General features: G+C 42.1%; 5 protein-coding genes and 1 non-coding gene across 8 annotated transcripts; 3 read left to right on the top strand and 3 right to left on the bottom strand.

The window, feature by feature from the left end:
* Positions 1–1,976: 1,976 nt before the first annotated feature.
* LOC117900669 (origin recognition complex subunit 5-like) lies at positions 1,977–3,272 on the bottom strand. Its single transcript, XM_034811114.1, has 2 exons — positions 2,541–3,272; positions 1,977–2,482 (listed from the first exon to the last, which is right to left on the bottom strand). The coding sequence occupies exons 1-2, from the start codon at positions 2,838–2,840 to the stop codon at positions 2,414–2,416; spliced, it is 369 nt and encodes a 122-aa protein (XP_034667005.1). The 5' UTR covers positions 2,841–3,272; the 3' UTR covers positions 1,977–2,413.
* Positions 3,006–3,273, bottom strand: LOC117900670 (origin recognition complex subunit 5-like). Its single transcript, XM_034811115.1, has one exon. The coding sequence runs from the start codon at positions 3,237–3,239 to the stop codon at positions 3,021–3,023; it is 219 nt and encodes a 72-aa protein (XP_034667006.1). The 5' UTR covers positions 3,240–3,273; the 3' UTR covers positions 3,006–3,020.
* Positions 3,274–5,351: 2,078 nt separating this feature from the next.
* LOC117901509 (activator of 90 kDa heat shock protein ATPase homolog 1) lies at positions 5,352–7,191 on the top strand. The gene is made up of 4 exons (XM_034812279.1): positions 5,352–5,707; positions 5,804–6,452; positions 6,517–6,652; positions 6,723–7,191. The coding sequence occupies exons 1-4, from the start codon at positions 5,560–5,562 to the stop codon at positions 6,864–6,866; spliced, it is 1,077 nt and encodes a 358-aa protein (XP_034668170.1). The 5' UTR covers positions 5,352–5,559; the 3' UTR covers positions 6,867–7,191.
* A 225-nt stretch (positions 7,192–7,416) lies between these two features.
* Positions 7,417–7,487, top strand: Trnag-gcc. The gene has a single exon. It is a non-coding gene; the product is annotated as a tRNA-Gly (tRNA).
* Positions 7,488–8,584: 1,097 nt separating this feature from the next.
* Positions 8,585–48,564, bottom strand: LOC117901456 (zinc finger protein 845). 3 transcript variants are annotated; one of them, XM_034812208.1, is made up of 4 exons: positions 48,361–48,563; positions 22,426–24,915; positions 12,663–12,860; positions 8,585–9,172 (listed from the first exon to the last, which is right to left on the bottom strand). In XM_034812208.1, the coding sequence occupies exons 1-4, from the start codon at positions 48,396–48,398 to the stop codon at positions 8,854–8,856; spliced, it is 3,045 nt and encodes a 1,014-aa protein (XP_034668099.1). In that variant the 5' UTR covers positions 48,399–48,563; the 3' UTR covers positions 8,585–8,853. The 3 variants fall into 3 exon arrangements, with proteins under 3 accessions (XP_034668099.1, XP_034668100.1, XP_034668101.1); XM_034812209.1 differs by having other exon boundaries at positions 22,426–24,933; XM_034812210.1 differs by lacking the exons at positions 8,585–9,172; positions 12,663–12,860 and adding an exon at positions 13,449–15,078 and having other exon boundaries at positions 48,361–48,564.
* On the top strand, positions 19,387–19,843 carry LOC117901457 (cytochrome c oxidase copper chaperone-like). Its single transcript, XM_034812211.1, has one exon. It carries the CDS (start codon positions 19,485–19,487, stop codon positions 19,749–19,751), a length of 267 nt encoding a protein of 88 aa, XP_034668102.1. The 5' UTR covers positions 19,387–19,484; the 3' UTR covers positions 19,752–19,843.
* Positions 48,565–71,435: the final 22,871 nt, after the last annotated feature.

Below are 71,435 nucleotides of genomic sequence, written 5' to 3' on the forward strand. Positions count from 1 at the left end.
CATCATTGGACGACTAACTTGTGTCGAATGTTTGGTCTCTTTGCAGGTATCGCAATCCGCAACATATGCCTTCACCTGTACCGTCATACGGGGCCAATAGTACCATTGCCGCAGTCGCCCCAGTGTTCTCCCCCAACTCCTCCGTGCATTGCCACATCGCTGTCGTGTGCCTGCTGGATCAACGATCTTGTCAGCGCCTCAGGGATCCATAGCTTCCACTGGAACTCCTCCAGTTCCGGTCGGGAAAATTGTGTACGCCTAAACAGCAATCCATCCTCCACCTTCAGGTCTGGAAACATTTCTCCATCGATCTTAACCGCCTCTATCCTTTTCAGGTAGTCCTCGTCCTCGAATGCTGTAGTCTCGAACTCCAGAAAGTCGATTGCTTCTAAGTCAAACGGACGAGACAGCATGTCGGCGACGATGTTATCCTTTCCCTTCCGATGCTCTATCTCGAAGTTGTATGCCTGCAGAGCTATAGACCATCTCGCTAGCCTACCATCCAGCGCTTTGAAACGCATCAGCCACTGCAGGCTCGCGTGATCAGTGATTACAGTGAATGGCATCGGTTTTAAATGGGGGGTCGAAGATACCCTGTTTGAGAGTGAGCCAGAGAGTTAGAACTCAGCTGGTCCGTGAGCCGGGAATAGACCCCAGCCATAGTAGCCGTTGAGGAGGAGAATTCAGCAGGGGTCTCCAGAGTCGTGGTCCTGGGGTAGCCAAATGGACTATAGCCACGTTGTCCGACTCGTGGAGGCCTCGAAGAGATTTGACGAGTGGATACCTCGAGTTGTGGTCCTGGTGTAGCCAAATGGGCTACAGTCACGTTGTCCGACTCGAGGGGTCCACGTATCGGGTCGGAAACACCCCTGACTTCCCCGAGAGCTAGCCGGGAACGATAGACCAGGGCGGCAAAAAGGCGGATCATAACACAATTTCTGAACACACACATGATGTCTTCAGAAAAAAACGAGAAGGGACGTGTGAGACGCTTCTTACGCGTCACAACTTTTATACCCGGCACTCAGTACTACATCTGCACTTCAGCGGTTATTTGTCAAATTTTACATTTTTTCTTCATCTGTCATCTACATCAACAACACTGCTCACGCCAACACGCTCCTTTAGCTCGCCACCCTCCCCTATTGACACACACTGCAGAGTCGCGGCAGAGGCAGAGTCAGAGGCAGAGACGTGTCAGGGCCATAAACAGCGCGAAGCAAGTGTGAATACTGCGGGACGGGGTGGGTTTGGCCACTGCAAATTAATTTCTTCATTGTGGCTATAATAATGATCCAATCGTATCCCAATTTGGTGATCTGATAGATATGGCGTTTTTAGTTTTCTGCTATCTTCAAAATTGTAGAGATGTGGGAGGATTTCGCCCTTTTGCGGAAGCGGAAGGGGGCGTGGCTCATTTTTGAAATACACTTGTAACAGTGTGAGCATACAGAAGTCTGGATGCAAAATTTGGTGGCTCTAGCTCTTATAGTCTCTGAGTACTAGGCGCTCATCAGGACGGACAGACGGACAGACAGACAGACAGACATAGACTCGGCTATTGATGCTGATCAAGAATATATATACTTTATGGGGTCGGAAACGTTTCCTTCTGTGCGTTACATACAACCGTTATTCGCACAAATACAATATACCTTATTTACTCTTCGAGTACCGGGTATAATAAAGTTTTGGCTTTAAGGCCGCAACAAACAGGCCATAAGTTGTTTTTAAGATGTATTCTGCTACTCGCGACGGAAACAAATCCAACAAATCAAAACCATGGCAATCGGTCCAGCCGTTCTCGAGTTATAAGTGTTGAACAAAATACGACTTTATTTTATATATATAGATTTTATAAATATATATATATATATAATATATAATTTATTTAATGAATTATTTCAATTAAGAATTAACTGCTTATTATGGAATAAGAAGAGTAATAAATATAAATTAAATATCAGTTATCAGTACCGGAGAGGACGGAAAGATAAAAATTACAAATTGGCTAAACTAAGGTTTAAGTACATAATAATACTTTATAATTTATAATCATTGCATAAAATCTGGATATGGCATATGGCAGGTAATGGGTAATCGGAGGAGGGGGGCTGGAAAGTACGGGTTGGGGGTTGGTTTCCATGCAATAAATGGTAAAATGCGGAAATTCGCGTAAAATTCTTAAAATACAATATATAAACTGTCCAAGAGCGGTAAAATGTATATTATGCAGAATGAAGCTCCACGGCCCGCGCCAAACGAGAGGCAAAAGAGTGCCAGCTCGTGCCGGCTGTGCCATCGGCAGATTTGCTCCGATTGCTTGGAAGTGCTGGAGGATTTTTATAAACAACGGCGGGGAATGAAAAAGCTGCCTTGCAGGAGCAACTGAAGGAGGTCATTAAGAAGGATCTCAAGTACCGGCCCGGCGATCAATACTGAAGGATTTGGGTCCCAAAGTCGTGGACATCTTCTCCGCAACCTGGAAAGGTTTAGAAACAGTTTAGAAGTTCTCCGGGAACCGGGAGATTTGTACAAACCTTGGCTCTAGCATTGACTGTTTGCATTCTCTTGCGTTGCTTTCCACGATGCTTGACAAACAGCCGCTTGTCCTGGTTGGCAGAGCTGTAGCTGGCCAGGAAGGCAGCAATGAGCAAATACTTCGCATAGTAAGGCAACTCAAGGGACTGCGCCAGCTGGCGAACGCTCTGATCCTCGATGGCTGCTGATGCTTCCTGCTCTTCCGGAAGCTCGTCTATTCGCATAGATATCTGGGTCAAGGCGGATCTAAGGGGTCCAGCAATGTGGCGCCACAGACGGGAGACATCTGTTGACTCCATGCTGCCATCCAACAGAGGCTCTAAGTAAATGGAGAAACATTTCCTGGCCGTCAGCTGCAGCTCGGGCACGTCACGGCAAGCCTTGTAAAAGACGCTGAGAAACAGATTTAGGTAATTGCTGTAAAAGTCCTCGGTGAAGGCCGCTTCGCAGATGGCAAGACGCTGGGCATCCTTCGAAAATTACTTGAGCAGCTGCCCGCGCACCTGGAAAAAGTACGAGCTGAGAATGCGCTGGGTCTCTGCCTTGTTATACTGGGCAAAATGCAGACTAATGACTTCCGTCAGACCCGTCTTGTTGTAGAACTTCTCAAAGGGAAGTTGGGACAGAAGAATGACGCAAAGATTGAGGCTGGTCAGCTGTTGGAGTCGCAGCAGAACGGGCAACACATTCGCATCCATGTCGCGCAATCGTTCGGCATTGTCCACGGCTATCAGGAAGCTCTGGAATTTCGCTATATAGTATGGTATAGTATAAGTATGGTATAGTATAAAGTATAGGTATAAGCGCGTAGACTCCTAACTAGCTAGTAATATCAAATATAACATCAAAATAGAGAAAAATGATTTAAGTTGTACGGTATATTTACAATATATTTTGAAAATGCAAGGGTAATTTCGGTATATTTTCGAGTGTCTGTCGGTATACTTTATCGATAATTCCGCGGTCACACTGCGTAAAACTCTCAAGCGGTGGCAGCACTGCGACCCAGTATTGCCAACTCTTTTCCCACAGATCTAGCGTTTTTCAATAGCCAATGTGGGAAAAAATGCAATATAGCTATTTTCCAAAATATTTTTGTGTTATTTTAGATTTTTTAAAAGATCTGCCAACACATCAAATCTTTGTAGTATTGTTTCCATGTGAACGGCAAAAGGAGATCGATAATTCAAAAGATCTTTTAAATAAATCGAGTTTTTTTTATCACTGAAGAAATATTTCAGAATTTTTTTAATCGATCGCCAGTATAAGGTGAAAATGTCTTAGATATATGTATGTACATATGTATAAACAGAAACCGCGTTATGTCTGGATGCAAGACCCCGCATACAAAGATTGGGTGGCTTTAGAATCTAAAGTTTTGATGCAGCCGATGAAAGGAAATGGAATTTCTGGAAGATTTGTTGTATTGCCACTTGCCACTTGTAGAAGTGGTACTAAAACTGAGATTCCCCGGGCTATAAACGCTTGTTAGCTTGTTAAAATAAATGTCAGATGATGACTGAAGGATAAATTTCAAATTAAACGAGAAGGGACGTGTGAGACGCTTCTTACGCGTCACAATGTTTATACCCGGCACTCAGTACTACATCTGCACTTCAGCGGTGTGAATGAGAGAAGGTGGACAGGGTGGGTATAGCCACTATAATTAATTTCTTCATTGTGGCTATAATAATGATCCAATCGGATCCAATTTGATCTGATAGATATGGCCATTCCCTACAGAATGGCGTTTTTAGATTTCTTTTATCTTAAAAATTGTACGTTTGGGAGGTTTTCGATCTTTTGCGGGGGCGAAAGGGGGCTGGGCTAATTTTTGAAATAAATTGTTGGATGCAAAATTTGGTGCCTCTAGCTCTTATAGTCTCTGAGAACTAGCCGACAAACAAGACGGACAGACGGACAGACAGACATGGCTCTATCGACTCGGATATTGATGCTGATCAAGAATATATTTACTTTCTGGGGTCGGAAACGTTTCCTTCTGTGCGTTACTTTACGCTTCAGCGGTTATTTGTCAAATTTTACATTTTGTTCTTTATCTGTCATCTCCATCAACTACACCACTCACGCTAACACGCTCCTTTAGCTCGCCACCCTCCCCTAGAGACACACACTACAGAGTCATGGCAGAGTCGCGGCAGAGGCAGCGGCAGAGACGTGTCAGGGGCAGACGCCATATACTGCGCGAAGCAGAGTGTGAATGAGAGAATGTGTAAAAAAAACAAATATAAGCTGCGGGACGGGGTGGGTTTAGCCACTGCAAATTCATTTCTTCATTGTGGCTATAATAATGATCCAATCGGATCCCAATTTGGTGATCTGATAGATATGGTCATTCCCTACGGAATGGCGTTTTTAGTTAGGGCGGAAAGGGGCGGGGCTCATTTTTGAAATACACTTGTAACAGTGTGAGCATACAGAAGTATGGATGCAAAATTTGGTGGCTCTAGCTTTTATGGTCTCTGAGATCCAGGCGCTCAACAAGACGGACGGACGGACGGACAGACGGACAGACAGACATGGCTCTATCGTCTCGGCTATTGATGCTGATCAAGAATATATATACTTTATGGGGTCGGAAACGTTTCCTTCTGTGCGTTACATACAACTGTTATTCCCCACAAATACAATATACCCTATTTACTCTTCGAGTACCAGGTATAAAAATACGGTTTCAACACTCCAGCGTTCTCCAGCTGTCATAAAAATGTTCTGGCTTTTTCTAGCTTTTTACAAAATAGTTCAGCTTTTTTGTGACACGAAGTGTTGGCAACACTGCTGCGAACATCTGTGCTCTGTGCATCGATAACTTCATACTTTTTTATGAACAGAATATTTCTGGAAATTTCGACTTGCAAAAGAGCCGAGCCGGAATCGCGCCAACAAAACAACAATAGAAGCCACCGAAACCACTGCCGGATCCAGTGACGAGCCAATTCCATTGCCCTTTCATACAGCAGCAGAAGGAGCCTGCAACAAATCGCCGAAGCATCAACGATGGCCAAATGGGGAGAAGGAGACCCGCGTTGGATCGTCGAGGAGCGCCCTGACGCCACCAATGTGAACAACTGGCATTGGACGGAAAAGAATGCGACGCCCTGGTCCAAGGAAAGATTGCATCAGTTGTTCAAGGACTTTAAAATAGGCAAGTCATTGGGGGTCGTATTACAAGAAAATTCTAACCTAAAACAATTTGGACCGTGTGGTTTTGTGTGCGTTTTTTGTGTGTTTTCCAAAGCAGAGCATAGCGACACCGAGTGCGTGGTCGAGGCGGTGGACAAGTGCCAGGGCGAGGCGACCGTTAACAATCGCAAGGGCAAGCTGATATTCTTCTACGATTGGGAGCTGGTGCTTAAGTGGTCCGGCCTGCTGCTCAAAAACAGCAAACTCTCGCACAAAGGGAAGCTCACCATACCGAATTTGTCGGAGGAGAACGACCTGAAGGATGTGGAGATCACTGTGACCATCGACGAGTCCAACGACGAGTCAGAGACCCTTAAGCAATTCATGTACAATGTTGGGCGGGACAGCATTCGCAAGCAGTTGGGCGTCTACATCAAGGAGCTGAAGGAGGAGTACTCCAAAAACTTGATTCTACCAAAGAAGGGCGACGAGTGCGGCAACTCCTACAACAGTGCCAGCCAGAAGGATGCCAACAATGCCAAGAATGCGGCCCAAAAGGCAGCAGGAGCAGCGGCGGCAGCTGCCTCGGTCTCCACAACCAAGGGCCACGACTCGAAGGTTGGCTGCAAACTGGACGTTCGCACCCTGTCGATGACCGAGGAGTTCCACTGCAACGCCAATGATCTGTACAATGCCCTCACCAAACCCGATATGGTATCCGCCTTTACACGGGCACCCGCCAAAGTCGATCCAGTGCGCGGTGGAGAGTAAGTTTTGTCAATCTCTCGATGATGTACTCTCCTGACGGGGTTTCCTTCTCTCCTCTTGCAGATTTGTTCTCTATGGCGGCAATGTTTTGGGCAAATTCGAGGAGCTCATCCCGGAGAAGAAGATACAGCAGAGCTGGCGTCTAAAAAACTGGTCCTCTGGTCACTACTCGAATGTGCTCATAGAGCTTGAGGAGACTGTAAGTTGGACACAGAGATTTGGCATTCATTTCCGGGTATTATTTATATTTTTCCTTTACCCTTTTGCAGTCTTCCAGCACCATGATGACGCTCAAGCAGACCGGCATTCCCGCCACCGAGTACGATGCTATGAAGACCAATTGGCATCGATACTACTGGCATAGCATCAAGCAGACCTTTGGCTTTGGCACCTCCATTGCAGATTCTTTATAAGCAGGAGAACGCGAGCACTTTCGAGGAGGCTGGAAAGTACTGACTTAGATTGGGACTACTTTTTGGAACTGACAGTGACTGTAACTGAGCTGCTCGAAATTCATTCATTTCCTTACCTATAATTTCTGTTTATCTTTCAAACAATTCTTTAAATCGAAAATTACCGGTCTTCAGAAGCAGCTACAGTGAAACCACACTACATACGAAAACTAAACACTTAACCACAACAAAACAACATTCACGCTTTGCTCCGACATTGATTTCACACACACACACATACATTGAAGAAATTCAGAGTTGAATAAAATAACGAAATCTGAAAATAAATAAATTGATATTTTCATTTAGTTAGAACTTCCATAACGATATCTGTAATTACTATAATCCTAATGTATCTAATATGTACAACAGAATTTTGTTTCAAAGGAGAATCAACAAAATATTAAATGAACAATAATCCTATTGTTAGTATTAATTTAAGTGGATAGTTGGGACCTCCACTCGTAAACCACAGCCAGATGAAAAGTGTGGAGTTCGGGAATGACAATAAGCATCGGTGGTTCAGTGGTAGAATGCTCGCCTGCCACGCGGGCGGCCCGGGTTCGATTCCCGGCCGATGCAGTACAACTTTTTTTGTCATTTCGATATTTTCGGAAGATCAAGTAGGAGTATACCAAAGACAATATAATATCAAGATGAGTAAGATACGATTTTTTTGCAGACGAATTTTTCTGCCTGCGTCTAGCGCTGGGTCCAGGCTCTCGACAAATGTATGTATGTGTGCACACGTGTTTTGGATCTGCTTGCATGGATAGTTTTTTTAAAGTGCTTCGAAACATACCATTGATTTTATAAGTCTATGCACCCCAATACTAGAAAACCCCATATTTAGTATATCATTCATATGAAAGCTATTTGTTTGTATTATAGAATATATTCGATATCTGTAGGGTATCTGTACGTAAAATATTTCATAAATGATTTCACCTGCGATTAAATGTCAATAGAGTAGGGTATTCGTCGTGCGTCATGCCAACTAGTCAATTGGAAAATATTTTTTGAAGAAGAAATATCATGAAAATATTTTCGTTTCTAAGCTATAATGTGTTAGCGACCGTCACAGGTGAGGGTTTTCTGGCTTTTAGTCGCTCGTCGAAATTTTGCTTGCAGTCTACAAATTCAATTGTACACAGCCGCAGCTCTACTCTATCTATAGGAAAAGTATTAAGTTTAAAGTTTAACTTAAAAAATTATGAAGCAGAAATCACCGAAGCATCGGTGGTAGAATGCACGTAACTCTTCTTATTTCTATATAGTTGGGTAAAAAATATCAATACTATACATATATTGCCAGATTTATTCCGACCCCACAAAGCATATATATTCTTGATCAGCATTAATAGCAGAGTCGATTAAGCCATGTCTGTCTGTCCGTCTTTCCGTCTTGTTGAGCGCCTGGATCTCAGAGACTATAAAAGCTAGAGCCACCAAATTTTGCATCCAAACATCTGTATGCTCACACTGTTACAAGTGTATTACAAAATTTCGCCCGCCCTTTTCCGCCCCCACAAAGGGCGAAAATCTGTTGCGTCCACAAGAAGATAAAGAAAACTAAAAATGCCATCTGTAGGGAATGGCCATATCTATCAGATCACCTAGTTGAGAGTGAAGAAATTAATTTTCAGTTGCTACCCCCACCACATAAAGCAGCTTTTTTTATTTTTTTGCACAGTCTCTCATTCCACACTCGGCTTCGTGCAGTGTGAGGCTCTAGGGGAAGAGGCCGAGCTAAAATAGCGTGTTGGAGTGAGAAGTGATGTAGATGTCGATGTAGATGACATATGTAGAAAAAATTTAAAAAATTTAAAATTTGAAGAAAATTACAAAGGTACAGATGTACTACTGATGTACCGGGTATAAAATTTGTGATGCGTAAGAGCGTCTCACACGCCAATTCTCGTTTTAGATTATTTCTTAAAATGTTTATTTATTTATTTTCATGTGTGGCCACATGTCGCTGGTGTTCCTGGTAGCTGTTGGTATTGTAAATTTCCTTCGCTTTCTGTTCCGAGCACTTTTTGCATTCGTACATAAATTTCCCGGGATGCTTGCGAGTTTTCATCACGTGTTTGCGTAGATTGTCGATGTTTTTGCAACGGAAACTGCAGTGCGGACACTTGTGGCGCTTCTCGACCGAGTGACTGATGGCGTGCCGTCGGAGTTTGTCCTTGCTACGGCCCCTAAACTCGCATTGATCACAGGGGTACCATTTATCCTGCTCCGTGCCATGGACCGACTTGAGATGCCTGAAACAGAGCGAGAGAGAGAGAAAAGAAACAGAACGTAAGAGCAAAGCCATATTTAAAATCTCAACGCTTGATTAGGCGGTAAATTCCAGTGGCGGCTTGTCCCGCCACCGCAGTCAGAACTAATTGCTAATTTCGCATTCGAATCGCAGGCTCGTAATCAAAATACAAGTAAGTTAGCAATTGCCAATTGTCTTTCGGCCAGCAGGAGCCGTGCTAAAGCACAGTTCGCCAATCCGGACTGGGCTTAGATGGCGATCAGTTTTTTTTTTCGGGCAAAGAGCGGGAAACAAATATTGGGAACAGGGGGAACGGATCGTACACGACTGTGTTGATGAGCTACGGTAGCGCTCTGAGCACATTTGCCGCAAAAAAAGACATGGAAACTGAGGGAAAACATCTGAAGGCAAGAGTAACGGCCATATAGAAATTTTCATTGAGACTCCAGGCTGGCTCCACGCTCTCTACAAATTTTCTCTTAATAATGCAGGAGTTCCTTTCCGCTTACTGCAAAAAATATGCCCCATTTTAGAGTCTCTCAGTAGGCACACAGCCACACTCACACGATTTCAGTTACGCGCCCTCAACTATGCCCCAATGCTGAAGCAACCAACTGTAGGACAGAAGACTTCTCCAGTTTCTCCTCCTGCTTTCTGTGTGTGTGTGTAGTGTCCACTCGGCTTATCAGCTACTGTCCAAACCGAGGACTCACAATTAATTGCCAATGTATTTTTTGGTTTCTTTTTTTTTTTTTTTGCTATTGGAATCTGTGTGAAATCTCAAGCTTCGAATAAACAGAAAAACTTAAAGAGAAACAGAGCGAGCGAAGGGCGAGAGATAGAGCGACGGAACGCGACTCATGCGCGACTCCTCGCGGTAGGCTTAATTAGTGGCAAGTAATGGAGCCAGCAGGAGCAGAATCAGCCACCAGAAGCTGTAGGAGGCTTTCCCTGTGCCTCCACTCTCTGTGTTGAGTGCCGCCGCCACAGCCTAAAGAATCCTCTCCAAACGAGGCCGGAGAGATGCCTTTTTGGCTGCGCTTTGCAATTCCTGGATCAGCAGCCGGGGCCAACCTTTTGATAGCTAATTGAAGATCTCCAAAGGGAGTTAAGCGCATCACAGAGCCACACAATTCTCTCTCTGGATTTGGAGAAGATTTATGCAGGCCTTGTTTTGGGCTGTTTTTTGGGTTGAGGTCAAACGTTGTTTGCGTATTTTTAATGAGGCACCACATTTTCTGGTGTTCTTTGAATGAATTCATTAACTTTTTGGGAAGATAAATGCCGGAGAGAAATCAAAATCCAAGGAAATCTGGAAGAGGAGATCAATAAGTATGGAAATATCTTTCTATACCATTCCTTTCTGGCATTCAACTATGAAATTTTGTTGTTGCATCCAGCCTTTCAAGCATAAAGCCAAAGGTTAAGGTGATCAAGGGTATTAACCATTATGCACCCAACATTCAAATCTGTTGTCTGCACGGCAGAGTACAAAAGAAGCCAAATGTCGTCCCCATCAAAGCGATCGAAACGACGACCAAGACGACGACGACGATTCTCCACGTCCAGTCGCCCCAATGCCACTTACAACTGTGTATCCAAGCTCTTTTTTTTCCTCTTCTTTTTTGTTGCTTTTTTGCTGCTGTTGTTTTTCTTCTCTTGGGGCGGACAGCTGCAGACCAGTGGCTACTGCCTGAAGCCAACACAGTGGCACTACCCATATTGCCGGCAATTCGGCCCTGAACTGATCGTCGGGATTCGCAGTGCAGCATTGGAAATATTGCAAGAATTCAATGCTCATATCAAAGGCGATCGATAAGTCACGATTCTGTATGGGGACGACTTCTCGAACGACTGCTCCCACTCCCTACCACGGCCACTAACACAACCACTACTACATATAACGCCCATTGGGGCATGCTCTGTCTGTGAACTGCTGCACCATTGGGCTCTGCTCTTCGATTGCGCCTCTGACTGGATCTGCAAACTTGGACTTGGACTGGCTGCTGCCTACCGCTCGTTGTTTTCGTCAATTTATGCAATTGCCGTTCAAAGTCTGCAATTATGGATGACATTTTGGCTCTTGTTGGCTGCCTTTTCGTTTTTTCTCCTTTTTATACCCGGACTCGAAGAGTAAATAGGGTATTTGTGCGAATAACGGTTGTATGTAACGCACAAAAGGAAACGTTTTCGACCTCATAAAGAATATATATTCTTGATCAGCATCAATGGCCGAGTCTATAGACCCATGTCTGTCTGTCCGTCCGTCTTGTTGAGCGCCTGGATCTCAGAGACTATAAAAGCTAGAGCCACCAAATTTGGCATCCAGACTTCTGTATGCTCACACTGTTACAAGTGTATTTAAAATATAAGCCCCGCCCCCGCAAAAGGTCGAAAACCTCCCAAGGCTACAATATTGAAGATAAAAGAAAACTAAACTAAAACATTCTGTAGGGAATGACTATATCTATCAGATCACCGTATTGATCCGATTGGATCATTATTATGCCAGAATGAAGAAATTAATTTGCAGTGGCTAAACCCACCCCGTCCAGCAGCTTTTGTTGTTTTTTTCACATTCTCTCATTCACTCTGTGCTTCTGCAGTGTGCGGCCTCTGCCATGACTCTGCAGTGTGCGGCTCTAGAAAAGGGAGGCGAGATAAAGGAGCGTGTTGGTGTGAGAAGTGTTGTAGATGTAGATGACAGATGAAGAAAAAATGTAAAATTTGGCAAAACACCGCTAAGGTGCAGATGTAGTACTGAGTGCCGGGTATAAAAGTTGTGACGCGTAAGAAGCGTCTCACACGTCCCTTCTCGTGTTTCTAATATTCAACATAAACTGAAGTATCTGGTCAATACGGACTCATCGTTTGCGACCAACAAATTTTGATGTAGCGATTAAAAAAAAAAAAAAAAAAAAAAGTTTTACACTTTGTCTACATATTTTAGCGCGCCCTCCTCCCCTAGAGCCACACACTGCACGAAGCAGAGTGTGGATCAGAGAATGTGCAAAAAACAAAAAAAAAGCTGCTGGACGGGGTGGGTTTGGCCACTGCAAATTATTTTCTTCATTCCGGCTATAATAATGATCCAATCTGACCCCAATTCGGTGATCCCATAGGTATGGTCATTCCCTACCGAATGGCGAATTATCTTCAAAACTGTGGACACCGCAGATTTTCGCGATTTGCAGGGGGCGGGGCGAAATTTTGAAATACACTTGTTGCAGTGAGAGCATACAGTAGCTGGATGCAAAATTTATTGGCTCTGAGAACCAGGCGCTCAACAAGTCGGACGGACAGACAGACAGACAGACATGGCTCTATCGACTAGGCTGATGCTGATCAAGAATATAAATACTTTATGGGGTCGGAAACGTATCCTTCTGTGCGTGACATACATCCGGTTTTCCCCACAAATACAATAAACCCAATTTACTCTTCGATTACCGGGTATAAAAAGTAACGTTTCATAGGCAAATTTCACTCACCTTTTCAAATGCAGTTCGCTCTTTCCCACATACTTGCATTGGGTCCTTTCACACTTGTATGTGCCCTGAGAATGCGAGACCAAATGAGTGCGGAGACTCACCAGCGTAGCACCCGCAAATGTACAGTCCGCGACATGACAGGGATAGCTACGCTCCACATTCAGGGCATGGCTCTGCTCGTGATGCTTTTGTGAAATCCTACAAAATAAAGAGAATCAAAATTGGAAATGAAAATTTAAGTCTTTCCAATGTCTGTCACAGATTTGCATCACGTGTGTGTGGAGAGATGTCTGCGGTACGGCCTACGTATTGTGGAGATCTGTCCTGTCCTTGTGCGGGTTTTTTTCTCCTTTTGGAATTGGGAAATTTTTTAATTACATTAAATCAAAGCAAAAGTAATTCGCACCAAAGTCACGTCTCATTCCGACACGAGGCACGTTCAAATCCAACAAAAACCCTGGGCAAGAAACAGGCATGGACCATGGACCAGGCCTGTACTCCAATCCCCTTCCCCGTTTCCAGCTTTGGGGCCATGTTCACGTTTGTGTCCATCTAGTTCCAGTGAAAAGGACCCGCAAAATGCAAATGCAAACTCTCTCGTAGGCTAAAAACTTCTCTGCACATCAATTACGGATGCTAATTAATCGAAAAAGCTGAGAACAGAACTGGCATTGGCGTTGGCGTTGGTGATGGAGATGGAGGATTTTTTAAATTGTGGTGGGGTGTTGTGATGGCAACGTTGCGCTTAAAATGAGACATGACAAGTCAAATAAAGTGGAATGTGTATACGTATGTGTGTGATGTAGCTGATGGGCTTTGACTTAAATTTGATTTTAAAATCAATTTGGATATGGGAAAGTCTATTCTGCTTTCTTTAAGTTTTAAAATCGCTTTAAGTGAATCAAAGTTGGAGTCAATTGGAATGCATTTTGTGTAAGTAATTAGTTGAAGGACAGATTTCTATAAATTCTATGAAAATTTTCTTTGTCGAAATTTTAAGTGAACTGCAGCGGCTGTGCTTGTTTTTATGCTGAGATTACAAAACACACAAAATATAAACATAACTCTTCGATTTCCATTGTAATTATTCTTCTTGGCAACACCTTTCCATGCGTTCTATAACTCTGTGCAACAAATGGGAAACTTTTGACTTTGAAAGTTCGCACAAGACCAAAATAATGTTGTAGTCCTGGATGTGTAGACCCAAATCCCAAATCTGTAATCTATAATCTAAAATCTATAACAATGTGACGCGTAAGAAGCGTCTCCCAAACGTACCTACTCGTTTTTTTCAAGCTTTAGGACAAATTCCTTGGTTCATTTTGACACATGTATTTTATTTCAGTTTTCTCAGAGCTAATTATTTTATATTTTAGTGCCTAGTGATATTTGACTCTATTCTTTTTCTCTTTCTTAGGGCTATTTGAGCATAATTTCTTTGATTTTGTATTGGGCTACTGAAACAAAAAGTAAGTTACATTTTCTTATCTATTTCGTGTAGAAAAAAAATATGTTCACCCTTAAGCACAACTAATTTTCTTAGCCTCATTCGGGATTCAGGGAAAAAAAAAGATTCTTCTTTATAATGCGCGACATTAACAAAGTTTCAATCTTTAATCTAAATTCCTGTTACGGCGGCGAGGCCAACAGCCACCCAGACAGCAGATTGGTAGTAAGTTGGGTGAGTGGATGGTGGGTGGGGCGTGAAGTTAAAGGGGGCGTGGCTGTTCTTAAGGTACGACAACATTGTCATGCATTTCTAATGATGCCATCGCACAGGCGAGAGCGAGGACGAAGGGTAAGAGAAGTGGGCGTCGTCTTCCTCGTCGTCGTTGATATGTGAAATGTCACTTTGTAAGGACTTTGAATAGAACGACGAGACAACGAGAGACACCACAGGATGACATGGAGGGAAAAAGAGATAGAGGAAAGAGTAGGAGAAAGTGCTTCCTCCTCCAAGATATTGCAAACTTGACAAAAGGATACCATTTCACCTGCAGGAGTTTGCCGTAAATTGCTCTTGTTCTTGCTGCTGCTTCTCCGTCTTATATTGCCGAAGGATCCACAGGATAATGGCAGCAGAAACCCCCACGTAACATAATGCTGAAAAAAAGCAAAGCGAATTAGATGCAACAACAATAATGGAACAACAACAGAATTATCTCTCTTTTTCGCAGCGCTTTTGCTTTCCCCTTAGTTGTATTTTCTCGTCCAAACATTAACTTTTATTTCCTCAACTGCATTTCCCAGACTCGGGCTTTCCGTAAGTTCTCCAGTTTTCTCTCTGGCCCATAATCGTCCGTCTCGCTAATACGTTTGTCTTTCTCTCTCTCTCTCTCGGTCTCTGCTCTGGATAGGGAAGGAGAAAGAGAGAGAACGAGAAATGTGTTCATGGGCTACGACCAGCGAACATTACCTGTAAATTAAACGGATTGCAATGAGAGCAGGCAGTAGGGCAGTAGGGAGGAGAAAGGAGGAAGGAGCCGGTGGAGAGTTGTTGGTTAATTGAGGCATCTGGCAGAGGCGCCAAACAAACAATTATAAGTCATACTCGACGTGGCAACAGATTCAGTTAAAATAGAGGGCCGAATAGTGGTGAAAACTCAGTAAAAGGCATTCAGAAGATAAGTGCAACGAGTAGGGACGTTTGTTAGACGTCCCGGTACTCAGTCAATATATATGTTCCTTAGTGGTTTTGTTCAAATTTTACATTTTACATTTTATACATCTGTCATCGACATCAACATCACTTCTTCCGCCAACACTCCCTTTTAGCTCGCCATCCTCCCCCAGTGATGCACACCGCATGAGGCATCTCTTATGGTCTCTGAGTACTAGGCGCTCATTAGAACGGACAGACGGACGGACGGACGGACATACTGATAGTGATCAACAATATATGAATGTATGTATACTTTATAGGGTCGGAAACGTTTCCTTCTGCCTGTTACATTTTTCTACCACAAATACAATACCTAACCTATTTACTCTTCGAGTACAGGGTATAAAAATGGCAAACTTTCGCTAAAAGATTTTAAGTTGAATCGCAGAACACAAGAATATTATTTTTAGGAATAAGAAGAAGTCCTTGAAGGGTTCTTAAAAACTAAAGCAAAATTACCGATGCATCTAAGAATTCGAAGTGATATTTTCGCACTTTCTCCTATATCTAATAAAGATAACTTAATTAAAACGATAGCCAGTCAAAAGTCCTTCATTAAATTACCATATATTTAGCTTTTCCTCCTGCAACTCTTTTTCATTCAGGAACTTCACTCTCTAAACTCTAAACCCAAAACCCATGCCAGTTTAATACCAGATATAATCCCAAATAAGGATATTAACCACTTTCAGACTTAAGACAGTCACATAGCCAAAGGGGCTTAATTTCCCCAAGTATTTTAAATACAAAACGCGCACAGAATACACATTGAGCTCCGCCTTCGACAGAGCATAAGGATGTATAGGATGGCGGAATGGCACCATGGCAGCTTCGTATCCGATTAGTTGACGAAAACGAAACGTTCGAAAGCGCCTTGCGATGAAAACTTTGCCCTTTGCAGCGCCAGTGGGGGTGGAGTGGGGCGCCAAGGTTTAGCTGTCATCAAATACGTTGCCTCCGAAATGGGGCAGGGAAGGAGTTGCACTGAAGGCATCAACCCGTACAGCAGCAGACGCAGGCCCGGGCGAAGCTGTTGGCTTTGTCAGGGACCAGGACCGTGTCCGTGTCCGGGTGTTGTGTCAACTTTTGCACGCCATTCATTAGAGGGATGCGCTCCGCTCTGCCATGCCTGGAGGAAGGGTCTGGTCTGTCTCCTTCACCAAAGATGCTGAGCGGGTGTCGCGGGTGCTGCGCGAAGCTGTGTGGCAGGTGCAAAATGTATCCTGCTGCTTATTGTCAGCTGCATAAGGATGCAGCAGCAGAAGCAGGATGGAGCAGTGTGGGATGGTAGAAGGACTCCTGCCTGCCTGTCTGTGGATGTCTTAGACAATCGCATGTGTAGTTTTCGAGGAGTTTTTCGCCCTGTTGTTGTTCCCAAAACTCGCATAAATATTTATGACAGCGTCTTTCTTGTGTCTTGTATGTCGCCCCGCGTTGTGTCGTGTAGATGCCGCGGGGCGTTAGTCAACAGACAGACAGACAGACAGCTTCCGGTGTCAGTCACAGGAATGTGTGTGCCCAGCTCCTTAACTACGCAACACTCAAGGATTCATGGCTAAAGATCCACACAGCTTCATGGCGACGTTCTCATTTAATTGGTTCGTAAGTCTTGGGTCTACACTTTCTGCAGGGTATTTATCATTTTTAGCAAGAGTTTTGCAGCTGATTTGGGAGAGCAGAAGGACTGATAAAAGTCACAGATGGATTATAATTTTATTGGAGAACTTTAATTGCAATCACCTGTGGGATCTTTTGTCAGACTAGTTTTTAATGGTAGTAGCAGTTCTGCCTCGACATAAACATTTGTACTTCTAAAATAAAGTCAGAACTAAATTTTCTGCTCTTCTTTTCGTTCTGCCAGGGTATCAATCGCCTCGTTATCGTTCTCCTATATTTTCCCTACCACCACTCTTATCCTTTCATCACTTTAAGAGTTCTTCTTTGCTAGAGCCACATTAGCAGGATTTTGATGCCTCGTCTTGTGCTGCATGTGAAATTAGTTGTGTTACATTCGTCCCCAGCCCCGTCGTGGATGTTGCCTGGGGTATGGGCGGTTCCCTTTGTGGGCGTGTGACAACACATTTATATACCATGCGTAATTAGGGAAGTGCAAGGCAAACTGGGGGGATACCTTTTGCTTCTGGCTTATCTGCCACAGCCGCAGCAGCGTGGCAGCAGCAGTATCGTGGCAGCAACTTGAGCTAAACAAAAATTGTTGCAGCAAAATGACCGTTTAATGTCACCCCGTGCACTTGTCCATGTTCATGCAGCCCCATGCCTTCTGACTTAACCCACGCTCTCCCTTACTTCCCATGCTTGACCCACTCTCTCCCATGCTTAGCCCTCTCTGCCCTACGTGTGTGGGGATGCTTTCGTCTCTTGCATTGTTATTAATGCCTGGGCGGGTGTTAACTAGAAGTTTTTAATGTTGCATCGTCTTCTCGTCTATTCGGAAGAGTATTCTACTTGCACAAAACGATAGATGGAACAGGCAATGGCATTTTGAATGCGACATCTTGCAAGAAAATATCTTTTTGGAGTTGGGCAATAGTCTGCTGTAATGAATCTGATAATTTCGGGGCATGACAGGAAAAATGGTGGAATAAGGGAGTTTAAAAGGAAGTCCTTATTTGTGTGCTTTAATCATTTATTATTTGTATACTTTTCGAATAAGAATATGAAACTAAAGGAATGTACCGAAAAGTGACTGGAATTGAAGTTAAATCTGATCTGAGCACATAAAACCACACAAAAGTCGAGGCACGTGTTCTCACCCACTGGTTTGGTGAGTAATAAAAAAAACTGTTCGGAGCTAATAAGGCCGCTATTAGTTATCTAGTTTATACTGTCTTGACTCAGAAATAGTTTCTTGCGATATCTTCCCAAACCCAAACATTTTGGTAAGCTAATGGAACACACAGACAGGGCAAAGAAAAGGCAAGAATTCAAATGCTTATTACACAACTAGACTTTGTTTATTTTTTGCCTTGCGAGACTGCCGCCACTTGATATACATTTATGCACTCTGGCAATACGCTCATGAGATGAGAGAAAGCGAGCCCCAACCGAATACAAGAACAAACACAAGACACTTGCCAATAGCCATCAACAACAGGGAGAAGCGGAGAAATCTGGGATGGAGCAGCAGCAGCCACTGAGACATAACACTGGAGGATTTGCACAGAGCACGTCGCCCAATGCCCGCCCACAGTCCAAAGTCCACAGACCACAAACCGAACAATGTCCGACTCAATATCGCAGATTCATAAAAATGAATGAATGCAATGTGGCAGGCAATCGAGAGACGAGACGAGACGAGACTTAAACCCTACTCCGATAGACCGAGAACCGAGAGAACCCAAACCGGCGTCATTGGAAATGGAAAATCAAGTTTTGTGAAATTGACTCTCAAGTGATGGAGGCACCCGCCACCAGAGAGGAAAATCAAAAGGGTGGCTGGGTGTATGGGTTCGGGAGAGATCACTGGAGGACGACGGCGACCATTAAAATGAATTGCACTGCACTTTGTGCCATCAACAGAATCAACTGACGGGCGACGCGAAACGAACGAACGAACGAATGATGCACCATAGGAATGACTTAAAATACAAAATAAAGTAGACCAAAAAGAAGGCAAAATACTTTAGAAGAGAACTGTAAAAAGAACAACAGAGCAACCAGGAGGAAGACAGGGCACAGTGGAAAATGCAGACGAATTGGAAAAGGCAGTGACCAGAGCAAGATAGCAGCGAAAACACACAGGAAAAAGATGAAACCGAATCCGAATCCAACTCTGAGAGCGACGCACTGAGGCAGCCAACAGAACATTGCACGCCATTTCAATAAAAGTGAATTGCCCGACTCTGCGATGGCGATGGCGACGACGTCGTCAGCGGACGCCTCAAACTTCTAAAGGCCCAAAGAGGAGGGAGCTTTGAACGCTTATACGTAAAGGACACAATTTAGAGATGACAGCGTGACAGAGATGGGAGACAGAGAATATAGATTCTGGAATCAAAAGTAGGCAATGCATAAAACTCCAAGGAATATTCGTAAGGAAATTGAGATTTGTATAACCAGAATTCGAAATTGTGTCTATAAAAATAAGCCAAAAATATCGTGCTACCTTAACACAAGTTTTTCTACAAATTATCTCAACAATGGGCAGCAGTTTGTCCAACCAATTTCAAGCACCTCCAGCTGCTGCTTCAGAGCCCATCGCAGCTGGGATCGTGGCAGCAGAGCCCATCACGGAGGAGACCGTAGCTACCGCTTGTGACACGAACCCCAAGTGCAGTCCCTGCTGTGCCTGTCCCGAGTCCAAGCAGGCACGTGATCAGTGCATTGTGGAGCACGGCGAAGAGCACTGCATGGGCGTGATAGATGCATACAAAAAGTGCATGCAGGAGGCGGGACTTAATATTTAAAGAAAGCAACGAGCTAGGTACCTCTCCAAATGCTTGTTAAAGAAATTTAAACTACAATGAATGAAGAGACAGATTAAAACACGACTGAAACACGATTTAAATGCAGTATGTACGGGTATTCCCTTATGTCTATACTTCCATTTATATCTCACCTTATCCTCATATTTAGCACTAGAAACGACAAACAGCTGCGATAAAACTACCCAAAATCAAAGGCTTACATAAGTTCCAAATAAATTGTAATTTCTGCTTAAAAAATTCATAAGTTTACATCCAATTGTGTCTCATCTCTAGCACTAACATCCACCAAACAGAAGCCATCTCGAAGAAGTATAGTAAAAGAAGCAACCTCCGTAAAAGTTGAGTTAGTTCAAGTCTGGAATTCCGGAAGCGTGTGTAGCGCATCCACTGTTGACATGACTGACGACGATGTCGTCTTCTTGTTCTTCTCTTAAACGTCGTCGTTGTCGTCCTGGGACTGGGACTGCGACTGCAACTGGTACTGCGACTGGAACTGAGCCACACTGAAAGTTTGTCTGGTGCTCATCCTCATTCTCATCTTCACGCCACTGCTGGCCACTTGGTCTCGTTAGTCGTAAAAGCAAAGTACCTACATCAAGCGAGGCACAACAATAACTTCAAATGATCATTTTAATAAATTTTTCAAAAAATCACTTGAAAAGTGGAAAATTCTCTCTACCCAAGTGACTAGACTCGACTGTCTGGTTTCCTCCCATCCCGTTTTTACATCTGCACAGCTCACAGCTCAGAGTCCCGATTGCAATTCAACTTAATGTTTGCTCAAGGAATTAGTTGGCACAAAGATGGAAAAAATAACTCGAAAAGTTATGAGTAGTTATGAACGACGGAGATTTAAATCTGTCAGTGCTAATGGGTTGCTATCTCTACAAGAGACTGAGAGAGAGAATGTGTGATTGGCTATCGTTTAGGGTGCAGATAGTCGTGCATAAAAGCCAAATATAGTAAATCAGGTATCTCTTTTTTTATAGTTTTGTTGACGGGTTGCATGGTGAAGGAATTTTCCATTGGATAGATCAAATCAGTAAAGATGGACTGGATGTTTGAAGACTCACTAGAAATTACCAATGATCTGATGCTGTCGAGCTCGGAGTTTTCGACGGGAAGAAGCAATCCGTACTGTAGGGAATATCTAATATTTTCTTTTAATTATACCCGGTACTCGAAAAGTAAATAGGGTATATTGTATTTGTGAACAAAGTGGATGTAAGTAACGCAGAGAAGGAAACGTTTCCGACCCCACAAAACATATACATTCTTGATCAGCATCAATAGGCGAGTCGATTAAGCCATGTCTGTCTGTCCGTCCGTCCGTCCGTCTTGTTGAGCGCCTGGATCTCAGAGACTATAAAAGCTAAAGCCACCAAATTTTGCATCCAGACTTCTGTATGCTCACATTGATTCAAGTGTATTTCAAAAATGAGCCCCGCCCTCTTCCGCCGCAAAAGGGCGAAACCCTCCCAAATCTACAATTTTGAAGATAAAAGAAAACTAATTCCGTAGGGAATTACCATATCTAACAGATCACCAAATTGGGATCCGATTGGAGCATTATTATAGCCACAATGAAGAAATTAATTAGCAGTGGCCAAACCCACCCCGTCCCGCAGCTTATAATTGTTTTTTGAGCTTAGGTACAGATGTAGCACTGAGTACCGGGTATAAAAGTTGTGACGCGTAAGAAGCGTCTCGCACTTCCCTTCTCGTTTGTTTATCAATTTTTTTTAGGTATGCTCTCCGATTTTGGTAGTATTTTTATGCTTTTTTCTAATATTATTTTCTAATATTATACCATTATTATTGTAATATTCTAAGTTTTATGTTGTGCTATTTTCTAGCATTTAAACCAAAAATACAATGAAATTAAACAAGAATTATTGAAAAATTCCAATCGAATTTTAAAATAGGATCAGTATCACTCAAGTAGCGAGCTAAATCCCCTTTTTTTTTGTTTAAAAACTCAGCAAAAGCAGTCCTATGCTCATTACTCCACAACAGAATCCCAGGCAAAAAAAAATAGCCGCTGGCCATTGGGATATTTTCTAAAATGCAAAAACCGCCAGCAACATTTATGAGAATGCCTTTGCAAAAAAAAATAACCATTGTAATAATGCTTTTTCGTAGGCGGCCCAGACTGAATGGAGAGGAAGGAGCACAGCCATCCCTGAGTCTTTTTGCTGACTGCATCTTTGCTATTATATAAACAGATATTTCTTTTCGGGGTAGAAGTGCAGTTTTTTGGTTGGAATACTCGTAAGCCCGGAGGCTTCTTGATTTGCGAGTGCATTGCATACTTTGTGGTTGCAGTGTAAGCGGAGGATAGGGCTGCCAGGATCCTCCGTGGAATGCCCCGAACTTAATGAGTTATATTTTGTTTTATTTTTTGTGTTGGCTTGCTGCTTGGAATTTTTAATTAATGCAGCACACATGCAGCACGAGACATGTGCAGGGATTTCATTTGCAGGCGAATTCCTTTTGCCACTTTTTATTGTTTTCGTAAACTATTTTCGGGCAACAAATTTCCATAAGAGAATGAGGAAAAATATTTCCGATGCAGATAGTGCCTGAGGCTCTTCTGAGATTCTAATTAGCGGACTTTTAGTTGGGTAAAAAAGTGTTTGGGGCGTCAACTCACCTATTTGCCAGCAGTTTTCCGCATATTGTACATGGAAATTTGGGTTTTTCTTCATTGGGCACAGCCTTTACTGTCCGTTTGGGTTTCTCCTTTATAACCTTCTGGCTGTGCATCGTGGCAATGTGATTCTTGAGATTGTGTCGCCTGCCAAACTTCATCTGGCACACGGCACACTCGAAGATCTTCTCGTTGGTGTGAGTTCTGAGATGCGGCCGGAGGGAGTACATCTTGAATCGTTTCGGGCAGCGCGGACACTGCAGCACCTCGTTGCTGCCAATGAAGCCCGTTCGAGTGTGAAAGAAGCTGTGATACAGGAGATCCGATTCGTATTCGCAGCTGAAAGCACACAGATTGCAGGTCCAGGACTTGCTGGCGTCTGTACAGCCAGCGGAGGATGTGCTTGCCGTGGGCTGACAGCTACGATTGTGCCTGCCCAGTGCCTGGGGAGAATGAAAATTCTCGCCGCAACTCAGACAGGCATGATTATCCGTGGGATGCGCCTGCGCTCGATGCTGAGCCAGAGCTGTAGGGGAGTCAAAGAGCTTCTGGCAGTTGGCGCATTTTTTGATGGTCACGACAAGTCGCTTCTTTTCGGCGGGTGGACTCGGTCGTCGATCCTCGAGGACCTCGCGTAGCATGCGCTCCAACACCTTTTCCGACTGTGGGGCAATCCTGTCTTGGGGCGTAGACCGCAGCTTGTGTTGCAGCAGACTCCGATGGCGACGCGCCTCCAGCGCCGTCTCAAACTCCAAGTGGCAAATCCCACAGTAGTAGCGCTCCAGCTTGTGCTTGTATTTCTCATGCCGCTGCAGCGCCAGGCGGGATATTTGTGGTGCTCCGCATATGCCACACCGAAAGCGACTCTGATAGTCATCGGCGGCCGTGTCGGTGGGCGTCTCACCCGCATGATTCGTTGCAAAATGGCGACGCAGCTGCATATTGTAGAGGAAACTCTCGCCACAAGCAGAGCACTGCAGGCGCCTCCGCTGGGCAATGCAGATGGGCACGGATCGGTTGAGTGCCAGCACCACATCCTTGTGGCAGGGGTGTAGCATATGCTCCCACATCACATCATTAAAGTCGCACTCAAACTGGCAGTAGCTGCACCAGAAGCTGCCACCTGTCGCCTTCACCCGCTGTAAGTGCTCCTCGGATCGCCAGTGCTGCAGGAACGCCTCCTCCGTGTTAGCATAGAAGCTGCAGGGCAGACACTGGAACGGCGCCTGACGCACAATGCTGTCCATGTGGTCGAGTATGTCCTGCAGAAAGGACTGCCTGCGCAGCGGCGTCTGCTGCTGAAGGCGTCGGTAGTGGTAATGAGAAATCAGATGCTTGCCGATCAAATGCCTGGCCATCGTGTGGCGGCACAGATCGCAGCGCAGGAGATGCGCACGGCGTTTCCTTTTGGGGGACACAGGCTCCTCCGTTGGCTGCTCCTCCCGCTCTGGAAGGCTAAAGTCCTTGCTTAGAGTAAGCTTTCCGCCGAGTGTGGCCTGCTCCAGCTGGCACTCGGTCTCCGCTCTCTTTAAATGGTAGCCGGAACGCAGATGCCGATCGTATATGCAGCGACTCTTTAAGCGCCTGCAGCAGATGTTGCACCAATAGCTTACGCCCGGCTGCTGCAGCTTCGTCAGGTCTATGTTCTCGCGGTACTCCAGCTGCTTGCTGCCGGGCACCCACTTGCCCTTGGTGTGCTCTTCAGGAGGATGCGCGTAGACCTCTTCCACGGGCTCATCCCAGCTGGGCGATATCCTTTCCAGGTGGGCGTGACGCAGCTGCGGACGATGCTCGGGCTTCCACTTGCCACCCGTATGCGTGGCAGGCACTGCTGGTGGCGAGTGCTGCACCACATCGTACTCCTCATCGGCTTCATCTTCCTCCACATCGAAAGAGTCATCCGGATCGTCATCGTCTTCATCCTCCTCATCGCTGGGCTCCGGGGAGTCGTTCACAAAGTTAAGTGGCTTAAAGACAGACTCATCTCGTACTGCCTTGAGTACAGGATCTCTAGCCGCTGTCCAGGATTCCTCTTTGGCTGCTGCTCTATTTGGCCCATCCCAGGCCTCCTCTTTGGGTCTCGACACGGTCTTTCCACCCGTTGAAACACTCTGCAGTTGCAGGGAGGAGAAGAACAAATCAGCTCCTAGTTCGTAGGGCAAATCGTAGGCTTCCGTCAAGGACTTGGAGGTCTTTCCACCATGACTGGCTGTCGTTTTTCTCAGATAACTGCTAGGCGCCTCGGGCTCGGCGAAATGAAAGCCATCGTAAGAGTGATCCAAATGTGTGCTGCTGAGTATCGCCGTAGGCGAAACCTCCTGAGTGGCAGCCTCTGCTCTTGTTGCAGGCGGCGTCACTGGTCTCTGGGCTTTCGGTGTGGCCACCAGGCAATTGGTTTTGCGGTGATCAATGTACTTGGCAAGTCCCACTATGGTGGCATTGCATTTAATGCACAAATGAGTGTCATCTAGATCGTCAGAGTCCATATTGGAGCTGTGGATTTAAGATAGACTGTATGTCTGAGAAATTTAAAGGTTTCAAATAACAAAAGAGTGGATTTAAGACTAGCTTAGTTGTATCTAAGTTTGCTGGAGTCTTTTTCCAGTGATTTATGGAGTCATAGTCTGTTAAAAGAGATGGGAAGGGCGTTATAAAAAATTAACTGCCGCTTGAGAGCGCAGTTCCGCTTTTGTGGGGATATTTCAAGCCCAGTTTATTCATTAGCAGACACTCTACACAGCAGGCCAGAGCGATCCCCAACACCCATCCATGCTGCAGTCACCATTCACCACAGCGTTGACATGGTCGTGTCTGTATCAGTGTCTCCCGCCTCCCCCTAGTGCTTTTCCATAACCCTCCCTGCTTTCCGCATCCGCAGTTCCTTGTTGCCTTGTGTGTATTGTTGCGGCCTGTCAGAAATGAAGTTTATTGCGTCTGGGTGTGGCGTACATGTCTCTGTCTCTCCTCTCTTTCTGACTCTCTCTGCTTCTCACTTTCTCTATAGCGCCAATGCTAAATGTAAAAGTGTCATTTCCGCCATATGTGAGCACGCGATGAACGATGCGTCGAAGTCGACGTTGACGCTACCGCTTGCCACCACCTTGGTGTGGTGTTGCAGCCGGCTGTTGGGTGCTGTTGCCTCTCATAATTTCATAGTACAATTGCAGCAGCAGCAGAAAACACCAATCCCTGGGCACTGCCACTGGCAACTGCTGCCTGTTTTCCGCGTGGAATTTATACAAACGAGGCCCATGTTTGAGGTTAAATACGAAAAACATAACAATTCCCGTGGATAGACACAAACCCACACCCACACACACACGGATGAGGGGGAATGTAGGTTATGGGGCATCCACGCGGATTTCTGCCTGCCTGCCCGTGTTCTGTCTGCCTTCCATTCGTCTAACAAGGACAATATTGGCTGACTCCTCCTACAACCCCCATCCACTGGCTCTCCTTTGAGTGATAAACGTACATTTGTTTAACAATTAACGTGGCTGGCATCAGCAAGAGCAACAGCAGCACATGCAACACCAAACAGCCATTTATTTATAGTCTTTCCCCTGTTTTAGACTCCTCTACTCCCACTCCCCTCCAGCCATTACAATTTTTATATCGCTAATTAGTCGAAACGTGGGGGTTTCGTTGGTTTCAATCCCCAAACATAGGACGACGCCTTGTCGAGTGTCTCTGATTCACGATAATTGCTTATTACTCGTACAACACATTCTCTGCTATATAATTTGCATGTCTGTTTGTAGGATGGTACATCGGTACATATATGTATGTACTTATGTACATTTACATATGTATGTCCATGTACGAAGGTATGTACAGTGTACATTGTACATATGTATGTATATTCGTATATGTAGCTCTTTTGCCAAGTACTTAATTACCTTCTAATTGCACATTTGCTCAGCATTTGGTAGATGGAGAGAGAGAAAGAGTTTTATCATGGGTAAACAGATATAGTTGTCTTTTGGGAGATGTGTAAGTGGGTGGAAGATAGTTTGAAATGATAGTTTATGCATGGAAATGACATGCAGGATTTACATTTTAGATGTTTTATTATATTTATTTGTATTTTAGGTGGTATGTAAAGAGATGAATTAGATAATTATACTGACGCCCGATTTCAGATTACAATATTTTAAAAAATAAAAGCGTCCAATTCCAATGTCTAAATGTTAAAATTATCTTTTATGTGAACATTTTTCCTATTTTTTTTAATAGCGGTTTCCTATAAAACTTGATCTACATATATAGAGAGTAGTTTCAATATTTTAAGCGTTTTTTTCATTGTATGTATAGAAGTTGTATAGAAGTCGTTTGTGTAGCCACAAACTGTACAAATATGATCTTTAAAAATAATTAAAATCGAAATAGAATGAATGAGTGAATCTACAGTTCATCAACACACCAACAAAAACTAATTTACTATCCAAACCATCTTCTGATAAGACACATTTTACCTTCTACATACTTAACTTTACTATGATGTTGTCTACATTATAATAAGTATAAACATCCCTTTGCATTTATAACTATGTTATATTAAGCATTCTACTTTTTGTGATCCCTATTGGCATTCCTCGTCAATGGGGTAGTATCACTCTGCAACTCTAAAGTTGGGACATCCAATATGTAAGTTATATTGAGAGAGTTACATATATCTCTATCCTATATACGTAACTCCCCCATTCATATGGAAGGAACGCCGCTTGGGTTTGACATTAAATGCCATGTTGTACAGTATGTCTATTTGCTGTTCGGTTCTGTTCTGTTCCTGTACTTTCCTCCTCCAATGACTGTTCCAACTGACGTCGCCCTCAAAATGTCCATTTCCTTGCCCTGCCTCTACCCCCTACCACCCTACTACAACCAGATGTGTGCGTTATTTCGCGCTTGTGGTACTAAATTGGGTGATAACTCCTTTTTAATGGCTGAAACGCTTTTGGCCTGGCTCTCTCTCTCTCTCTCTTGTTGTTGCTTCTATTGTTGTTACAGCTGTTGCTGTTGTTGTTTTAAGTTTTATTTTTTTTGTCTCGCTAAAACTCAATTTTCGAATCATACAACCACGAGCAGGATTTCTCCAACCACTTGTTCCCGACCCGCGCTCTCTCTCTCTCTCTCTCTCAGTTGTGTTTGCTGATGATACCCTCAAAAATTACAACAAAATTAAAAGGAAGAGAGACTGAATAGAGGATCAAAGACTTGGATACCCTAAAAAATCAATTGAAGGTGGAAGCTTTAATGAAAGACATTAAAGTGGTTTGTTTCGATACACATTGTCTGAGAAATGTTGGAGTATTTTTTACTTTAGATGGTTATAAATCTAATCTGTCCTTTATCAAAGGGTTTTTTTTTCAATAATATACTGTATTTTTGTTTCACTGAAATATTTAGGTAATTAAATCTTCGAAAGAATAATCTAAATATAAATATGAATCATCTCAAGTGCCCTTTCCTTGTAGATTCATAAAGAAAATGTTTTCCATCACAAATAATTGTATTCAAAGCGGTTTTTATTTTAAAAACTATAAGATATAAAGATCCAATTCCATTCCCCTAAAAAACAGATAGTTCTGTAGCAAACTTTCATAGAAAAATCTTCCAATATTTTCTCTTTCCTAAAGGCTTTTGCAATCCATAGTCCCAGTGCTCTACAAATCTCTATGTAAAACCGTCATACTCTTTATTCCCCCAAAGAGTATACTCAACATTGTCATGTTATTTGTTGTTGCTATTGCCACTATTGCTTTTATTGTTGTTGATGACGCTGACGCAGAGGCTGACGATGACTGTGTGGCATGGAGCTCTCTGCCACAGCCACTGCCCCTGATTCTGCTCTTATTCTGATTCTGGGATTGGCATTCGGATTGGATTGTGGGTCTGAGACTCGAACTGGGGCCGGGGAGATTTCGGTTCGTCCAATCCTCCTCGTACGGTGCCACAAATGCAAATAATGGCACAATTGTGTTTTGCAGCATTTTAACTGCTTTTATTATTTAATTCCTAAATAGAGCAATGCCGGGGAATGAAGATATTAATATGGAACCCGTACAACATGTGGGGAATGTGCAGGAGTATGTGGGATATAGAAATTCAAATATATGTATTATTCTTGGTTTAGGAATGTGCGTTGATTCTACCTTTTTCTGCTGTTTTCTAAGAGTAGAATTTCTTCTAGAAAAAGGAAACCGTCGTATAAATAAATAAAAATATATTTTCATCTTATTTTTTAAACAATTTCCAAGCCATTCTACATGAGGAAACCCACTTAAAACATTTCATATTTGCCAACAACAATTTAAAGACACACTACAAAAACAGGTCAGGCATTCCCCTTAAAAATACTTAATTTGATGGAGCTTAAGTGGAGTGTCATAAATATATCGATATAATTATACACCAGAAAAAAAAAACTGACAAACCGCAACTGAAAAAGTTTCAATGCCATGAAAGCCAGAAGGCAGACAACCGGAGACGGTCACAAAAATCATCAAAACAATTTTACGATGGCGTCTTTTCATGAACGAAATGAATGAATAAAAAAAAGACAAAAATTATATGCCACATAAACCTGATGACCGGAGAGTGAGCAGTTGCAGACCAGCAGCCACAAGAGCACTCAACAGGTACGAATCCCCGATCCACAGATCCCCGAGTGGCAATGGAAGTGACATCTGCTGGATGCATCTCTCCTGCGGGCCGTAAAAGAATTCAATGGATGGCAACTGACGAGGAGAAATCAAGAAATGCCAATAATAATAAATTCAATGTTGTAAATTATTGCTGAGAGGGGAATCGAATCGTAAAAGCGAATATGCTAATCGAATGCATTAATTCGATAATGATGATAATTAGTTCTTTGTTACCGTACCTTCCACAAGAGTTTAAGCGTAACTTTTATGATTATTTTTGTATATTTAAAAGACTCTCCAAGTTCGGTAAGTTATATGAATTATATGGGGATAGTTCTAAAGTACATCAAATATAATTCTCAAAGATTAAGAGCCAACGTCTTCTAGCAGCCGCCATAACTCCTTTCATTCATACCGAATATCAGTCTTAAGCCAAGGCCCCATCCTTGATCGACTGAACGATCCATTAGCATTCAAAATAAAGTCAATACCAGACAAGCCATGGAAATCGAAACGAAAACGTATGGCTCGAAATTAACTGCAAATCGGTAACAATAATTCAGTCGACAGTTTAGTTTGTTCAACAGTTCCCCAACGGAAAAGAAGCGTTTCGAGAGACCCAAAGAGATTCAGACTAGTTTTGCATTAAAGGCGAGGATGATCGTACATTTTAATAGGCATATTTCACGCCAGTTTCCTCCCCCCAACACTGTCTACGAGTATCTTCGGCCCACGATGAATTCATAAAGTATCTCGCACTTTTTTTTTTAATGATTTCTGAGTTACAACTCAAGAGTCGAAAGAGCCAGAGAGCCAGATATTCGAAGAGTGGGATATTTAACTCTGATTTTCCCCGTGCTGGAGGATCGTTGCATCTTCGTTGCATCGCGCAGCAGGTACAATGCAACAATTTGGCGGCAACTTATGACAGCGCGGCCATCGCAAATATACTCAAATGGCAATGAAGAAACGAATGCGAGAATTTATGCAACTTTTTGCAGCAACAACGTAAGGAGGGGAGGAGTAAGTGGCTGATGTTGCGGCGGCTTTCGTGTGCGTACCTTAAATTATGAATATTACCAAATGGGTCAATTCGAAATAAATAAGGCAACGGGTCTGCGTCTCAGATCTCGTCGATTGGCCCGGCCAAATAGAGTTGTCTCTGTCGCAATTTCTCATTGAGCTGTCTCCTGGGTTTTCGTTGGCCAAACGGTGCACACGCATCCGAGACCAGAGGATAGAGTGGATTGTCCTCCCCCTGTCCTTTCTCTCTCTCTCTTAATATCGCTCATGCATCGGGTAATCTATGCGCAATTAGCGGCGTACATCAGATTTAGTATTTTGATTGCCTTTGCCGTGATGCTATATCCCAGTGCCCCTGGACCAACTCTGAGTACTTCTCCTGCTCGTAAATATGATATGGAGTTTGTTGTTGTTATTCTTTTAGTTAATCCGGCTAAGGCTATTCTCATCTCATCTGCCAGCTATTTAATACACAGGCACAGAAAATGCTATAAAAAAAATTTATTTTAGATTTTGAGTTGGCTTGTTTGTTGGCAGTGTTTGGAAGGTTGTAAAATATTATTTGACTAAGGGATTAACAAGTTATAGCCATTTAATTTTCCTATATAATTGCATAGTTATTCCTGGGCAGATTATCATGGCACACTCTATAAAAACTCAGCAACCAATCACACATTTTAAAGCGGGCATTAAAACCCATCAATATATCGCTTAAGACACACCCAAACACTAAAGAACATCACATCTATAAATCCCACTTAAAATCTGAGCACAAACTTATGGATCCTGCTCCGCGCTTTGGTGTGATCTTTTGATCTTTATGTGTGTATCCCATAACCATGTGTGGGCGGGCGGTCGGCTGTCGGTGGCAATAAATCCCTGTTAAGTGCATTCCATTAATGTTTCGACTTGGACTCTGCCCGTGACTCTTCCGACTTTTGGTGGACACTGGAGAATGGTTTTGAGGCGCTTCCGTTTCAACGCGTGGGGGGGTCTACACTTCCTCTACGATCATAAATTTTCCAATTTGTTGGTGCACCTTCTCGGGCTGGCTTTGGTTTCAAAAGATGCACTTTTAATTGGTTGAATGCCATAAATTCTGATTAGAATTTTGTAACCATCATATCATCAAGTCGGCGAGGCGAGGGATAAGCCGACAACCATCCCGAAAGCCGGGGGCAGATGTTTCTTCACACCCAAAGAGGAAAACACACACATTTCAAAAAGAAAATGTATAATTAAATAAACAGAAAGAGGTCAGCCGTGTTGTCCTGGTCTTTCTTTTTGTCTTTCTCTCCCTCTCTCTTGACCTTGTCCTATGTTTTACGATCTTGCTCATAAAATTAAACATTTTATTTTACTTCCATTTTATTTTACTGCCATTATTTGACAGTAAACAAGAGTAAACACAAGACGCAAAGCAAAGTCTCTGCTTTTGGGTTTTCATATTCAGGTGGACTGCCCCTAGGGGCGTGACAGATTCGTCGCCTTTTGACGTTTGAACCCGCCCGCCTCTTGTCAGCTGTCAAACGAAAAATTCTACGCTGATGAGATGATGGTCTCAAAAGCGCGGTCAAACGAACAACGAGCAAAGACCACAAAACATCATTACAAGCGGACTTTTATTGCTATTTAATTGTTGAACTGTGTTCGTATTCGCGCACACATCAAATTTAATTTTATGTGTGTCCCGTAGCTATAGAGAGATCCGAGTACGAGTACCATTTGGAAATAGTCAAAGTGACCCACCCGCTGGTTTTTAGTGTGAAAATCACTTAAGCCCGTTTATCAAATTTACGATGGACTGTAACGATGGATCGCGTTTCCGCTTTTACGAGCTAACATCCAATGAACAAAGCTTATTAAATGATTTAGGGACATTACGAGGCACGCGTAGTATGTGCGTTATTGCGGTGGAAGAATATAATATTATATAATTGGGCATAAAATAGTTTATAATCCAAAGCATATTTGTGGATTTTGGACATTAAATTATTAAATAATATCTACTGGAAAGAAAGATATAGAAAATATGCCACTTTTTGAAATATTTCTTGTATTTACACTATTTCTATATCAGAGGCTTAAATACCTGAAGTATACATGTTTTTTTCGAAGGTTTAGAGAATTTTCTTTAATTTTGCAACTAGATATTGAGGATAAAAATAACTCTAGAAGTTCTGGAAGATTCGTTGTGAACAAACAACACATTTAAGGCACTTAAACGAAAGGTTTTGGTTATACAGTAAGCACACATATTATTCGTACACCACCATCACCCTAGTTTGAACACCTATAACTTGGCGTACGGTCAACGTAAACCGAAAAAGTTAATTTTGTATCAAAGATCAATATATCTACTATATGTTTATGAAAAAAGTTTTTAAATTTCTTCTATGGTATCCTTATAAAAATTAACTTAAGCAAACAAGTTTTTTTTCGCACATAAATTATTCGTACAGCCGTCCGATTCCTTAAGTAAAATTAAAATATTAAAGGTAAAATGAACAATGAAAATTTTTGTTTGCTATATTTAGCCTTAATGATAACTAAAAGCCCTAGAAACAATCTTTCCCCCAAGCTATTGATGCCCCATGAATTAATAGTGACCTCCTCCACAAGCAGTACCGGTTGCAATAACTCCCTCGATGTAATTTTGGGCTTCCGTATCCTTTTTTACAAATATTTTTACACAGGCTTCATGGAACTCAAGTTTACTAACCGTAGTGAAAGTTTCAGCTAGTTGCAGTTTTAAATGAGCCATATTTGATCCAAAAAAGATTACATTTTGTGTAATTTTTTGGGATGGGTCAAGTTTAACTTCGAATTATGACCAAACGGAATGACACATGGATGCCAATTGTCACTCAAAATAAACTTTAATAACCCTTTTTCATATTTCCATTACATAAGGCCATTCGTACAGCTCCAGTTAAAAAACAACACAGGTGAAACACTAGGCACCCTCCGAAATGCCAGACAGCAGGGACCACCATTTTCTCATCATGGGCTAAATGAACTTTCGCAAGGCCAACCAATCAAAAATCTGTCTTAGATGGACTCTCTAGTCATTCTCATTCTCTAGAAATGAATCTGGCCATGGGTTTCTCCAAAAGTCTTCCGGAAAATTAATTTAACATATCTTGAAAAAAATCGTATGGGTCATTGGAGGGTGCCTATTGTTTCACCTGTGTTGTTTTTTAACTGGAGCTTTACGAATGGCCTTATGTAATGGAAATATAAAAAAGGGTGTATTAAACTTTATTTTGAGTCACAATTGGCATCCATGTGTCATTCCATTTGGTCATAATTCGAAGTTAAACTTGACCCATCCCAAAAAATTACACAAAATTTAATATTTTTTGGATCAAATATGGCTCATTTAAAACTGCAACTAGCTGAAACTTTCACTACGGTTAGTAAACTTGAGTTCCATGAAGCCTGTGTAAAAATATTTGTAAAAAAGGATACGGAAGCCCAAAATTACATCGAGGGAGTTATTGCAACCGGTACTGCTTGTGGAGGGGGTCACTATTAATTCATGGGGCATCAATAGCTTGGGGGAAAGATTGTTTCTAGGGCTTTTAGTTATCATTAAGGCTAAATATAGCAAACAAAAATTTTCATTGTTCATTTTACCTTTAATATTTTAATTTTACTTAAGGAATCGGACGGCTGTACGAATAATTTATGTGCGAAAAAAAACTTGTTTGCTTAAGTTAATTTTTATAAGGATACCATAGAAGAAATTTAAAAACTTTTTTCATAAACATATAGTAGATATATTGATCTTTGATACAAAATTAACTTTTTCGGTTTACGTTGACCGTACGCCAAGTTATAGGTGTTCAAACTAGGGTGATGGTGGTGTACGAATAATATGTGTACTTACTGTAAGTGTTGCGCTGTCCTCTCCACTTCTATCGCATAATTATACTTTTATAATCACTTGATGTATCGGTGATTACATGAATAAATGAGCTAACAAGCTTATGTTGTTTACTGGCCAAAATTTTAGTTCTGTTATATCTGTCTTAATATTCTGCATGCTTTCAGATAAATATTTTCAAAATTCCAACGTATTTACTTATTTTTATGGTCTCAAAATCAGATTATGTGTATGAAAAGTACAAGGCTACAGATAACCCAAAAAATTCTCTATGCATTTTTCTGCCAATTCTTATTCCCATTCCGTTGTGCAGTTCTCAATCAGGTGGGCATAAATCACACGTCAAATGCATGACCACATGGCCAGGACGTCGTACGAGCTGTATCATAAATCAGTCAGCAAAAAGGAGTCAGGTCGCATTAAAAATAGACTATAAATATTTGTGTGATTGACGCGGACGCTGACGCTGATCTCGTAAAAATGGAATTATAAGAACATAAAATTTTAACACATCTATGGAGTCAGCACAAACACACGCAGAACACACCCTCGCGGGCTGATAAGGACACACATTGTCAGGGGCAGGGTAGCGGTGAGCGGCTGGATCTGTCTGCCATCATAAAAAGCATAATTACGGGGCATTTTGTGCTAATGTGATTCCCCTCGGCCGCCCCAGGGCGTTGGCCGTTTTGGCATACATCAACATTTCTTATCATGGCAGCAGCAGTAGTAGTAGGATGTGTGATGTGTGGAGGAAGCAGAAGCGGTAGCAGCAGGAAGACGAATACTTAAAATGCATGCAGGCTCTAGCCTGTAGCCTGGCAACCCTGGCAGCAGACGCTCTCCTCTCTTCTTCTCTCTCTTTCGCATAAATCACTCATTATGAGGCGTAATTAACGCGACGACTATATGGCGACCTAAATTTTCTATAAATCATCAGATTAGACTACGTCGTTCATCCAAAGGAGAACAGAACGGAACATATGATGTGTATCCTTAGATACGCCGCTTACAGACGTATAAGTATATCTGTGAGTTTAAATGTCCTTTAAGTCTATTGGCAGCTCTGTCCCATGGCTAATGATGTCATAGCAGGGGGGCAGGGTAAGAGTTTAAGCATGTCTAAAGGATATAGGCATAATTAAGCTCCTCAAAGGAGCTACATCAAAGATATATGAGTAAGCAAAAGGATATGCGTGCTTGAGTTATGGTTAATTTAGTGGAAAATCCATCAAGAAATTGGCTTAGAATTAAAGGGAAGCTTTAGTGGTAGATAATGATTTGGCAATCGAAAATAAATAAAGATTCACATAGGAAGAAATCTCAATGGAAACTTTGAAAAATATTTAAAAACCTGCAAGAAACTTCTTGCAGTTCAAAATTTTTAGTAACATTTGTAATCGTCTGCTACCAACCCATTTCGCTGTAGCGATTAAATTAAAAAAAAAAGAAACTTCTTAGAATTATACAAAGAAAGGTAATCAAACTTATTGAGCAAATCACCGACAAAAGCAATAATTTTATATTAAAATATGATGTATATAAAGGAAACTATCATTTAAATCATCATTCAATCGTTCGATGGGTCCATTCAAAGCCAAAGTGTAGTCCGTAAACTGCACGAAACCTTCGAACTGTCCTAATCCTTGGCACGTTTGCACTTGAAGCTTGATCTCGGACTGCTGCTGATTCGCCGATCGTTACCACAACTCTGCTGCCAGCACTCGATCCAAAGACAGCTCCTGACATGGCGGCTGATTGGAAGCCATCAGTTTGTTGATCTGCATGATGATAAAAAGAGCGGCACGTTGTACTTGGTTATCCTTGAGATGGATATTCGTGGGCTTGTGGCATAGGCAGTACTCGAGGGAGTTCCTCACCCATTAAAGGACTCTCCAATTGCTGGCTGCGTAGGCGAATCACCCTATCCTCCAGTGCCGTCAGCAGTGGCATATCAAGGAGTGCGGCATGCAGATCCTAAGCGGTAACCAGTCGCCTAACATTCATCTTGAGATTGTTTATAGCGCTCTTCTAGCCATTCGGGGTAGGAAATTATGGTCAGTGGTTGGTTAGCCTCCATTCTGCCCTGATTGATATCAGAAAAGGTTGTGGCATCTCCATCCTTCAGGCCATGGGTGGACACTACTAACAGCAGAGTATGATTGAGGACTCCACTGTCCATTAGTTGCTGAAACATTTCCAGGAATGGCTCATCCAATTTCCTTCCATATTGAAAGCCATTGTGTATCCCGTGAGTCCACCAGAGAAAGGAGAAGAAGCTATGCTTCTGTTTGTTTGATTCTGTTTCTGTTTAAACTGTTTGTTGTTCCTCAAGGCCACGACATAGGTATACTGCTCATTGCAATGTGCCCCTTAGCGTGTGTCCCTCCGGGTCTTCTGCCACATCTCCAGCAGCGCAGGGCGCAGATAGTAGTCCGTGGGTTAATGCTCAAAGAAGTCCAGACCTTGGATCAGTAACGAAAGGCTATCCGGGGAGGTTGCTGGCTTGTTTTCTTCAGAAAAAAGTGCACTTCATTATAGAAATCCAAACCATTACAGTCACACACTGCACGCACAATTTCCTCAAGGACTCATCTCAAAAGAGCTGGGATCCACTATTTCTATGTTCCTGGAAATCGATTCTCTCGTTAAACCACATAATACGAGCAATTCAAATATGTTCTATTGACATCTCGCTTCCTTAGATACTTGCCACTCGCACTGTGAATGCTCTCCACATATCCCTCACTTGGACAAACGTTTTTTCGTAAGTTCCACCAATGATAAAGAACATCCAGCAATTGGGACGATGTGGTCAATATTCTACAGCCATTGATATTGGCAAACAAATTTTCTATAATCGGCTGCTCTTTGTGCAGAAATTGATTGAGAAAGCGATCCTTCAAGAAGTAAATGGTGGCACAACAGAACAACCCTAAAGATAAACAACAGCAACTAGATGCAAACACACATATCATATTTGAGAATTTATATTTCATAATTACTTTTTTATTAGGCGAAATTCTAGGGGTTCTCCGACAAATAAATGTGATAAAAATAATAGGAAGTTTAAGAATTCAATTCTGAAAATCTTGATTAGAGCAAGGAACGAGGCAATCCTCATAATTTTCATAGAATTTTAATGCCATTGTACTGATTTCTTAGGCGAAGTTGTAGCAGATCTTTATAATTTAGCAGTTCTTTATAATAATTACATCTAATGGCATATTGAAAACCCCAACAAGTCAGAAAAAAAAAAACTGTGATTCCTTCATTTATCCAAACAATCAAAGCTTAAAGTAACACACCAACCGAACAGATTTCTTGGCCTCCAAGAATGGCCTTTTCTGGGCCATTTTTCGTAATTATTCGATTGAAACAAAGAGGTCCTTTTTAGCCGGGTTGCCTCCTTTTTCTGTAAAATAACAATAAACTAAAAGGTCCACTCGTGCATAAAGAATTCGCGTTCCAAAGTGGAAAGGGGCGAAGAGGGGTGGGGGCCAGGGACAGGGCCAGTGGCGTTAATTTATCACTTAACCTTCTTTAGTAGCCAAGTTTATAATTTCCATGCCCCAGCCATGGCAGGACCCAAGGATGACGACGACGATGAGAACGACAACGAATGAGCTGGCGACTGCAGGCACTTGAACGACGGACGACTGCCCATCAGCAAAATGCCGGATACGGATACGGCAAGGATACGAGGGATACAGGGTAGGGCGTCTCCAGGGCTCCAATAAAATAAAATAACAAACGGCTGCCAGCTTGTTTATATTTCTCCTAGCATATTCCCCTCCATTGTACCCGCGACGCCATCGTATTTCTTTAGCTTACGCATCAGTCGGCGCGGCGGCCCCAACACAACTGCTTTCTGCCCAACCGACACCCCACCGTCTATCTCCCTCTTTGCTTTCTCTGTTTGTTGTCCCTTTTTATACCCGGTACTCGAAAAGAAATTAGGGTATATTGTATTTGTGGTCGGAGCAATGTGCGTAACGCACAGAAGGAAACTTTTACGACCCCATAAAGTATATATATATGTGGGCTGGGTTTTGCCAATTGCGATCCCTAGACAAAACACCAAAACGAGCAAGGGCGAATTCGCGTCACTGCGAATTCCAAACACGAAAGCAAACGCAAAGAGAAAACGAAGGAGAGCGAGATGAGAGCGAGAGCGGACAACCGATCGGCGAGAGAACGCTGAGAGGGGAGTTTCTATCCAACCTCCGACGTAAAAGGTTGTGTGCGAGACCAGACGACGAACGACGCAGAAATCTAATTCTTGTACCGTTATACCATACTTAATCACTTATTAACCCTTACTTATAAACAATAAACATAAACCCCCACATGTATTCTTGATGAACATCATTAGCCGAGTCTATGTCCGTTCGTCTTGATGACTGTAAGAGGTAGTCACTAAATGTTGTGTGAAGATTCATGTGATATAACACTGTTACAAGTGTATTTCAAAATTTCGCCCCGCAATCTGTATCTACAGTTTAAAGATAAGAGTAACCCAATTTTGTAGGGAATGGCCATATCTATCAGATCCCCGAATTGGGATTAGATTGGATCATTATTATAGCCAGAATGAAGAAATTAATTTGCAATGGCTACCCTCACCACGTCCACCAGCTTTAATTGTGCTTGTTTGTTGTTGCTCTTTTTTTCTCGCTCGCAAACTCTGCTCATGCAGTGTGCGGGACTGGGAAAGGGTGGCGAGCCAAAAGGGCGTGTTGGCGGGAGAGATGATGTAGATGTAGAAAAAAAATTTGTAAAATTTAAAAATCCAATAAGTTACAGATTAAGTGACTGAGTACCGGGCATAAAAGTTGTGACGCGTACGAAGCGTCTTACAAACTTTCCTACTCGCTGTTGATGGTTTACCCTCCGCTCTGCGTTCTTTGCGAAATGAAAATGTAAAAGGAATATTCACGAGGAGATTCGAATTTTTTTTCGTGTTGTCATTTTTATACCCGGTACTCGAAGAGTAATTAGGGTATATTGTATTTCTGCACAAAGTGAATGTATGTAACGCACAGAAGGAAACGTTTCCGACCCCATAAAGTATATATGTACATATTTTCTTGATCAGCATCAATAGCCGAGTCGATTGAGCCATGTCTGTCTGTCCGTCCGTCTGTCCGTCCTGATGAGCGCCTAGTACTCAGAGACTATAAAAGCTAGAGCCACCAAATTTTGCATCCAAACTTCTGTATGCTCACACTGTTACAAGTGTATTTCTAAAATGAGCCCCGCCCAAACCTCCCAAGCCTACAATTTTGAAGATAAAAGAAAACTCAAAACGCCATTCCGTACGGAAGGACCCTTTCTAGCAGATCACCAAATCCGATTGGATCATTATTATAGCCACAATGAAGAAATTATTTTGCAGTGGCTAAACCCACCCCGTCCCGCAGCTTATATTTGTTTTTTGCACATTCTCTCATTCACAACCCTTCTCGTTTATATTTTAGCTCCACCTTCTACTGCCAAGCTTAGGCTAACATTGAATGGTCTAATCAATATCGAAATCAAAAAAATGTTAAGAAATGCTGAATAAGGTTCCATTCCATTTCCTACATATGTACATATATTCACATTTCACTACATGTTGCATATTCCTGATATATTTTCTTTGTTGCACAGAACCCTGGAAGTCATCAAAACAGCTACCCAAAGTGGCATTTCAATTGTTCATCCCGCAGCCCCGTCTCCACTACCTATAACTGCCATTTATTTTCATTTCAAGTGTATTTGCTTTGTTTTTTGTTGCTTTTGCTATTTCTGCTACTGGCGAGCGAGAAAAAAAATATGAATTTTTGTGTTCCGGAAGGGATTAAATTCGCTCGTTTGTCCTTTTTATGATGAGTGCTGTTCCCTGTTTGTGCGTCCTCCTCCGTTGACTGCGACTCTCTGTGCCTCCTTCTTGCATAAAAGTTTAATGATACCAACATCCGGGCAATGACATGAATCACCCGATGTCACACAGTAACCCCTCCACCCTGGTCCGTCCTCCCTTTAAAAGCGTCGTCATCGTATTTAAAATATTTTTGTGAAATTATTATGAAAATGCGTAAAGGGATTTAATAAATAACTGTTACTGCTTCTCACTCACACGCACACAACACGCCACACCACCCTCTCCCTCACTCTCTTCTTAGCATCTCTTTTACTCTCTTTTGCTCATTTTCCTTTGCCCGCCATTGTATCGTAATTCATAATGCTGTTGTTTTTTCCAGCCAGAGCTTTCCTTTTTTTGTACCCTCTTTTTTAGAGAGTTTTATGGTTAAGAAAATAGCTTTGACAACGTGGGTAAAGAAGGGGAAGTACACCGTGTAGGATGTGTAAATACTTACATATGTATGTATGTATATACTTCTATATCGACCCGATAAAACCGATATAACCAAAACTCATCATACCTGGTACTCACATTTGCCAAACCAAAAACTTTCGTTTAGCTTTGATAGCTTTTTGACTGAAATGTTGCATAAAACCTTCTTTTATTCAGGTATTGCAAACACAACAAGAATACAAATCTGACCCCATAAAACGCTTTAAATTATAGATTCATCTTTTAGCTATATTATTCATTATATCAAAAATTTGATCATATTCTGCTACTTTCAACCCACTATATAGGTAATCTAAGCCTTCGCTCTCCTAAATCTAATTTGGTGGCCCGTTTTCTTATGCATCTGTGTGGGACATACCTCGCCTCTCTTTTCTCTCTCTGTACCCTCCCCTCCCTCTCCTGTTGCTGTGTGGAATTATGTTTTATCCTGAATTATGGATTTTGTTTTGTTGTTTTCTGTCAAAATCATATTTTGTATTCCACCAACCCAAACCCACTCCCACCCCCGAGTAAGCGTAGAACTTCTCTAACCCAAAAACTCCCGCACCAATAACCCCGAAGCCCGAAACCCCGAATCCCGTACTCATTTACATGCTCGAATTTTTCGCTTTGCTTCGCCCTAGGTACCATTTCTGGGTTAGCCTCTCCGTCCCCGTCTCCCTTGCCTTATCTCTGGATCCAGTTTAGCTCTAAGTTCTGCTGCTGGGTTTCAGCCGTTCTCTTGGCCATTAATGAGAATTTGTTTGTATCGACGTTAGTCGGGGGTGGCAGGCTGGCATAAGGGACTTCACTCCGTTCCCCTTCTCTGGCTTTTGTTTTTAGTTGTAAATTTCCAGAACAAGCTCCCGAAAAGTTTCTCAAATAATTTCTACTTATTGTTTAGAATTATTTTTAGCCGGAAATTAGAAATTATGAAGAATATATCACATACAGCCACAAGACAGAAGGACACAAAAGAAACTGGCAGCGAGAGGAACCCTCGAAATTTGGTTCTCTCTCTGTACGGACATGAAACATGCATCGTTGGCGGGCTCCGCTCCGTTCCCTTCCCTTTGTATAATTGCCACAAAATATCGTAAATAGAGCACTTAACGAATGAAATGAAATTTGTTTATTTGTGTTTCGTTTTTCGTAATTTTACTTGGGGGTCAGACGGTTTGAAGGTTACTTTGAGCAGTTTATACTTTAGATATGAACATATCTAAGAACAATGAATATGGATGTGGAACAACGAAAAAAGATTGAGAGCTGGTAAAAAGGGAAACAATTGGTAGTTCATATATACATCCATATACATACATATAATCATTATATTATATATTATTATTATTGCATTTATGATGAGGTTTTCCTGCTCTAAAATAAATGTTCCCATTCAAAATTGACACAGAAAGAAAGAGAAAAAGTAACTGTAAAAGTAAATATAGAAATCTTTAGAGCTTCCTTTGATATGCAATACAAAATAATATCATACAATTTGAGATTCTAACACTTAAAATCCCTATACATATGTATTTTTTTACCCCTCCTTTAAAATACTATAAAACATACAAATATTTGTTCTTTCCTGCAACATAGTCTTTAATTAGTCAAAACCGAGATCCTAGCAAACTCAGGAGCGACATATTCAGGCACAACTGTTTCAAGGACCATCCAACATTCTCGCAATGTGTCTGGGGTGGGGATGGGTGGGGCAGGAGCAAAAACACAATATCAGGTGAGCCCTTGTGGGTGACAAATTAATGTGAAGCTCATTAACGCACTGAATAAGGATTACGGATTTGATTGAAGGTCCTCTGGGCATAAGTAAACACAGACAAACAGGACAGCCAGAGACACCCACATCCACACAGAAACAGTTATATAAACAGATAACGCACACACAGATGTATACGGGCTAGTACGAGTGCATATATACAAATGGAAAGCACTGTGAGGGATGCGCAACATCGGGAATAGTCAGCGAAAAGTGTCATTATGTGTACATATGTATGTACATATGTATACCCCAGGATCCGACTGCGACTCCACCTACAGCCAGACACCCATTGCCGACAAGGACGATGTCCGGGCTCCGACACCACGAACATGGAACGACTGCAACTGCGAACGAAACAACGAAAACGAGGACGACGGCGCAAACAAGGAGAAAATGTGTATGTACATAAAACAATCTCGTTATGTCGGCATTATCCTGGAGAATTCTGGTTCTTCCTCGTCACTCGTTGGCCCATAAATCACTCACACGCTCGGCATATTTCCTCCCCCCACCACTTATCCACATCTCCCGCTTGGCATAAGTTTGTCTCTGTCTGTCCCTCTTTTGGCCGCCAGCTCCTGCTCTATCTTTCTTGTGTGTTCTGTTTCGCTTTGTTTGCTTTGGGGCGCGCGTGTCCTGCTCTGCTCTGATGTTGTCCTGCTCACACACATAAAACACACAAATTTACACTCTCCTTTGTTTAAGGGGAATCTTTTTTTTTTGTTTATTTCTTATGACCGCAAGTGAGAATGCTCTTTCTAAATACAAGGAGACAAAAACGTTTTGAAGATGGAAATTTTGGGAATAGAAGGAAGATTCATATAAAATCGAGGACATCGATTTTGAGGAGCAGTTATATAACAAATATAAAACTATAACTAGAGATTCGATTTGAAATAAAATAGGTTAATACTTATCAAATCATCCGAACTGTATGGTTTTGATTGTAGTATGGTTAATTCCAATATTCCTTATATCTGTATTACAGATATAAGTGCACCTGCAAGAACTTGTATATACCAATTTTCGCATTTTTTTCCAAATATCTTCTATTAGTGGGTAACAAAACATATTAACACCTCCAAAAACACAACCCAATTTATACAATATCCTTTCCCTTAGTTCAAAAGCCTAGAGTATTCCCATTGTCGCTTTTCGTTATTACCCATACACTGCTCTCGCATTGTATTTTTGTTGCTGCAGCATTTTTTCTCTCTCTTTTCGTTTGCCAGTAATTCACCCCGCGGTGACATTTTGGTTTGACAGACAAGACGTGTTCTTCGTCCTTTTTTGCACTTCTCTGAGTCTCGTCGTCGTGGCTATGCGGCAAGTTTATCGTTTTTATTGTTGATACAACAACCCCGGGGTCTCGGCCTTGTCCACATTCACCATCCACATCCACGTCCGCGTGAGGATAATAGGATGTTAAGTAAATATTTTAAAAAGCCTCTCTCTCTCCCCCGCTTCAGCAATTGAGAAATTGCAGACGACGACCTCTGGAAAAATTCGCTCGTTCCAGGGCGAATGTCCGCTCATTTGCGAGGGCCACAGGAAAAGTTTAGGGGGACAGGGGGGACTCAATCTAATCTACTTTTTGGACCACGACTCCTCCTTCTCATCTACCTCCTCCCACTCTGGTGGCAGGACACTTTCTGACATAAATCATTTGCATACGAAATGAGAGGCCAATGCGAGAGAGCAGAGATGCCTGCGAGTGAGCGTCGAAGATGAATGCGAGAACAACACCCAGAAGGCAGCGGCGGAAAATGGGTACGGTACTAAGAGCCAGGAAAAATCCTTTATATTTTCGCACACACATTCAATTTTATTAATTAAAACATTTTTTTCTTCTGTTTGTGATTGGAGGAGAGGCAGAAAACGCAGAAATCCAGAGAGGATCGGGCGGAGCGGAGCAAAGCGGGCTTGGGCAATTAATTCCAAACATTCGGGACGCTTTTTCTTTGTTAAGTTTTTTTTTTTTTTTTTTTGTTTTTGTTTTTGGTGCGCAAATTATCCTTCGCTTTCCTAGCGCGAAATAAAATATCACAAACAGTTACAGCCCCCCTCATAAATAATGGGAATTTTTGCCACGAATAACAACACTCGAATCAGAGAATCCGAATATCCGAGAATACGAAAAGAGCACCAAAAGCCAGAAGCCAAGTTTTTGCCGCCTGAAATTACCATTCAATCATTTTGTAATTGCCTCAGAGCTCGGGTGTGGCACGGGCCACGCGGGCCTTCCTACCTTATTCAATTTGGTTTCCTTAAGCAGAGGTGGGGGGGATTTGGTCGGCGGGATTCATTTCATTTGGTAGTTGGCTCTCTGTGCTTTTAATTTCTGCAATCTATTCTAATAAGCCTTCTATTTTGAATGTATTTTGCATTCAAATTCGTTCCTTTTTATACCCGGTACTCGAAGAGTAAATAGGGTATATTGTATTTGTGCACAAAGTGAATGTATGTAACGCACAGAAGGAAACGTTTCCGACCCCATAAAGTATATATGTACATATATTCTTGATCAGCATCAATAGCCGAGTCGATTGAGCCATGTCTGTCTGTCCGTCCGTCCGTCTTGTTTGTCGGCTAGTTCTCAGAGACTATAAGAGCTAGAGCCACCAAATTTTGGCACCAGACTGCTGTATGCTCACACTGACACCAGTGTATTTCAAAAATGAGCCCCGCCCCCTTCCGCCCACGCAAAAGGGCGAAAACCTCCCAAATCTACAGATAACAGAAAACTAAAGACGCCATTCCGTAGGGAATGACCATATCTATCAGATCACCAAATTGGGATACGATTGGATCATTATTATAGCCACAATCGATAAATTAATTTTCAGTGGCCAAACCCACCCCGTCCCGCAGCTTATAGCAGCACACTCTGCTTCGCGCAGTTTATGGCCTCTGCCCCTCACACGTCTCTGCCGCTGCCGCTGCCTCTGCCGCTGCCTCTGCCGCGACTCTACAGTGTGTGTCTATAGGGGAGGGTGGCGAGCTAAAGGAGCGTGTTGGCGTGAGTAGTGTTGTTGATGTAGATGACAGATGAAGAAAAAATGTAAAATTTGACAAATACCCGCTAAGTTGCAGATGTAGTACTGAGTGCCGGGTATAAAAGTTGTGACGCGTAAGAAGCGTCTCACACGTCCCTTCTCGTTCATCAAGGGGTTCCGCTGTCGGAATGAGGTAGTACTTAGCAGGCTTCCTGGGACATTCCATTGGGATTTTTGTGTGCATAGATTTTGATATTGAAGAGTTTCAGAAGTCCTTTGAACGCAAATATGATTGAATAACGCGAATGAAGTAGGAAAGAAGATTGCTTTGTGTATATCCCAGACATCAAATAGAGAACCTTTCTCATGATTATTTTGTCTATTTATTCCGATTTTAAAATATATTTTTTTGACAAATGTTGTTCTCCTTTTAAATGTCTATACAATAGCAAATTCTACCTATCGTTTACTAGATTTTTTTCTATCCTTACTTCCCTAGTTCCTTTGTCTTATATTCCCTAAAAAACGCCAAAACTTTTGCCATGCCCCATAAAGGACTTACTCCTCCTCCCAGCCAGAGATCTCTACACCAAGCAAATCTCATTTCAACAATTTTGCAGTTTTAATCAGCTGTATCTTTATGGAGGTTTGGATAACCCCAAGAGTCCTACCATATCCATCCACCCATTCACCCACCCATAGTGTGGGCCTTTGTTTTAAGATACCGCTTTAGCTGGATGGCTGTCTGTCATAAATCTATCACATTTAATGGCCGCCTCGGCCTCGCCTCAGCCCTGCACATAATTTTATGTATTTTATGCTGCAAATTGTTAGCCATAGCGCCTCACACACTCACACAAAAACACAAGTCAGCTGCAAAAGCACCCTTCGGAAAGTAGGAAAGCCTGGAAATACCACCCCAAAAACCACCCACCACCCCCGAAGGAATGAGGCAGACGAAGACGAGAGAACACGAAATTTCCACGCACATCTCTGAAGACTCACAAATTTCATAAAGTGGCAATTCAATCAATCAATTTTGACAGCAGCAAAGGAGCCCAAACCCAAGCCAGTGGCAAGGTTTGTGTTCTGAGGGTTGGACCGTCTACCATATCGGGGTGGACGTGGACGGGACAGAGTTCTGAGCCCCCGTCTATGGCCATTTTAACCGTTATGCTCACGTACACAATCACACAACTCAAACTGATTTTCTTACCGGTGGGGGAAAAACGTCAGCCCGGGCCCCTGCCTACCCATTTTTCAGGGAGAAAAAACAAAATAAAGCAAATATATGCATATAATTCCCTTCGACCCTCGCCGACACAGACACATCTCCATCCCACTTTTGGGGGCAACAACTTTAGATTCAAGACGTCAGGATCCATTGGCCATCAGAGTCCGCACTCCAAGTAGTCCGTCAGGCCGTAGACCAAAAGACTCCTGCCTGCTTGTCCTCACCACTTGGCAGTTAAAATATATTTTTTAATTGCCTTGCCACTGGAACCACCTTCTACCGCTTTTCCTCATCCACCACCTCCCCCACCATCTCTTTCAACGCATTTATTTTCTCTGCTTCTTGGTCTTCTTTGTTTTAACCCAGCTATTATCCTTATTTATTTGTGTTTCGCTTCTGTATCATTGCTTTCACTCTGCTTTTGCTTTTGGCATTGTCCTGCGGATTCAATACATTTTTCTGAAAAAAATAAAAAGCAGCCTTAAGAAGAATTCCAAGACAAAAGAAAAGGAGAAGGGCAAGAAAAGTGAGAAGGATTGGAGCGGAGAAATTCGAAAGCGAAAGCTAATGATAATGAGAAGTACAGAGAAAAATGGGAATGGAAGAAAGTTAGAGTGAGTTCCAGAATGTGTACTAGTGAGCAATTGTGGAGTGATGAAAACCTACACTTTGGTGGATATTGGTGCAAAAGGTTAAGTTTATTTAATAATGAAACATCCTCTCCATGATGGATGAAAGCTATCTTATACAATCATAATATTAATGGTCTGCTAATTTTGAGTGTATATGGAGAAGAAAACCATTCGAGAATACATACATCCTACATATGTATGTACATATGTACATTATTGGCATTAATGAAATGTTACATGCTTATTCTTGGCATTATTAATGGCAGCACTAAGTACTCCACTTTCAAATCCCAAAAACATATCTACTTAAAAATTGTAGTTCCCCTGTTACTACAAAAAATAAAAGATGCGAATCCCATGTGGCAATCCAGTCAAAGTCCACCATTTCTAATAAACAAACAGCAAGTCCCCCGGCACAGCCATGTTTTGTATCTTTTTGAGTACACAAATAAATGTATACCCACCCGATGCTGCCAAGAATGCTGTATGCTGAGTGTCTGTGTGTGTATTGGCCAAGTGCCTCGTGTCTGGGGTAAGCTCATGGCCAGTGAGCGTGGCCACGTTGACAGGTGATTGATTGACAGAACCTAAAGAGCAAGCGAGATGGTACATGTACACGGCGCAGACAGGGCAGCGTGTGTCTGTCTCTGCATTCTGGCTCTTGCTGTAGGTTGGAAAACATTTGAACGGCTGCGACTGCTCCGCCCCAACATTCGGCGGCAACCAAGAGAACCATTCATATGAATGTAAAATATATTCGCATGTGTGTGGGACTCTTGAATTCACATCCATGCAAAAACAGGTTTTTGGATAAATTTTTAAGATAAATAACTAGTATCTGATCATGTAATGAGTACATAATACGTAGATATTATGGTGGTTATTAATTTTTTTGTTGATTTTTCTCTAAATGCGATATGTGCATTTTTTTAGAAGTAAGCATATATAATATAGTAATAACAATAATATTTAATTGTGTGCGTATTAAGATTTCCCATCTTTTACACACAAAACAATTACGCATTTAATTTAATTTTTTCTAATTTTTAAATAAATTAAAATAAATCCCAAACAACAACATTCAAATCTCTAACGGACATTTTTTCGGCTTTAATTGCTGTTCGAATTCAGCTCTCACGAAACGTTTTGGATTGACTTCGAAATTCGAACTCGCTCTCTGCTCTCTTTCGCAATAACAAAATAAATCAGCTGTTCTTTTTTTGCAGCCGGCGTTCGTTGGTTTCAATAAACAAATAAATGCAATAAAATACGAATTTTACAACAAGTGGGAGTTATTAATATAAACAAATTTGTTACACGGCAAGCAAAGCAAACATTGAACCCTGCTCAGCAGTTACTTTTGTTGCTTTTATCAAGTACCCTACGAATGGACTTACCGAAAGACGCACTTTTCGCCAACAGCAAAGGAAGACATGCAATTTAACAGTTTATTATTTGAATCGCTCACCGAAGCTGCATACTTTATGTTTAATACTTTACTTTATGCATTTCAATTAGTTTAAACAACAGAAAACAACACTAATTGAAGCCACAGCGCACTTTTCACTAGCAACTAGCAACCATACGGCAACGCGTTTGCCAGTTCGAAATTCGAAGTTGGGCTAAGTCGAAAACGAGAGAGGGCGCGAGAACGTGAGAGATGTGAGGAATGAGTGCAATCTGTATTCGAAAAGTTGAGCACTTATGAGTTTGAGTGGAATAATTCTTACTTTTAGCAGTGGAATATTAGTTCGAATATCAGTTTGAAATATTATGGAAATTACTCAATTAAAATTTACCCGATAATTAATGTAACTTTACATGTATGTAAGTATGCACATCCATATGTACATACATACATATGTAAGAACTATCTTTAAACACTACCCAGGGGCATAATCTTGATGCAACAAAATTCTACACATTTCCTGTGTCATTAGCAGCAGTTAGTGGGAGCAAGATAGCACAACAGTGCGAGGGAGATAGCAAGAGTAGGGGAAAAGAGACAGCAAGCGCAGAACCTCACATTTTGTTGGAACGAAATGAAAACGATTTCTCAAATGTCATTGGAATAATTCCTACATATTTCTGAAACTTCTTTCAATCTTTTTTTGCTGGACATGTGAAAGAGAACTCTAAAAAGATGGGGCACCTCTGGCTTGGTTGGGGGAGGGGCTACTGAAAGGGACTAGAGGAGAACTAATTGCGTGTTCAGTGCAAAAATCGTTTCAATTTATCGCCTCAGGTTGATTTTATGCTCCACACACAAACACATATCCGTAGCCGCGTATATAAATGAAGCCTCCAATGAACTATCCGCACTGATGGACTCTCCTCTCATTCTCATGCTCAAGGGAGGAGGAGGAGCATAAGAGACTGAGACTCAGACTACAATCCCTAGCAGCCAGTGCCCCTTGATTTATACGCTTCAATCCCACATTTTTATTTCTTTGGCTGCCATTTAGCTAAAATATTTCATATCTGCAGTGCATCGCCATCTCTCCTGTGAGTAGTCGTCTCTGAGCTTTTGACTCGAAGGCCCCAATGGAAAAAGAACGAACCTGGTCCAAGTGGAAGCGAGAGGAAGCAGGCAATGGACAGCCGCCTGCCCCGTAATTATGCGATTTGTTATTCGAGATTTGAGGCGATTGTGACTGTGAATCATGTGGAACCCAGAGGAGAGAGAGAGGGAGAGACAGAGAACTGGAGAGATGATTTAAAATGCGATTTCAATTCTGGCATTTCTGATTCGCCCTGGACTCTCCACTTGTGTCTGGAGTCCAATGGAGTGCCGATGGTGTACCCTTCTGCTGTTCTTGACGACGACGACTCTCAGGTATCTGCCGAAGCATTGCATGCTGCTATGCCCCCTACACCCATGGAGGAGCAGAATGAGGGAGGGAACCATTGCATGTGCAACGGACGGACATTCGCATTCGCTGACTGACTGACGTACTTGGAGGCTGACTGATATGGGTGGAACCCAAAAACGATGCTCCAAAGAGGCAGCTCGATTGCCGCATGTTGCCTGTTTGAAAGGCAGGAAGCCTGCAGCATGCTTTAGAGCCAAGTGAAAATGTTGGTACAACGAAATAGTGATGGTAATATAATGGAAATATATTTAATTCTACGAGTAATGGAATTAGAAATTCACTTCAAATAAATTTAAAAAATTTTAAATCGGAGAAAATCTACTTAAAAAATACAAAAGCAAAAGAGAACACTTTCAAGTTTCAAGAGTTGTTTTTAATCACGGTACTCGAAGAGTAAATCGGGTTTATTGTATTTGTGGTCGAAAAGTGTAACATACAGAAGGAAACGTTTCCGACCCTATTCAGCATCAATAGCCGCGTCGATGAAGGCATGTCTGTCTCTCCGTTAGATTGGTTAAGATTGGATCATTATTATTGCCCGAATGACGAAATTCATGTCCAGTGCCAAAACACAACCCACCCCTTCCAGCAGCTCTGTTTATTTTGCTTGCTCATACTATCTCTCTCGAAAGCTCTGCTTCGTACAGTGTGCTGCTCAGGGGTAGGGGGTTATCTAAAAGTGCGTGTTGGTGTGAGACGTGATGTAGACAAAGATGACAGATGTAAAAAAAATGTAAAACGTAAAACTAGAAAAAATCGTGAGGTTAAATACATACGTATGTATGTACATATGTATCACACTAAGATTACATACATACATACATATAAAAGTATGTATGTACTTGCATACATACATATAAAAGTATGTATGTACATACATATATACCGACTGAGTACCGGATATAAAAGTTGTGACGCGTACGAAGCATCTCACAAACGTTCCCACTCGTTCATTCTAGATTCTAGAATCAGTATTTCCACCAAATTTCGTTATTGCACGTTAATATGTGACTGGCAACATGAAGTAAATAGGCTTTACATAGATTATCCTTCATTAAATGTATTTTAAACACACATTTTTTTACTTAAAAGAATATCTTGCGTATCTGCGATTAAATAAAAACATTAATCATCCTGAACACCGAATGGAATAATTATGGATAAATAAAAGATATATTTTCTGCTATTAATATAAGAAATTAGAAAAGGCAAGGTGGAAGTTTCAAGTCGTTAGTGCTGGCACCCGACACGTCTCTTGCCTGCTACTAACCTTTCCCCTTGAGTGTCTAAAGCTTATATACGATCCATGGGATCGACTGGGAGAGTGTTGGGCCTGGTGGTGGCTGGCTGCTTGATTGCGATGCATGAGGCCTGGGTTTCGACTTTAAGGTGGACTGCGGCGTCGTCTTCGTCTTCATCTCCATCACGCCCGTCCTTCCGTCCGTCGTCTACGTCGTCGTCGTCATCGGCAACGTCCATTTTGGCAGCAGAGAGAAAATTGTCAGTTATTGGGTTGTGGCGGGGGGGATAGGTGAGGGATGGATTCGTTAGCTTTTTGGCGGGGGCTCTCCGGGCATAAATCACTCTCTCGGCTTCGAAGATCCGAGAGTCAAGGCGAGTCTCCACCTCTTTCTTTCGCTTCTTCTGCTGGTGCTGGTGGATCGTCTCGAAGTTCACTCCGTTGATTAATAATTAATTTGCCTGTTGCCTGTTGCCTTTGATTGCCTGAGGTTATCGGTCTACCGGGCTCACCTGACGACTCCTGGACTCCCGGACTCTGACTTCTTTATAATGAACGGTTCGAATGGATGGATGCCAGGGTGTAGGCTCTGTATGTGTGTGTGCTGCCAGGACATGCTTCGTACATCATCCCATCCAAAAAAGCGCGCCCAATGCGCGATGTTCGATACTCTTTGCCTGATTGCTTTGGCTCACAGGTTTCTCTCTCTCTTCCCAAACAGCCTTCTTCTGCTACTCCCTCCTGCCAAACTCCAAACTGGTATTTAAGAACCAATCAGATCCCCAAGCAGCAGATCCCCCAATAACAACAAATAAGACGGCAACGGCATAAATTAAGCAAAAGGTGTTTATACATTCGACAATAAATCAATTAGCAAATTTGTAATCATATGTTCATAAATCTTCACAACTTCATGGCAGCCTCCAAATGACCAATCCCCGCGCGATTAAAATATGTTGATGGCCCCCCATACACCCCGCCATAAAAGAAACGCAGCATGAAATGTCCGAAAGATCTGCAGTGTGATTGCAAGAAATATAAAGGGGCAGAAATTGTAGGTGTGGACAGCCGTAAGTCGGAGAATGATAGACATGGGAAATAGATCGAAAGAATTTTCTTACTATTAAGGTTGGGGTTTCCTGTAGAAAATGTGAATGGAAATTTAAAGATAAAAAAAATGGTTGTAAGGAAATTATGAAACGTAAATAAAGTATTTAACAGATTGGAAAAAAGAGTTTCTGAAGGAAAGTAAGTGAGAAAGCACTTTCAGGGGAAATAGATCTTAAAATTGTTCCTACTTATAAGGTGGGGTTTTACAAGCGAAATGTTTATACAAATTCTAAGAAAACGAAGAAACGTTTGTGAGAGGCTTCGTACGTGTCGTATGACTGTAGTGGTTGATTTTCAAATTTTACGGTCTACATTTTACATTTTTTCTACATATGTACATTTGTATGTCATCTACATCTATGTACATCGGTTCTCACGCCAACACGATCTTTTAGCTCGTGTGGAATGATAGAATGTGTAAAAAATAAAAAAAGCTGGTGCACGGTGTGCAGTTTTTTCATTATGTCCATAATAATGAACCAACATGATCTCAATTCGGTCATCTGATAGATATGGTCGTTTCCTACGGAATGGATGGAATGGTTTTTGGCTTTCTTTTATCTTCAAAATTGTGGATACTGCAGATTTTCGCGCTTTGTGGTGTCGGTAGGGGGCGTGGTGAAATACAAGTGAATTACACTTGTATCAGTGTTAGCATACTGTTGACTGCAGGAAGAATTTGGTGGCGTTAGCTTTTATAGTCTCTGAGAACTAGCCGACAAACAAGACGGACGAACAGACGGACAGGCAAACATTGCTATAAACATAGTCTCGTCTATTGATGCTGATCAAGAATATATATACTTTATGGGGTCGGAAACGTCGTGTTGTGTGTCGTGTGTTACATACATACATCCACTTTGTGCCCAAATACAATATACCCTATTTACTCTTCGACTACCGGGTATAAAATCACTCCTATAGGCCCTTGAACGATCTTCTAAAAGCTTTTCGTCTGTATTCATAAATGATAGCAATTCCCTTTAGTTATATTATTTAACTTTTTCATATGAATGAAAATTCCCATATGAATTCCTCAGTTACTAAATGATTTTTCAAGAATTAAAATTTTTTTTTTAAATTTAATCGCCACAGCGAAATTGTTTAATCGCAGACGATTAGTCCGCATTGACCAGGTACATATGTTGCTAAACATTTTGAACTCAAAAAAGAGTTGTTTGCCGAACGAACAATAGAAAAAAAAAGAAAATTGATATATTTTTATTTCTTCTACATTTAGATGAAAACCTTTGTCTGTCATTTATTAATTCGATCAATGTTCTGCCAACAATCATTCACACTCACACCCTTTGTTTTGTTTAACGCTTCATCCGTCATTGAAATTCAGTTCGTGGTGACGCCCACAATTTTCGGTGTGTTTATGCGCCATTATTAACACATCATAACTTAGCACCCGCTACCAGAATAAAGTTATCCAAAACAGGACCAAAAGTTGCCATCAATCAAGCCGAAAGGCCAACAGCAGTCGACTCGTCCAAGGGGATAAGCAAATGACGTGGATGCAGACAGCTCCAAAGGGGGCAAAGGTACCCCACCAGATACCCCTACCATCCTAACCATCGTACATCGTTTATTTATGCATAACACGATGCGAGGGCGAAGCCGCAAAGTGATTTTAAATGGGGGCCATGGCCGAAACACACACAAACGCGAGCCCATTTCCAGGCCCAGCGACAAGCCTCGGCTCTCTGCTCTCTGCCTTCAAAATTTGTTTTGATGAAGTGAGAACCACCTATAGGAGGGAGGAAGAGTGCCAAACCTTTGAACTCTGGCGGCCACCAGAACCATTAAAAAAAATTTTCGCTTAAAAAGCAAAACAACGAAAAAATGCAACGCAAATTGTTTGTAGTGTGGGTGGAGTATACGTTTGCGTTTTTGTTTAATTGAATAGAAGTGCAAACAGAAGAGAAGCATACAAAAGTGGAGAAAAAACAAGCTGAAACAGGGGCAGAAAAGAAGGAGGCTAACAAGTGCTACGTTCATTTTGAGAATGTATCTTTGATAAAGAAAATTGAAAAAGGAAGATTGTTAGACAACTAAAAATTTAAGAGCTCAGAATAGGAAGTCAGGAGTATGACGAATGCTGTATCATTAGATTCATTAGTAGATTCATTTGTAGTCGCTAAGACCCATAACTGGCAGTAAATACTCATCTAATTGTTTTAAATATTTGTTTGACAGGTTTTTCTTAGGTTCCTGAAACACTATTATTGCGGGCCTTTTCCAGCCAGCGCAGGGCACACTACAGTAAAGAAAACACCAAACACAAATAATGGTCCTTGAGTGGGTCAACGCTTGACCAAGGAATTCGGTAAAAAGTTCCGACTGTCTTAGACCTTTACCGATACTTTAAAGTACACTTGAAGAAAGTACAGGTTTTGGCAGAATGTTCTTCCAATTCCGCCCCAATCGAGGTAGAGGCTACTAGTTTGATCCATTGCTGGCTACAGGATCAAGAACCCCAACAGAACTTTCCCCTCAGTGGTTAGGAATCGACTGGCTGGCTGCATCTTACAGCTAACCGTGGAGTTATGGAAAATCACTTCTTGGTAGCCATTGTACAAAATAAAACACACAAAGCCAATCTACTTGCAAAATAGTTTTTTTTTCCTTAAAAAAGTCTCCAAACCTAACTATTGGACCCTTGGCCCTTTGATAACACAAAACTCAAAGTGTTGCCCGCGGAAAAGATACTTTTTTCCCCCAAATATTTATTTATGCAATTTTCTTCAGTCAATTATCTAAACGAGAAAACAGTCAAAGAATACTACCAAGTTGTATTTCTTACAAACGACAAATATTTAATCGGAATCTCTGTGGCGCTGTTTCTATTCAAATTCAATTTCAATTCCCCAATGCAGAACGGATCCTCTACATGTTCGTTCTCCTGTACTCCTACGAAGCCAACACTCCACTCCGTGCCCGTTCCCTTTGCTGGAAACCAATCCAATTCAATTCGCAAATATTGCAACTGCAGTAGAGGATGAGGACGAGGACGAGGACGAGGACGAGGCTGAGAACGGAGGATGAAATTATGGTCAGTGCCTTCTGCAGTGGTTCCAGCTGCTGTTCGCTGGCTCCATTTGGGGATTGCCTCCTGTGTCTTCCCCACTCCACCTATGTATGTATGCGCCTGTGTGTCACATAAAACGCCGTAAAATGTTCCGTGGAGTAAATCTAATTTCGCTGGACAAGTGACTGTCATTGATTGCCGATATTTAGGAGTCCTGCAACGGCAACAGCAGTACAGAATAGTCCTGGGTTCCTCACACTGGCACTCCCTGGTCCCTGGCCTTAAACCCACATGTGTGTGGTGCGTGGTGTGGTGTAGCATGGTGTGGTGTGTTGGGGTAGAGGCGACAGGATTGTTCCAATCGTCAATCGTGTTGCGTGTGCTGGTCCCGGAATAAAAATGGTTCGAGTGCGTTGCACAGACAGCAAAGCCCCAGCAAACAGTGGTTAAGATAGGGAAATTTTGTATGGAAAATAGGGCAACTTCTTTTTACACTTTTCCTGAGATTTTAAAGTACAAATTATGTGAAAAATACCGCACAAAAATCAACATATTTAAATTTGAAAGCCTAATATTTCCTATACGGTAAGCTCAAACCACAAAGTGTTTGGGTTCACTGTATAGAAGCATTCATCGGCTTTGTAGAATGACAATGTTTATTATAAGCAGATTTAAAATACGCAAGTTAAGTGAAAAAAAGAAGCACTAACTCTACAAAAAAAGGATTTTTCTTTATATTTTTCCCAATGTACCCAGTCACCATTCGTTGCCCGATTAGTCGTCTTAGACCTAGAACGCTTCATTTCATACCCGACCGGACAACGGGCGACGTTGGTGAACCCCAGTTTCCAACAGCTGAACCCAACAGAGCCCCATTCCAAATGCCAATCCTAACACCAGTATTCAACTACCAGACATCCTGTGGGCGGTACACAAACGGTATACATACATACATACGTACATCCTATATACATATGTATATATGTATATCTTTCTGTTCTTCTGTCGGTGGATATGTATTTAGAAAATAAAATTGCATTTTCATGAACCCTTGGGTTGTGGAATTTATCTGGCGCACAGATTTTCGCACAACGCACAACCAAATAGGCACAGGCACAACACGCATGATGCATAAAGAGAATAAATAGATGCACCCGGTCTGCATCCAACCAACATAGCATCCCCTGCTCCAACCCCTAGCAATCTACCACCAATTCGCCAGCAGCAGCCCCAGCCACAGCCCCCATTCGTATCCTCTTCTGGTGGACATGGGCCCTGGACATGCGTGCATATTTACGAGTCGACTGTGGCGGCATCAGCTGCACCAAAAACTCGATTGACTCAACAGAATGGGTCCTGGGTCCCGCCACACAGTCACGACACACACACGACTAGGGCGGGCAATAGGCCGACTGCTGGCCTCCCATTTGGCGTCACAAAATAATTACCAGAGCCCTGGACTCTGGACTCCACTCGACTCGACTCGCCTTGTCGTTCTTCGTTGATTGAGTTGGTAAAACGTTGCACTCGATTTTGATTTTTTGTGGGGCGGAGGTTGTGCGCGGGGTTAGCTTTCCAAAGGAATTTATGCGTATGGACTTTTCGGGCTCCAAAGTTTTGTCGGTTTTTAAGCTAATTTGGGCTGCAGCCTGGGATGCCCCAGCCGGATGCAGGCACCCGAAACACGCACACACACACACACACACACACATTTGAATGAGTGAGCAAGATTTAGTGGCCCACATAAATGCCAAAAACGAAATGCTCCACTACCAAATCACGGATTCAACCAATGACACGCCCCACTTCTCTCCCCCGGCATCCCTACATAAATACATATGTATATTGTGGGAATGGCCATGACGTACCCAGTGACATTAGGCCAAAAATCTGTGCGGAGGGTCTCCATCTCCTCTCTGTGTATCTCTCTGGGAGTGTGTGTACCTTTTTTGGGCGCCAAGTGCAGACAGACAATTTGTTGAGGGACCATGCCACAAGTGCATCAGGGAACCTCATGATTTCACTATAAATGTGCAAGTCGCAAGGCTGGGATAATAGCTATGCTTTAAGGTTGGGAAAGAAGTGAAGGCAGAGAACACCTTCTTTGAGAAATGTTTTTGGGCAAGCTAACGGTGATGATTGGAACAGGCGATGTTTTCTTGGAGAAACTGAGAGTTTAAGCGCTGTTGGAATGCAGGAATGATCAAAATGTGGTTAATTATGGTAGATGACTGAATCTAGTAGATAATAATTATTTAATAATAATGTTAAAGATTTTAGTGGATTAAATCAAGCAAGAGATCAATATATATATGAAATCTTAAAGAATATGAAAGAATTATTAATGCTGCTGCTAAATACTGATGAAAGTTTAAAGGTTATAGTGGAATCGAGTGCAATAAATATAAAGATATAAATACCATTTTACCTATTCCACTATGGGTAAAAAGCCCGAATTTTTGGCATTAATGTAATTTTTGTTGGGTTTAATATTTGAATGCGAATTAAATTCGATTCTCCCCACGCCATTCCATAGGGAATGACCATATCTATCAGATCACCAAATTGGGTCATTTTTGGAGCATTATTATAGCCACAATGAAGAAATTCATTAGCAGTGGCTTAACCCACCCCGTCCCGCAGCTTATATTTGTTTTTTGCACATTCTCTCATTCACACTCTGCTTCGCGCAGTGGCCGCACACTGGCCGGCGGCCGCTGGCTCTGCCTCTGCCGTGAGTCTGCAGTGTGTGGGTGTAGGGAAGGGGGGCGAGCTCAAGGAGCGTGTTGGTGTGAGAAGTGTTGTAGATGACAGATGAAGAAAAAATGTAAAATTTGACAAAACACCGCTAAGGTGCAGATGTAGTACTGAGTGCCGGGTAGAAAAGTTGTGACGCGTAAGAAGCGTCTCACACGTCCCTTCTTGTTTATAATAAATACGAAGTAAATGGGATTTAGTTCATATGGGGGCGGGAGGTAGGCGGGGTCCAAATGACTAAATTTGTTTTCCGAAATTCTACTTTAGTCTAACGAACATTCGTGCCAATTTGTAGAGCTCAAGCTCTATTTTTTGGATTAATGCCAAAAAAAACAGAATTCCTATCAATTCTACGTTTATTTATTTTCCAATGCCTTTCCTAAAGTAGGCCTACATTTAGTTATTTCCTTCGTAAAGCAATGTCACATTTTCTTCACTTCCTTCTTCCAACTAATCTCATGCCACTTCCGGGAACTCTTCTCCCACTTGAGGAACGCTGTTAACCGCCAATCATTCAGGATTTAATCGTTGGCAAACAAGTGTCTCTAGTCTGCTGTCTGTGGTCCAGTACCCTCATAGGTCGGCTCTGATTTCGGTGGTTGCTGTGATGTTTCACCAGGAGACATCGTCAGCATCAGCATCAATCGGAGATCAGTCACCGTCTTTATTTGGTTTGCCAATCTCTCCCTTATAATCACCAATCCAATTGGCCAAGTGCATTCAGAAGAGGCAAGTGGGCTCTGGCTTTGCCTTTGGCCCAGGCAGCTGTTTCTCCGTTGATTTGCCACGCGTTCCCACCACATTGGCACCCCTTTTTATGCCGTTGGTTGCCAGTGTTTCTCCTCTTTCTAGGGGCTTCTCTCTCCCTCAGTCATTGTCGTCGATGCCAATAAATCAGTTTGATTTATTCACCTTCGCTGCTCGTTCATTTTTCGATTGTTGTAGTCGTCGTCGTCGTCTTTGCTTGTGGTTTCGTCGTCTTCGTCGTCGGTTGTCGCCTTGTCGCCAATGTCTCTTCACGCGCGTGCTTGGGATCTCTTGCTGGGTCTCTCTGGTCTCCACATATCTGCGCCCCAATCGCGATGTGCCAAAAGATCACCTAAGAGCGTGGACCAGTACCTCTCGTCTCGTCTTGTCTCTAATCCAATTTAGAGAGAAGAGGCGCACATATTGCAAATACCAATATCGTGACTTTTGATTTCAAACTAAGATTATTTCTCTTCTCTTTTGGCTCCTTGGCTAGTCTGAGATGGCTAGCCCCAAATTAAATCCACGTTTTCGGATGTGTTATATGCAAAATTATAGTTAATTTGTTTGGGGTCAGCATGAGCTATGGCCTGCTCTCGATTTAAATTTTTAAGATTGTCCCAATCCAGCACTCCCCCATTCGCTCCATTACCTTTTGTGGGATGGGAGTTTTGTCACAAAATGTTTGCTTACAAATTGAGTGGGAAGCTTAGAGGGAGGAGGGAGGGAGGGCCTTATAATGAGGCTTTTAAGGGGGCAAGACAGGCATGAAAAAATTTATGTTCGATTTTGTAGATTAATGAGTTTTGTCTTGTTTTTGATTGCGAAGATTAAAAATCTATTTAGAGATATTGTAGAGATTTTTGTGAAACGGAATATCAAATGATACGATATTAGAAATAATACTGAAGAGAATCGTTTATACTTTATACTATTCCCAGAGAGCTTGAGTTAAAGCTACCATTTATATATTTTTAAATAAATGAAGCCATGTCAGATTTTTATCACACTGATACAACAATTTTGAAGATAAAAATCTACGGGAATGACTCTATCTATCAGATCACTAAATTGGGATCAGATTGGATCATTATTATAGACAGAATGAAGATATTCATTCAGTCATTCACACTCTCTCATTCCACACTCTGCTTCGTGCAGTGTGCGGCTCTAGGGAAGGGGCCGAGCTTAAAAAGAGTGTTGGCGTGAGAAGGGATATAAATGTAGATGATCATATGTAAAAAAAAATCCAAATCAGGTACAGATGTCCTACTGAGTACCGGGTGTAAAGTTGTGGCGCGTAAGAAGCGTCCCACACGTCCCTTCTCGTTTATTTATGTGAGTGCTACTAGATTTGTGAACATAGATTTTAGTATCTTAAGTCTATGTATGATTTAAGATTATCTAGACAGCCCTACAGTTGATATCCATATGTAGATTTTAGTCATAAAACGCACTCCGAATGGAAATTAGTCACTTAACTAAAAAGTGTCACTGTCGTCTAGGACCTCAATTACATAGACGAGATGAGACACACAAGCGATTCATGAATGAGAGTTACTCCACAATTCTTTAATGAATCAACAGCGAGGGAGAAAGAAACAAGACAGGAGGAAGATGGAGAATGGAGAACGAAGCACTGCCATAATTGAAGCTGCCATAAATGAAAAAAATCCAAATCAGGTACAGATGTCCCACTGAGTACCGGGTGTAAAGTTGTGGCGCGTAAGAAGCGTCCCACACGTCCCTTCTCGTTTATTTATGTGAGTGCTACTAGATTTGTGAACATAGATTTTAGTATCTTAAGTCTATGTATGATTTAAGATTATCTAGACAGCCCTACAGTTGATATCCATATGTAGATTTTAGTCATAAAACGCACTCCGAATGGAAATTAGTCACTTAACTAAAAAGTGTCACTGTCGTCTAGGACCTCAATTATATAGACGAGATGAGACACACAAGCGATCCATGAATGAGAGTTACTCCACAATTCTTTAATGAATCAACAGCGAGGGAGAAAGAAACAAGACAGGAGGAAGATGGAGAATGGAGAACGAAGCACTGCCATAAATGACGCTGCCGCCATGGCGGAGCAGCAGCAGAGTTTTGGCAACTAGGTCACTGTCTTGTCCAGTCGCATTGATGGCGCTCCTAAATGCGTAAATATGCTTCCAGTAGGTAAGCGAAAGAGTGGTGTGGGTGGCTGTCAATGGAGTGGAATGGCATGATGAAGAGCGACTAAAAAGCGAGAGCTATCCCAGGGATAGAGAGAAAGAGAGAGAGATAGAGCCAGCGCTGAATGTCGAGTCAGTCGAGTCAAGAGTCGAGCGGATTGAATGATTTATTTTTGACAGGTTTTTAACTTAAAATTAAAACGGTAAATCAACTTCTGACAGCGGAGGCTGCGACAAGGCTGCCAACAGCCAACAGCACAGCATCAACGTCGTCGTTTTGCCCGTCGCCACTGCCACTGCCACGCTGCTGCTGCTCTTTTGCTAATGATGATGATGATGCTCTACGTCGCACTGCGACTACGAGTATGTGTGAAAGTTCGAGTGTCTGTGTGCCTTTTTTGAGCGGCGTTTGACTGTACCCAAATCAAGCGACAACTTTTGCCACTTCTGCGAGGGGTGGTGGAGTGGGAGAGGGAGATGGGTACTGAGAACTGCCAACAGTTGGCGACAGTTGCCGTCGCTGCCGAAAAACGTTGTCGCGACAAAATGTTGCTGTCGCTAGGCTGTCTCTTTCTTTGTCTCTTCCTCAGCGTCTCTGTCATGGGAGGTACAAAAGATCTTCAAGGAAGCTTCAGGAATGGATCATGGATCATTATATGGGATAAAGAGAGAAAGCTAAAGCTTGAAAAAGCTTTCTGGATAGATCCAGAAATAGACAGCTTCATGTTCATATGTATGTACATATGTACATACATACATACATACATATGTATGTAGTCCCAGCCATGACTTCAGAGCACATTCGCTAGGAAAATTTCCCTCGATTTCCCTTGATGGTTTCTCCATTTTTCATACCAAATCTGTATCTGTTTCCCTGTAAGATATTCATTAATACCACTTAAATTTATAGAAATTTGAGCCTCAATATTTACTGAAATATTGTTTCACACTTCTAAAGATAATTCTTTAAGTAAAAGGCTCCCTTGAACATATCCTTTTTATCTACCAGAAATGCCCATATCCGCTTAGAATATATTTAAATCTTCTCTAGAAACAGTAAAAATACCTAGAAAAGATGATTTTATCCTGTCGCGTGCCTTCAGTCATAAACGAGTGATGATATACAGCAAAATATGGCATCAAAGCTGATAGAAACCAGAGATAAAGAGACACTCATACCGGACATTAAAGATCCCATCATATCAGACTTAAGATTCGGAGAGAGAGTCCATCATCTCGGAAGAGGAGTGGGAAATACTCATACAATCGACATCAGAGACGACCCAGAAAGAGACAAGACAAGAGCAAAATATCGCTGCACTTGATATATGTACATATGTATGTACATTTTACATAAATGATTTTATTTTGCACCCGCCCCACACTGTTCTCTCTTCCCTGCCACTTGCCACCACCACACCGTCTTTTCTTAATACGCTGAAAACAAAGCCATAAATTGTCTGTCGCTTAATTCTCTGTCATCTGAACTGTAATAAATTAATATAAATTTCTTGTCAACCCACAAAAAAAGAGAAAGAGCGACCGAGAAAGAGTACAGAAAAATGACAAAGAACTGCATGAACTGTTCAAAATGTTCTCTTCCACATTTTGAAGACATGGAATAAATGAAATTTCCAAATAATTATAAAAGACTTACCCGTTCTATGGCCATAGTAAGTTAGTATCTGGAACCTTTTAGATTGGATACCAAATAAAAAATATTTCTGAAATAAAAGTGCCAATAAAGAAAAGTTATTATTAAAGTTTATATATCTACTGTTAATTAAGAAAGATCTTCAATGGAGTTTGGAGCATACATTCATATTATGATCTTTAAAGTAGTCTTTACTCACAAACTCTACACTCTTATTTGGAGTATCTGGTAGTTTTTGATCAGCTCTACTCTTAGCTCAACCTCAATTTCTTTGCACATCTAAATTCAATTAACTAGTTCCTTTCATAATCAAAAGCTGTTCATCAATCAATTGTGATAGCTCACTCACTAACTGCAGCAAACAGAGCTGTACAGCGAGATATGTACATTCATGATTAAGATCAATTACCAGGCTGAAACTTCACTAACCTACTGCCTGGCTGGCTTGCAGCTGGCTGATCTCGAACCGGTTGCCAGTTATATATTAACGCATAAGCTTTTATTTTCCATCCCAACCTGTTCAGAGTCCATCAATAGTGACAACTGCTCGAGGTAGGTGGAGCAGGGGAGCAAGAGAATTGTAAGCGGAGAATGGTTCACACGGGATCCAAGCAGAATGCAGCAGCAGCTTGAAATGATAATTGATGCATTCAAATCGCCTGAGTCTGAGCCGTGATTGATTATGGCAGGTGTGCCCAGTCATGTGTGGAACCAACAGACTGAGTCAGAGTCTCTCTCTGAGGCTAAGGCGAATTCCAATGTCCAGCCAAAATGATTTGATGTTGATTGACAAGCAGGTCAAGTCAATCGGCGATCGACGGTCGGCATTAAGACTTCCGTTGCAGACAGAGAGGGAGAGACTGCGGACCAGCAGCTGCCTGTACTGGCGACAAATTTACGGCTGGTGCGACAGGTTCATTAATTGATGTGCACACTGTCGCCCCACGAGCTCCGCTTCCAAGAGCAGCTCCCTCTGCAGATCTTTGCCCGAACGGGCGCCAATGTTGCGTGTGATGGCCCCTGCATTTTGGTGGATTTCTTAATCGAAATCGAAATGATTTACGTTTGCCTGCCTAATGAGTCCACATAAGGACGGACAGATGTAAAGACAGGCACACAGTCGAAAGTCGACGACTCTCTGCATAAACATAGATGGTCGGATCGATGGATGAATATCCCCGGGGTTTCCTTTCCCGCACAGCTTTTGGCCCTCTCTCTATGTCTCTTTTGAGTCGCTTCAAGTTGCTGGCTTCTGGCTATCAATCTCTGACATGACGCGTCAAAACGTAGCAGTTTATTTATACCCATTTACCCATTTTCTGTTTCTCTGTGCTCTTTTTTGAGAGTTTGCTGCCTTTTAATTAGTTTTTTCTTAAAGAGTTTCCTGTGCAGTGTTTGCTAAAATCGATATACATATGTATTTTTTGGCTAATAAGTTTTGCATGGGAGTTTCCTGTACTTAGACTTTGAGGGGTTGGTGTGGCAGTTCCCTTTGCTAAAATGGAGCTCTGGAGAGTTTCCTGTACATGTTCAGTCATCTGTGTGTGTCGACTGCTCCATCCTATTGGTTATTTTTTCTTACCTTCCTCAGTAAAGACTCTAGGTTGACAGCAATCCATCAACATCTAGGGGTTGTTTTTCCTTTAACAAGGGAGTGCCATTTTCACCCTTAAAACCGGATTGATTTGTGTCGCAAACGCAAATATGGTAGGGCCATAAAAGTGTTTGTTTTTTTGCGGATGAGCAATAGTTGCAAAGTATAAGAAATAAATACATATAATGTTTCAGTTATAGTCCCCCGTAATATGTACCATAAAACCCCCAATTTATGTGCATCATACACACATATATGTATGTATGTACATATCTCCTGCTAGCATCCCCCATTCAGGCCAGCTTCCGCTCCTAATTACTGCACATGTGATCCGCACTCATTAGAAGCAAAAGGAAAAGGTCCTCTTGCCAACAGAGCTTTATAATGTTCAATTGCTTTGAGAACAGGCCCATGGCTCATCCTCCAACCCTCAACCCCTATCTGCTACCCTGATGGGCATGGCATTTCAACGCATTTTATGCTGAGGCTCTCTCATCTCATGTGCGGGTGCTGTGGACATATTTATGTCGCATATGGGAACATTTCATCCTCATAAATATTATTCATGCCCTCGTTCGCTCTTAAGGGCCACCCAGCAACAATTACCACCTTACAGACAGCCAACCCAGCCACGCACCTACCCCCTCGATACTGCTGAGCTTTCAAAAAAAAAGTGGAAGGAAGGAAAGTTCTCGCTTTTGTTACATGTGGGGGAAAAATATCAAGGAATCCATCAGATAAGTTCGGGCTTCTCCCTCTCTTTCTGTGCTCTCCTTTTTGCCAGTAAATTGTCAAAGTGACAGCTGAAAAAAAGGAAGGAGAAGGAGAAAAGGCAGCAAGAGAAAAACGAAAATAAAAGGGAACTTTCGACCATCACCTTTCTTGTCTTTGGGTTTTCTCGGGTGGCAATTCCTTTGGTTTGATTTAATGTTGCGTGTGATATATCACAGTCCTCGGTCTTCGGTTCTCGGCAACGACATTTTGCTTTTATTTTACGCTTATCGAAGTTGGTCCTTTTTCTTCGGTGTCCCTTTCTCTCTGTCCCTGAAACCACTTTGCTACATTTAATTTATTTTTGTTGCCTTTCGTTCGACGCCATCAACGGCGTCGTCTATCTGCCACTCAGTCAACTCTGACACACATCTTATTCACTCTCCACTTGGTTCTCCCTCTCTCTCTCTCACTCTCACTCTCTCTCTCTCTCTCTCTCTCTCTCTCTCTCTCTCTCTCTCTCTCTCTCTCTCTCTCTGAAAGGCCATTGCCATCTCTTTCATTTACTTGTGTGTTGCCAATGTCTTTCGGCATCAACTTCAATTCATTTGCCGCAACCAATAAATCACTCATTTCATTGTAGGTTTCCTTTCTCCTACGCCCCAAACACAGTGGTGCAAGAGACTCGCTCTGAGAGTGTACAGTGGTTCAATTGCGAACGATAAAATGGTAGAGGTGCTGTGGATTTTTGTTCTTTTGGAGCTTTTTGCATATCTTCAAATTTATACATTATACATTTGATTGATTTGATTTCTTTTTAATGACTTTGATATCAGTCTGTGCAGGTTTCTTTCACACACTTGTTCGGGGCATTCTTGTACAGATAAGACAGAACTGTGTATGATAAAATAAAAGCTTAGAAGCAGCGTTTCCCATCATTTTCTAAATGAGTGTGCTCGCTGAATCACAATCTTCAGCTTAGTTTTCTTTTGCTGACTAGTTGTAGCAGTCATCATTTTCTAACCATTTATTATATTCCTTATTTCAAATAAACTTTCCACCAGTGTTGCTTTATCAAAGTCAAACGAAGCCACGATGTTGTCAGCCTCAGTATGTCAATGGAGGACTTCTTCAGAGTTGTTTGGGGCGCCCATCTATACTCTGGGGTTCTTGGGCTCTGCTCCGATTTGATTTCGACACTTTTTTCTCTAACGGGGGAAGCGGGGGAGTGACCATCCTGGCTCTGGTTCTGGGACAAGTTGTGCTTGAAATTGCAATGACGTCAAGTTGGCAGGCTTCATGATTATGTCCCTGCGTCCTTCTCACCCCAGTATACTATACTATATCATTGGCAACTTCTTCTTTGTGTCCTTCTTTGATTTTTAGTCGTCTTTTTGCGCTTCTGCTCTGGCCTTCCTCTTTTTCCTTTCGCTTGTTTGTTGGCCCGAACCGAGAGCTGATTGCGTAAATGTGCGAAAACGAGACGAAACATTTCTTATCTGTCTGGGCCCATCGATAGATGTCATCTTGAGTGATTTACCGTCAATTGGGGATGTTGTCTTCAATGAATTTAACTTATTTTTCTTTTTGTCTATCTATCCCGCTCTTGCACTTTTAAATTTTCTCTCCATCTCTCTCTTTCTGTCCCTCTTGCCTTCTCTACAGATTTATGTTTATATTTATTTACGCTTCGTTTCACTTGTATGGAGCGGAGTATCTTGTATGTATGTTTTACATCACCATCACACACACACGCTGTGGCAAAAGCTATTAAGCGTCGTCGTCTCTGCCGCAAAGTGCAAATGCGAGCCACGGAAATTAATCAATACGAGTATTAAATGTCGTCTCCGACTCAAAAATTTAACTGTGCAGAGAATATCAATTTATTGAATCCATCTAAAAGATGGTAGAGATATTGGTTTTTCTACAAAGACTATGACAGGGCAAAATAATTTTGAAAAGTAAGGAGCAGAGGTAGAGAGGTGCATCTGAGTTTGGGTCACCAATTATGGAGTTCGCAGTGGATGAGTTACAAATTTATACATATGTACTATGTACATATGTACATTTTGCAAGCGTAAACATGTCATCACAAAATGCACAATTATTTTTTACAAGGACTTTTAAACCTCAACTCTCCACGAAATGAACCAATCTTTCCCATAATAAAACCATTCTTCATATTCAAACTATGTTTTCCACATCAAATGATTCAGGCATATTTCCAAGCCTCGCTGATGTAAAAATCCATCGGTCGGCAAACCAATCTAACAACTTTTTTCGCTTAGTTAAGGCAAATGCAATTATTAGCTCAACTGTCACTTGCCATTGACAGGCTTTGTTATTAGCGCCGAAACCTGTTTCAACAATAATTTAGGACTTTGTCGCTATGAGAAAAATCTTTGAGGCCGGTGACAAGTGGACACAAGACTAACAGACAGACAGTCGAACATTGCATTGGCCAAAAACCCCACGTACAAAGCCAAACAGACAGACTCACAGAGAGACTCAAATTCGAGTCTTGAGCAGAAAGAAACCCAGTCTCAGTGATGAGAACAAACCATAAAAGTCACTAAATGCACTTGAATTTATTGATGGATTATAATAGGTTCGAAAATGTACAACATATACGGAGCAAAATTCTACAGGAAGCATGGAGGCACGAGCCAAATGGAAACACTTTCCAGACATGGAAATTTACATGACGATTATTAGCATTGACATTCCTCTCAACTGCAGACGCTGCTACATCAGGCCCCAGACAATTGCTAAACAGAATCAATTAGACACGAGAAGGGGTCTGGATATGCCAGATATTCAGATACGACTGCGAGTACGACTCTGAGTGCATGTTTGTGCCATGGAGAATGGGACATTACTTCTCTACAAATATAAATATGCAATTATTCATTTTTGCGCTGCCAAATTGATTTGGGGAGATGAATGGAATGGAATTGGGCAGGATCAATTAAAAAGTGGAATTTTTAATTTGAATTTAAAGCCATTTTTGTGTTAACATATTTTTGCGTGTTAAAATATCCATATAAAAACACACAACTACAACTACAACACAAAAGTTGTACCCCCAAAACCTTTGATGCCGCCCCAACACTCCACAAATCATTACCCCAATCGAAATGCCCTTTCAATCCGCTGCACCAATTGCTAATAAAATCTGGAAATATCCTACATCCTCGTCATTGTTTGTTTGTTCTCTGATTTGTATGATGAACTTGCGATGCCAAAGGCTTCATTTCACTTTACTTTATTTCTGGCGATCGTTCCACTCGATTCCCTCTCAATTCCATTCACATAAGACTTGACAATTTATGGGCATACTTAAGCCCTGGATCGGAGCTTACTTTTTTATTTTGTTGCTTTTACTTTTGATGAGATTTGAAAATGTTGCATGTGTGTCGATTAGCCGCCAGCAGCAGCAGCAGAAATCGCCAATATCTTCATGCTGCTGTTTTCTGAAGCTGTTGGATATTTTCCCCTCGGCTGTTGCATAAAAGAATATGTACATACCTACATATGTACATACATATTCTTTTTATACCCGGTACTCATAGAGTAAATAGGGTATATTGTATTTGTGCGAATAACGGTTTTATGTAACGCACAGAAGGAAACGTTTCCGACCCCATAAAGTATATATGTACATACATATATTCTAGATCAGCATCAATAGCCGAGTCGATTGAGCCATGTCTGTCTGTCCGTCCGTCCGTCCGGCGCAGTTTGTGCCTCTGCCTCTGCCGCGTCTCTGCCCTGACTCTGCAGTGTGTGGCTCTGGGGTAGGGTGGCGAGCTAAAGGAGCGTGTTGGCGTGAGTAGTGTTGTTGATGTAGATGACAGATGAAGAAAAAATGTAAAATTTGACAAATAACCGCTAAGGTGCAGATGTAGTGACGCGTAAGAAGCGTCTCTCACGTCTCTTCTCGTTTGATGTTGAAGTGGCTTTTCCTTCAGCGCCCGCGCCTGCTGCAATTATTCAAAAAATCGTTTAAATGATGGCCAGCAAGAACGTGTTGCTTTCTAGTTTGTGAGCTTGTAAATTTGCTTCACCGAAAGCAATGTTCCCCCTGCCTGATGGCCTGATGCTCTGATGGCTGGGTGTTTCAACCCAGAAGCGTTTTAAGCGGCCACGCAGCCAACACACACAGACACAGGGGGGAGCTCCAACCGAAGCCCACATCATGGGCACGCAATCGTTGTGCCGGCATCTCAACATCATCAACATGCAATGAGGCATCCACTGAACGCGCCACATGTGGCCCCTCTGCGCTCGCACGATTGGCAAAAGGCAGATGGAGCACTGGAGCTACAGTGGAGATCTGTGGAGGATCTACAGCAGGCAGCCACTGCATCCCCAACAGCAGCAGGAGGGATGGCGTCTAGCCAGTATAATATGGTGTTTGGTGTTAATATGCAACATTTATGAGGTTTTTGATTGTGTTGAATGGGGTGCAAGGAAAGGCGGATAGTGGGGGAGATGGAAACTGTAGAAAGATCAGCCATCAAACGATGACTGATCCTCTCAAAATTGTGTGCAAATCAACATCTTCGAGTTGATTCACATTTTTTCCATAATTCCCCCTAGAAAAATCGAACAAAATCCTGCAAAAATCAAACTTAAATTGAACATATTTCAACAATAAACAAAAATTAGAAATCAATTTCCGGAAAAGCTTCCCCCAACCGTTTGCCCAAATCAGAATACAAAAACATGAACCTCAAATTATGCACAACAGTACAGAACAGGGGACACACAGCAGACAAGACAACTGCAGCTGCCACCTGCCACATGCAACATTGCAGCAAGTTTTTGAGTGCATTTTGTTGGATGTTATAGAAAAGTCGTAAAAGTTTTTGGCCACAAATTCCTGTCAATTTCAAAGTCAATTTAATGTAAAATGCGAAATGTTTGCCTTCTTTTTTGATTAACAATAAACTAATCTTTCAAATGTTGTTGCTGCTGTTATCCTGCAGACAAATGGCACAGCAGGAGGAGGAGGCGGGGCAACAGCAGGGGCAGCCACTCAGAGATGTTTGCTGCTGCTGCTGCTCTGTCACGAATTTATACATTTTTCAGCAGAAAATCTCATCAATGGAGTAGCCACTACACTCCATCCCCGCTGTCCCTCCTTTTGTATATAACAATGGCTATGATATCCCAGTGTGTGGTCACAACAGTCTCTCTTCCTACCACCTTCCAACCCCTTTTGTTGCTTTTGTGAGGAAAAATATGTTTATTTAGAATATCAAAAACCGAAAGTAATCGATTTAATAAACTGTCACCGACATGTGAGACCCAACAGGATGGCTTTGGCTTTGGTTCTCTCGCTCTGTGGCTCGATGCCTCCATGGCTATTCTGTTCTGTGTTGGCTTGTCTGCTGTGTGGTGGAGGCCACCGCTTTGACCATCTCAAGTCACGATAATTGCAAATGTATCTCACACACAGACACATCGAGTCTGGGGCATAGATATATGTACATATGTACATATATATATAGCGCACATACAGCTGACTGCATTGACAGCATTCGCATCGCAACGTACAACATATCATAAAGGGTTTTTCATCTCTACCCCCTCTATGTTCTGCTCTGCTCTATGTTTTCGTGCATTCTTTTCAATGCTGGGGTTATTTTTCCTAAAGTCACAGTGGTGCAAAGATTTATTGAAAATACTTACAAGTGTTTCAGGGCCAACAAAAGATTTTTCTTTAATCAATTACAAATTCGAACTTTTAGCTCTTTTTTAGGTAACACATTTTTCCTTTTCCTCCCATTTTTTACCTTCCCTTTTGGTCCCACTGTGCGCATCTGTTGTGGATAGCTGGTTGTTTGGGTGGACATCATCAATGATATCTACGTGGTATCTCGTTAAGCGTTTTCCCTGCTGCAGCATCAACAGCAGCAGCAGAAAATTTCATATATTCTGTGTGGAAATCCTTTATGTTGATTACATTTCTGGGTTTATTTTATTAAAAATACTCTCGAATCGCATCGCATCTCTCGCATTGCAAGGATAGCACGCTCATGTACAAACATATATGTACATATGTATGTACATATGTACGTACATGTGTGGCAAAGGAACAAAAAATATATAGGGAGAGAGAGAACTGAAGTGAAGCTCTGGCTCAGTCAATATTGGCAGCGTCTGTGGCTGCCGCCCCATAATGCATCCTGTGGCACACACTTGCTTCATCCATTTCTGGATATTGTTCCGACTGCCAAATGCACGTTGCATGTTCGAGTTGCACAAAAATTTGCAATGCAATCCGAACAATCAAGCAACCCCAAACCCTACACATCCTGCCAGGTGGGCATCAATAAAATGGTAGCTCGTGGCTCCCTTCTACCATCATCGTTCTGTTGCTGTTGCTGCTGCAAACACGAGTTGCAAGTATGATGAGTGCACTCGACAGCACGAACTGCCTTGAAAAGGCACGAGAGGGGAAGGGGAAAAGGTTGTGGTAAGAGTAACCCTCCTGATAAGTTCAACAAATTTAAGTTCCAACTCACAGCAGCAAGTGGAAGGGAACCGAAGCCAAGCTATAAAACGTT

The sequence above is a fragment of the Drosophila subobscura genome, chromosome U, assembly GCF_008121235.1.
Source record: "Drosophila subobscura isolate 14011-0131.10 chromosome U, UCBerk_Dsub_1.0, whole genome shotgun sequence".
Classification (NCBI taxonomy): domain Eukaryota; kingdom Metazoa; phylum Arthropoda; class Insecta; order Diptera; family Drosophilidae; genus Drosophila; species Drosophila subobscura.

What these genes read in the sequence shown, in the direction of transcription:
- LOC117900669 (XM_034811114.1), bottom strand. Translation starts at nt 2,840, where the DNA reads ATGGAGTCAACAGATGTCTCCCGTCTGTGGCGCCACATTGCTGGACCC. An exon ending in CAGTCAATGCTAGAGCCAAG is followed by an intron (nt 2,483 to 2,540) that starts GTTTGTACAAAT and finishes AAACCTTTCCAG; the next exon opens with GTTGCGGAGAAGATGTCCAC.
- LOC117900670 (XM_034811115.1), bottom strand. Translation starts at nt 3,239, where the DNA reads ATGGATGCGAATGTGTTGCCCGTTCTGCTGCGACTCCAACAGCTGACC.
- LOC117901509 (XM_034812279.1), top strand. Translation starts at nt 5,560, where the DNA reads ATGGCCAAATGGGGAGAAGGAGACCCGCGTTGGATCGTCGAGGAGCGC. An exon ending in GATCCAGTGCGCGGTGGAGA is followed by an intron (nt 6,453 to 6,516) that starts GTAAGTTTTGTC and finishes CTCCTCTTGCAG; the next exon opens with ATTTGTTCTCTATGGCGGCA. An exon ending in TCATAGAGCTTGAGGAGACT is followed by an intron (nt 6,653 to 6,722) that starts GTAAGTTGGACA and finishes ACCCTTTTGCAG; the next exon opens with TCTTCCAGCACCATGATGAC.
- LOC117901457 (XM_034812211.1), top strand. Translation starts at nt 19,485, where the DNA reads ATGGGCAGCAGTTTGTCCAACCAATTTCAAGCACCTCCAGCTGCTGCT.
- LOC117901456 (XM_034812208.1), bottom strand. Translation starts at nt 48,398, where the DNA reads ATGTCTTCCTTTGCTGTTGGCGAAAAGTGCGTCTTTCG. An exon ending in GGCGAAAAGTGCGTCTTTCG is followed by an intron (nt 24,916 to 48,360) that starts GTAAGTCCATTC and finishes TTAAATCCACAG; the next exon opens with CTCCAATATGGACTCTGACG. An exon ending in AGCGAACTGCATTTGAAAAG is followed by an intron (nt 9,173 to 12,662) that starts GTGAGTGAAATT and finishes GCTCTGTTTCAG; the next exon opens with GCATCTCAAGTCGGTCCATG.